This window comes from Oryzias latipes, chromosome 21 (genome assembly GCF_053564925.1).
Source record: "Oryzias latipes strain Hd-rR chromosome 21, Olatipes_Hd-rR_3.1".
NCBI classification, from domain to species: Eukaryota; Metazoa; Chordata; class Actinopteri; order Beloniformes; family Adrianichthyidae; genus Oryzias; species Oryzias latipes.
The window spans coordinates 32,541,252-32,613,340 of NC_136257.1; the positions used below are offsets into that span (position 1 = coordinate 32,541,252).

Here is a 72,089-nt window from a genome sequence, read left to right on the forward strand (position 1 = left end):
AGAACGAGTTTACTGCCTTAAAACCTTTGGAATTATTGTAAAAAATAAAGATGACTCCTTTGCAGATTTAGATAAGAGGGACCACTTTTTAAATAAAAACTTCAGTTAGTCAGTGGTTTTATTTGGCTTATTTGTTTAGAAATAGAGATATAAATAACATTAACAGAATAAAATCACTAAAAGCTTTACAAAAATAAAACCTAAACCCAAACACGGACAGATTAAAACATCTAAAACTGGACAGGACCTGCTAAAAATGGAGAACCTCTCCAGAATACAAACATCATGATTTGATGAAGCAACAAAGGAAATGAAGTCCAAAGACGAAGTGCGACAGTTTTAATGTGAGATCTCCTCTTGTTTTTTAGCAGGTTTTTAGAAGATTTACACGATTTTGGTTTGGAAGTAAAAAATTATTTTTATAGCACCTTTCCCAGATAAAATCACTAATTAGAAAAAAAATCAAAAACAATCATCACATTTGTGGGACAAGTTTAAACAAAGTTTGTTTACAGTGTAGAATAAAAAAAAGCTTTTTATGCAAAAAAAAAGTTGATGCAAAACTCTAAGAACTCAAATGAAAATCTTATAATCAATTCTGAATTCAACTGGAGGCCACTGTAAAGAGGACAACAGCAGGGCTCTATGTCTGTTTGCTGGCTCCATTTAGAAGACTTGCTTCAGAGTTTTGGAAAATCAGCAAATAATTCATCAGCCCTACTAGTTCAAACAAGTAAAAGAGAATCACTATTCTAAGCAAGAAGAGATAAAGGCGGGAAATATTATTTTTAGGGTCACATCTTGAGAAAATCTTTATAAGTTTTAATTTTGAAATGCAGACAGGTGGTAAAAAATTGTAAAAAGACATAAAGGAATTTTTTAATAAATGTGGAGGTAAAACCTCTAGGGCTTTATAGTTTATGATTCTGTAGCTAATTGTGTTTATTGTCGGTCAAGTGTGATATATTTAAAAAAGAAAAACCCTGATCGTCGGGTTTTCCTCCCTATTTGGTGCACTCTATAGGACGTTTGCTATTTTCTTGGAATTTCCAAAAATACAATCCTAAAACCCAGTGGTGCTGGAAATTTCCCAGACGTCTCTGTGAAAAACTATGCATTAATGCTTATTAGATTGATGAGTATAGACCACAATGTATTGCTTTTGAACAATTTGTCATTTTAAAAATTTAAGTAAATAATTTTTTTGTATAAATCATGCGTTTTACCATCGAAACAGATTCATTGAGTCTTCATAAAATATTCATTTTCATTAGAGTCTTACTTCAGCGAATGGGTGACGGCATATTTGTCAATCAAAACAAAACAGTTAAAATCCAGAGTCCTACACGAAAGTGTCTTTTAGGGGTCAGGGAGTTGTGAGGGAAATTCAACACAGCCTTAGTTTTCAACCTGCTATTGATTATAGCCTCCCATAGATTTCTATTTTTTTCAGTTTGAGATTCCCTGACACCAACAATTTCAAACAGTTTTCTGTAGAAATGAACCAAAAAAGGCTATTTAGGGGACCTTTTGGTGGGCAGATATTGTAAAGTCATAGTCGGACTACATTTTTAAGTTCAACTGTGTTCATAGTTAATTTATAACATTATTGCAATGTATTTAGCTCATAAACACGATACCAGGATTGACTTTTTCTAATGGAATCCCATCTACTGTTCTGAACCAGCTCCAGCTTGCAGCAGCTTTGGAAAAGTTGGCAGTAAAATCAAGAGCGAATACTGTGCAGCCGCCTTCCCTATCACATTTGACTTGGTTTCTTAAACTTCTCGCTTGAATAAATGCTCCATCTGCCTCTGCTGATCTCATCACCAAACTGCATCTAATCCTCCTCCTTATTCAGATCAAACCGCGTTTGCTGATGACTTTTTCTCCAAAGCAGATGACATTCGGGATCCCTCCGGGGGGAATTGGCCCCGGACCGTCTCGAGCGGATTCCAAGGTGACATTTGTGCCTGAGTCCTCTCCCCGCAGTCGACTTCCCTCCCTGCCCACTGGGATTAGTCCAGCGCCGCTGCAAATCCACTTTCACATACTGTAATCTATCTTTCCAGGGCTTATGCAGGCTCATGCAGATACACGTGCACAGATCTGTGGACGTGTGCGCACACGTTTAGCTAAACATTCTAGACCCAATGCTTCCCCAAACACATGTGGATATGGAAATGAAATATATGCAGAGACAGACACAAAGCACACAGACAGACCCGCTTCTCCACTCCTTCCAACAGCTGAAAGGGTGGAGAATCTCACAAAGGGAGTGATACAGCACCAGGGAAAATGCCAAGTGTCTTATTAGTGGTTTAGTAGAGATGGCTTGGAATCGATGCGCGACCCTACTGGTCGCAACAAAGCACACCCAGAGACACACAAATCATGGCACTCAGGCTGCTCAATCCATCAAAACAAAACAACAAAAAAGGAGCTTCTCAACAGCTAAAGAGTTTCTTATCCTCCTTCTGTTCTGTGCTGTGGGAGAGATGTGAGCGCGCTGCTGTGGCACAACAACACAAGGCCTTTTTTATCGTCTGTTTTGGTCCTGGAAGATGATTCTATCACCGTTTCACTCCTTGGCCTTTGTATAAATACGTTAAAAGAACTTATTTCAGTAACATTTCTCTGATAAAACTTCATTTTCCTTTAAGTCATAAAGCTTTAGGTCAATATAAAGAGAAGATTGTGCACCCATCAATGAAATCTTGATCATGATTACTTCATTTTTCTATTTTTAAATCGATATTTTTTTTAATGTTGCTAATCCACAACGTACCATGTTATTCAGGACTCCACGTATTTTAGCATCACATTGAATAGAAGAATATTTCTCTATATAATTGGAAATTGATTTAAGCATAAAGTTACAAGAAAATAAAACAAAAACTGTGCTTCTTTTATTTAAAAAAATAACAGTTATTGAAATTGACAAAGGTCTTTTCTGACAAATTGTCATCCGCTGACAGTTTTCTGGATAAAACTGCTAGAATTTTCCTTTCAGTCTGTAGTTTTTAGAACTTTATATTTAAATCCATTTGTCCCTGGGCAATCTGGACTTGAGTATGATTTTATTATTTTTATTTTTAATTGATTTATTTCAAACATTAAACAAAAATTTAACACCAATTACAAACACAGATATGTCAAACCCATTTCAGGAATCAAGTGTCAATTATTATATAAAAAACATGCAGCTTTTAGAAAATGAAAATAATTATTCATAATCAGAAATAGACCTTTGTGCAGTAATGCAAAAAGGATTTACTAAATATATTGATTCATAAGGAAATATCTATTATAACAGAAAAGATAACAATATTAGACTGAATATCTGTTCCCTTCACTTCTGTAACACATGGATGGTTGTTTAGCTTCATGAAACATAAGAGGAATCTAGTATATTAGCGTAACATGTGAACAATTATTCAGATGCTAACAAGTCGACTGAACTCTTTATATCACTTCAAATCACTAAATCTGTTGAATTCTTCATCCTCTGCGTCACTTTGGAACAAGTCCACCAAGCCCTAAGCGGTGCTTCTTCCTCTGCATTGCTGACAGCAGTAAATACTGGTTCACACACCTATAGTGCCCTCTGGCCGTTGTTGCTATTTATTTCTTTTTTAAGTCGCACCTGGACCATCCTATGCGAAAGACTCTGACTTATACTCTAAACAAAATTGCAATCTTTTTTAGAAACAGGCATCTATAAGCTATTAACTAAAAATATCCCCACCTTTGTGTGGTGAGGATCTCCCCTAAAATGGAAATGCTCAGATCAGGTGAGCCTTGGCATTGAACCATAGCTTCTGGATTTCTCATCCAGCTAACTTTATCAGTTATCAATGGATGAGTATTAAAACATTCCAAGAACAGAAGACATTGAATCCAGACGCAATGACTCAACTTTGGGTTTACAATGTCATCGATATGATTGGGAATCTTCCTCGACACATGACATTGTGTGAAAAAACACAATAAAAGGTTTCTGTCGTGGACTTTTGGTCATTTTTTTAAACATTATTTTAATTAGTATTTTTACAATGAATTACATTAAAAACTACCTGGCCAATGGAAGAAAACATTTTTTCATTTAATTCTGTGTCTGTCTTAAGTTGCCAACGTTTTTATCAAAATGTTAAAATGATAATTGAAAACCATCATAGTGTTAGGGGGTTTATCCCTTCTCTCAAAAATAATTTTGCCCTAAGATCTGCTAAGCCAAAAATCTCATGACATTTATGTCATAAAGGAGGAAACTTCATATTTTAGCAGACCAGTTGAGCTCCAAGTAACAAAACAATTACTTTTGCCAGCGTGAGTCCTGGTAAACTTCCAGATGAATCCTCAGCTGTTTTAGATCATGACGTGCAGAAACTGAAGCGATAGAGAAGCCTCATGCTCAACTCTACCTGGTGAGATCATACAACATTTCCACCCAAACATCTCCTGCTGTGAAGTGTTTGTGTGAACAGAAGCTGTTATAGGGATGTCTGCACCAAAAGTCTGAAAACCTCCAGGGCCCCGTGTGAAAATTGCTTTAGGGATCAGTTGATGCGGCCGGTGTGAAGACAAATCAAACGCTCGCTTCCACTTGAAAACAGCTTCAGCGAGATCTAGCAGTTCTGTGCCTAAAACACGTAACAAAAAAAATGTTTTTGAGCGAATTTGAGATTTTTGTTTATGGTTTTTGGGGGTTCATTGGTAGAGGGAGTAAACTGAAAGACCAAGTCCTATAAAAATGGTGTTTTTAGCATGCTCTTGTGGCATTTTTCTGATGATGAAGGACATAAATAAAGAACATTTAGCTTAAAATTGCATTTCTGAATAAATATATTTAAATAGTTCTGAATCTGGAGCAGACGAAAACCTGCTGATGTAGAAGCTGCACCAAACAAAGGATTGATGGGGAGTGGGGATAGGCGCTAACAGTCCCGCCCACAACTCAGAGGTGAAATTTCTAATGAACTCCTGCTACTCACACACCCACAGATAAATGAAATTTCCCCATTGTGGGATTAATAAAGTCATCTATCTATCTATCTATCTACTCTGCAGAAACTATGTCCTTTAAATTGACTCAGGTTTAGTGATTTTGGTTAAAAACAGTAAAATCACAACTAAAAGAGCACTTTGAAAATAGATCAGAGTGGGACTTCAAGAAAATATATTCAGGATCTTTGCTTCCCATGTCATCTTTCGTGGTGAGTTGTAGATTTTTGACGAATATAAACTAAACAACTTAATGTGTTTTTTTTCTAATTAAAAAAAACTTTGCACATATAATAAATGGGTGAAACTCATGCTTAATAATGTTGATATTCAAGAAGTCATGATGTCAATCACAGAAATGTTCCATTCCATTGCCATTTCAAGTCATATTGTTTTTATTCTTTTCCAGTTTAGTGACCAAACAAAAAGATTAATAATTTTGAAAACTCTCATGATTTACCGATTTATATAACCTGTACTTGAGACGATGGATTTAAAACTGAAATAAATGTTTGAGTTCAATCATCACTTTTCCTTTATTAAATGTTTTAAAGGTGTTTTAGACACAAAGTCTTTGTAAAACACCATGTTTAAGGTGTTTTCTTAATCAATTCCACCAGAAAATTCTGTTTGGGTCATAATAGAAACCTCATAAAATTCCCATAGGTTAGAGTGAACCAAAGCCGTTACTACGGTTACGTATTCATGCTCTTTCAAATTAGACATCATTTTTTTTTGCTCACAAAATTATCTGGATTTCTGCGCTTTTAGAATATGTTTAACCTCTCAGACTTTCTAAGAATAACTTGCAGTATTTTGCAACGATTAAATGTCTTCTCAAGTACTCCACTAGATGAGTTACAATGAGAGCGACCAAAAATGATTAGTTTCCAAAGAGCTTCTTCCAAAAGATCAGGTGCAGACTTTCACCTCTTTAGTGAGGAGCTGAATGGGCCGTTCTTTGTGCTGCAGCCATTTCATCAGGTTGCTGTGATGTGGTTTAAAAGCTGAAGCTTTCGCATTAGCCTCGCAGTCCCCTGTCACGCTGCAAAAAAGAAAAATCATTTAAACATGTGCATTGAAGTTAAAAGAGCAGAGATGCAAGATGACCCAAGAGCCTGGCTACACTGGAAGCTGTTTGCAGGAGGAACGTCTGAAAAATCCCGTAAGCGAGAACTGAAAGGCTATTTGTTAGCTACCAAAGGCTGTGATACTTGTCAAAGCGGGTTTGGTGCACAGTGCTTGCATGCAAAGTCTCACTGAAAACTTGTACTTTTTTTCATCTGTTGTAGCTGCACACTAGAAGACAGCAATGAAAAAGTTCATGTTTTTGCACGGCAGGCACTCGTTAAGATCCGTCTTTGGCTGGCTTAAGCTGACAGAAGGTTTGTCCAAATGAGTTGGAGTCAATCTTTTCACAGTAAAAAACACTATTCGCAGGTGAAAATGTTTGTTATAGTTGCAGATTCTGTCTAATTGTCTAGATTTTTGAGCATAGAGTCCAGATAAAACCATCCGGCCCCTCACTGGAGCGATGATGAAGTGGGCCTGCGGCCACATAATTTGGCACTCTGCAGTAGCTGAGTTTATTCTGAACTCCTTTGTTTATCAGAGTTTTCCAGAGTCAGATGTGAGTCCATCTGTGTGGCAGCTAAAACTTTAATAAATGAAAGTCTTGCTATGAATATTGTACAATATCGTATCTTAAAATGTGTAATTTATACCTCAGAAGGGTTAGCACTTTAAAGCTGCAGGGTAAGGGGCCAAAGAGTGGCGCCTCACTGCTAGCACAGAACTGATAGATCAACGAATGTTAAAAACGACTTTAACGATTGGTTAAAGTGAAAATTGAGACATGAAATACAGTTTATTTGGAACTAAACTCTCCTCCTCTTTTGCTTGACGCTGATGTGTTTTCCATTGATTACAAATTTTATTTAATTTTCACTTTGTGTTACAATGTCGATAAACCAAAATGAATGTTGGATAAGATTTCATAAAATAAAGGCATCATATTTGGTAACTATTGTGTCCTCATTTAACACACATTATTTGATGTAAGTTTGAAACCATGCAAATTTCTGGGTTATTAGCTTATCTTGTTTCATAAACCAGCTTTACATTAAAATATCTCAGGAGGAAATTGCTTTTACAATTATTGGCTGTATTGTAGTGAATGGCCTACACCGTAGTGATGGTTACAGTAAATGATTACAGTAAACGAAACAACAATCATGTGTCTAATGTACATTTTAGAAAACACATTGAGATATGCATCGTCAGTAGATTCTCTTTGCTGCTTAAGCTCAAGGGTTCATTTATTATCTGTGTAGTCAATTTAAGCTCATGTGCAGAAAGCATAAAAAATATTATCCGCCCATCGCCTGATGATGTGCCGCTCCTCGTGTCAGGGCTTCCCGAGTCAGTTCCCACTGACACGAGTCCAAAGACGAGTGCTCCTCACAGCAGCAACAAAAATGACACAAAAGTGTGATTAATGACAAACTTTGGAGACAACGTGGTCACAAACCAGTCAGGATGGCCCACCTCAGAGTCTCTGCTCTCATTCTTCTGCCTCTTTTTAATCATTAAGCAAGTTGTCGTGGGGTTGCTCAGACAGATGCGGTAAACAAGGTTATTCCACATGGAGGGTGTGCAGATTGCAAAGCGGCGCTCTGACAGACAGGGTAGCAGCTGGCGGCTAATGGTTTTTCAAAGGAGGAGCTATCATGACGGTCGTCCGTGCGCCACTCGGTTTTTCCTACTTTTACCCTGACTGAGCTGCTTTTTAAGACTTTTGCCCAAAACTGCATAAAATGAGCTCTGAGTTTGTGAACACTCCCAAGAGATTCGGGTTTCACCGTTACTGACGCTTCTCTTAAGCTATTAACTGTCACTTTTGTCTGCATAATTTAAGACTTGCTTGATTAAAAAACCCCAAACAAATCTTACAAACATCTTATTATGGGTGTCAAACTCAACAAGATTCATGTTTTAAATTTTGAATAATTGTAAATGTCAGTTTATTTGATTCTAATCTAAGGATATATTTTTGACAGTGGTCACTGGATTGTTACTGTAACCCAGAAGACTTGACAGGTTTGACACCCATAAGCTTCCACACTGAGAAACGAACGTGTTGGTGCAATGACTGTGGATGTGCACAAGAATAACTCCTGCATGTAAAATGGATTTTGCTGCACCAGTAGATGCTCTGCTGCCCGGTAATCTGAAGGTCTAAAGTGAGATGGAGCCTTTGTCACAGAAATGTACCATAAAAATTGTAGGTTGTTTTTTTTTTTCAAAAACTCTTCTCGACAGTATTTTAATTGTGGAGCATCTTTTATCGACATGCATAGAACACTAGGTGCTTAATAAAAGTTAAAACAATAAAAACACTAAAAACAACAATCAATAAATCAACACAAGATGGTCGGAAACGCTGCAGTTTGGGAAGGCGCTGTATCAATAGAAATATTAATAAGTGTAAAAAATGATAAAGCAATGAAAACTTAAAAGCCAAATAAATAATGTTTGAGATAGCATTATAAAAGAAAAGTATCATTCGCTGCGTTTTCATGTCACATATGCACAAACCTTGTTTCAAACAACTTATTTACATTTTTTGACAACCAAAAAATGCAACAAAAAAAACAACACAGTTTTGCTAATTCACTGTTTTCATTATTTAATTATGCAAATAAACACAACCCAGCTCGTGAGCAATACTTGAATTGACAGCAGCTACATTCAGATTTCTGCCGCGGCACTAGCGCTCATCATCATCTATCAAAGGAGACGTCTGCGTCTTCATCAGGCCGTGGAGCTCACTGCTCCGTGGCCTAAAGTTTTACAGTGGATCTGTAGATCCAACATTTCCACCTGACATGCTCAACTTATGACGTCTTTAGGCCCCGGCCCGAGGCAGCCAGTTCCTACCAAGAAGTGCATTGCCACCCGGTAGTTGGTCATGTGACCCGTGTAACCCTTGTGCTAGCCTAGGCTCTTTAACGTTGGGAGTTGGGTCATCTAGACTCACTAGACAGTGCGCTGAACCTTTTTTCTTCAATGATTTGTGATCTTCACTGGTGTCCATGGATTACATGAAATCTTTCCACCTTTATCCACCTTTGTCATGGTAGGGAGAACATGTCAATGGAAGGGGGGGGTCATCTAAGATAACACAAGGGTTAAGTGGAAAAAAGTGTTTCCATTGCAGTTTTGCTAGATATAGTCAAAGTCCTGAACACTTGTTTCCCTTGTTTTGTTGGGGAAATCATCACCAAAGTGAAACCAGACATCATCGTCCTGCTTTTCTTGCAAAATCTTTGTTTATTAATTTGATTGTATTATTTTTTATAGAATATCAAATGTATTTATGATTTTGACCTCACGCATTTTTGGTTTTTGATTACAAGTTTGAAAAATATTTTTTTTTTAAACCAAGAATATTATCCAGTTTGTGAGATTTGACACTTGTGTGTCTGAATCTACACATTTTAATGATAACCTTTTTTTATTGACATTCTTGGATTGATTGTGCACTGACAGACCAGTGAGTGGCTGACATGAGCATCTCACTAAAGTCTTTCTTGCTATTGGAGCAAAAAGAAAAAAGCCTATTACACAGAAGCTCTGTGACAGAGACAAAGCCTCATCCCAAGCCTGACAACCAACCGGATGGTCGTAGTACAAAGGATAAATGAAGAGCTCATGCCTGCAATAAATTCCACTTTATTCCTCTGTCTAATCAGCATTCTGCTAAGGCGCTCTTTGGCACACATTTCCATCCGTTTCACCCATCTTCCAATGAGCTATAGCACATCTGACGGTAAGAACCTTCCTCTGGAAAAAGCATTCTCCGACAAAACCTAAACCGCTTCATGTCACAAACCGACAGGTGCGTTTAAAACCGCCCGAGAATATTTACAGCAACTCGTGTAAATTGTTTCTATTTGAGCGGTCTCACAAGCATCTGTGTAATAAGTGCATTTGTCTAAATGTGGGGAATAATAGAGATCCGGATACTATAGAAATATAACATTTTCAGTCCTTTTCTGTCAAACACAATCCAACCTTTGATATATAAAATCACACTTAACCCTTTATTTTACTCATGTCTTGCAGCTACAGTTGACAGCAAAGGTTCAGAACCAAAAACAGAGATGAGATTAAGGTTGGGCTTTGGAAACGGCATCATTCTGGGCCTGTAAAATGTTTCATAACATTTTGAAACCAATCAATGTCATAAATATTTCTCAGAAAGTCACAGATATAGGTTCTGGTCACATCAGGCTATCAGAAGAGGATGGTTCTCCAGTGCGTCTTTTCAAACCCTCCATTGTGGCTCGTTGTCTTTTTGAATAAACTGAAGAAATAATGGTTTTCTAATTGTGGTTAGTTTGTTTCAGTTAATAAGTTTTGTCATTTATTTATGTTTAGATTTTCAACATGTTTGATAGCTGAGTGAAATGATGGTAAAAATGGTCAAAATGATGTAATATTTTCAGAATAAGCTTTAGCTCATATCCTGATCTTCTGCTCCACACCGTTGTTTAGCGGCTGTTCAAAGACAAGGTTCTTATAGTCTAAAAATATTGGATTTTACCCCAATGATGTAATGTTTATATTTGATAATAAACACAGGAAAAGGATGACAGTTCACCAAAGTCATAATAATGAAGTCTAAAGTTTAATTCACATAAATCTGGAGGGTCTTAATTATCACAGGGTGTCTTTTATTTTGAAAGGAACTTCTACGTGCTGCTGTTGAAAGTAAAATCAGTTCAAACTGTTACAAATGGTAAAATATAACACTGTTATCATTCAGTTATTGTAAATATATAAAAGCTAAATTTTATGAATAAATGTCAAAACCAGAAATAAAATGTCTAAACTTTGAGGCGGGACTCGGCGGCTCTCCCTGGGTTTTGGTCTGTAAGTAAGAGCCTCCTTAAATAAAAATTCAGTCTTAAGTTGAAATAATTTAATGAAAACCACCTGTTTAATGCACAAAGCTGTTTCTGGAAATGTCCTTTTACACTGACAGCCTGTTTTTACACTGTTGATATTCAGCTCACCTCTTATCCCATCAGCATCACTTCTGCATGCAGGAGAGCAGAGCAGCAGGCAGACAGAGAGGTGAGATCCGGGTCATGGAAATGTGACTGGAAAAGAGCTGAAATCGGTCACATAAATCCATAAATCCATCTCAGCTTCAGTCTGAACATCACTTTGGAATGTATTTATTTTGTTATTGTTAGTGGTGGGGATAATAAATCAGCTAATACATGATAGACCCACTTTTCTTGTTGTGCATATTCGCTGTTTCCCACTAAGGTCCAGTCATTTTATGAAATTCTTCAAATTAAGAGACGTCTTTGCAATAAAATCCACATTTGTTTCGATTCTAAATGTAAATAACTTTGGGTGGGTGGACATAATTTGGGTGGGCTTGGGTTTGGCGTTTCCTTATTGAAAAATGTCTCAGCAGGGACATGCGGTCATGTCCTGACTGACTGCATGTCCATGTAGACTATCCTCTCCATCGTGAGGAACTGATAATAAAATAAAAATGTTTCCACTGATCTGTTCTCTAAATAGGAATGACTTTTAATCATTTTTAGCCTCAAACTGCTGCATTTTGCGTGTTTCCTTCACAGTAACGGCACAGGCTGCTAAGTGAAATAAGCTTCGGTTGCGTAATCCCTAAAAAGTGGGTCATGGCGTGTCTTTAGTTTCCTCGGTATGCGCTAACAATGTCATTCTTCATGAACTATTTATACAATGTAGACATTTTAATACGTCTTTTTTCCCCATTTCATATCTATTTTACGTTTGTCTGTTGTTTCTTTGGGGTTTGTATCTGACATAAAGCTGCAGACGGTGACGCAGACAGTAAAACAGCTGCACTTTTTTATTTTTATGAATGAATGGAAGTTTTTGGGAGGATTTTATCTGTTGGTGTTGCACAAAATCAGGAAACCATCAATCATTTTTGAAATAATCTCACGTGATTACTTTCTTTTGGTTTAGAGTTTAACGTTTTAATAACACCTAAACAAAATTCACAGGTTTTTAATTGTTTTTTCCAACAATATGCATGTTTGACACATGAACCTTTAAAGGTTCATGTCTGAGGGTATTAACAGGTCACATAGGGCTTTTTTTGTCCACATTTTCTACCTCTGTGCATGGTGGGTTGACCTGCAAAGCGCAACGTTTTGAATCGTCGTGCAGCTTTCTTTTGGTGAAAGACACAGCAGGTTTTGATTGTCAGAGGCGGAGAATCCGGTGAAATGGAGAATAAAGCCTCCCGCAGCAGGCTGCTATCACGGCTGCATCTCTGACTCAATCTGAATCCTTGAATCTTTCATGCTCAGCAGCACAGCGCAGTCGATGCACCTTACAGTAAAGATAAATCACTTTGGACATAACAATACAAACTAGAGCAGAGGGCTGCCTGTTCGTTGATCAAAACCCTATGAGACCTGAATGGAAAACACTTTACCTGCAGAGGAGCGGCATCGTTTTCAACGGTTTGATATCTTACTTTTACTTTCCCATTCTGAAATAATTGCCATCTAATCTTCCAGGCCCACAGCTCATGCTATGTAAATGTTGTGCTTCTTTGAGTCCAGCCCAGCACCCGAGGGAGATTGCTGTGGATGTACAACGGACCGACCGGCATTGAAGTAATTGGGAAAGAGAAAGTCTGCTGATTAGTATGGAGATCAGAGCTTGGGCTAATCCCACAGCGGCTGGTTGGGTCAGCACCTTCCAAACAAACATCCATTCACACATTTGATAAAGCACTTAAAAATGGATGAAATAGCATGTTTGTTCCAGTGTAATAGACAAAACCTGCCGCGCATCGTTGTGCCAATGAAAACAACAGCAGCATGAGCATTAATAATGAAACAGTTGCAGCTAGTGTACAACGTGTCCAACTCTGGGATGTGTCAGGTAGTAATTGAACAGTCAGTGTTGGATGCAGGAGGAATGGGCAGGTGTAACGACTGGAATTACTTTAACAGGCTCTGAATCGATACGACTGGAGGGCTGTGTCGGTGCATTTCTAAAACGGTTGCGTCCAGTCAGCAGCGGTGGGTTTTCGGCGAGGGGAAGTGTGGGAAACGAGGTGGCACCACCGTGGCCGTTCTGCAAACGAACGGAAATCAGAAGTGATCTGCAGCATCTTGATTCTGGCGCATGAAGGGCACCTTCGGAGAAGTCCTCGTCTCGGTGGGTTGCTTGGCAGCGTTCGAAGAGCAAACAGCATTTTAAACGGGGGGTGGTCATCATGTCTTGGCTGATCAGTGGGAGTCAAAAGGCAGAATGCCAGAGGCGATGTGAACCCAGCAAGCATTCAACCCCTCCTTATTAAAAATTCAAGTAAATCCATGCATGCACACAATAGCAACACCCGTTTATCTACATCTGCTCAAAAGGAATTCATTTTCTTTAATGGCGCACTCAACAATTAAAGTTTCTCATGCAATTATTGCCCATACGCCTCATTCAGATGAATGTTGCATACGCCGAGGCGCGCCGCTGTTCTCCAATATAAATGGCCTCTGAAGAATCGTTACTTTCAAACCCACAGATTCTGGTTTGACATGACTTATGTGGTGTCATGGCCGTGCGAGCACAGTGCCAGGATTCATCAGATGTTGTAATTATTGCCTCTTTCAGTTAAGTCTGCCTCGGCTGCAACTCTGCTGAGATGCTGGAGATTTGGAAGAGTGATGGATCCTTCTCTTTTACTTGTTTGGCCTGCCTCTTTCTCCAACTGTCAGCAGTTTTTCTGCAGTTTTGGTGGAATTTCTGAATCCAAAAAAAATAAAAAAATTACCCAACAGTTAAAACATTCTAATACTACCTTTTTTGTCTCTTTGTCAAGAAAACCTTTACCATGTTCCAACCAGCTTGCTGGGTGTTGTGACTCAAACCTAATTGGAGGTCTTTTTGGTGCTGAGCTCATTATAAAAGGATCGTGTTTACTTCAAAAAGCAGTGTTTTCCTTTAGTGCAAAAACTTTTATATATAAGGGAAAATGAGAGGAAAACGTCAAACTAATCATAGGGTCGGATCCAACTGAACATTAAAGAAAACAAATGAATGCTTGATGCGTGATATTTGACAGTGAAAAAAAGAAAAAACATTTTAATAATCGTTGTCAGTTATGAAGATGTTTCATGTTGTTTTGTAAGACACTCCTACCTCCATTGTTTAAAAGCATAAAGCAGCTGTTTTTTGGATTCATCGTAGCATCTCTGAACTTTCAAGACTCTTTTGTTCTACAATCTTCGTTCTGTCCAAGGGCACCAGGGGTGGATTCAAATACAATAGGATTCATCTTAAATTTAAACTTTTTTTTTTTTTTTATGTTTTCTCTTCCCCACAAGACACTAAATGAATATTATTTGCCTTTTACCCCCCAGATGGATTTGTTAGTAAAGACAAGGACAATATACTCGTTTAACTTGCATTATAATTGTCCACCACAGAATACTCAAGTCCTTCTCTATAAAAGCTTTAACTGACTTCATCTTTTGCTTGGCTTTTTGCTGACAGTGGTGGAAGTTTCCTGGTGATATCAAAAACGATCCTTTGACTGTTGGAAGCACTCGCACATGCAGAACTTGTTGAAGCAGCTCATACGCTGGGACCACCTGGACGGTTTGTCTCCGTCCTTGTGCTATCCGTCCAGATAGACCAAGGGTTACGACTGCAAGGAAAGCTTGGCTTCCCTTATAATGTCACAAAATTAATGGTCAAATATGTACTATTGTATTAATATTTTTTTGACTAAAATGCGTTAGAAAACGTTCATCTCAAAGACGAGTTCGTTCAAAATCAGTTACATATAGCAGGTCGGCTGACTCAATTTCCTTCTCATACATTCCCACAGCATCACAGTGTAATTCCTTATTAAAGCCCAGCGTCCATTGACTTCAGTGGGGCTGCTTTGAACGTTTTTTTTCAGTGCTTCGAAACTAGACAGTCATTGGATAAACGCTGCGATTATGTCCCGCCCACGGACGCTCAGCGTCTCTGGGGGTGAATGGGGAGTGGGCTGGCCCGGACTCCGAGCTTCCGCGTGATGATTGGAGGGTCTGTCGAAAGACTGCATCTCCTTTTGACTGACAGTGATTCTGTACTATAAGGACTCACTGAAGCTATTCGCGCTCATTCCCATCGCGGATTTCTCAAGTTTAGTCGAATTAAAAACTTCTGCAACTTATTTCTTTGATACTTGCTTAGCGAAATTGCTGGATTTTCATAAAACATTTCACACAATTCTACACCACTTTCCTTGTTTCAGTTTAACAGAGTTTTTTTTTAGATCGTTCATTGATTCATTCTTTCATTCATTCATTCATGAGCTTCCGCTCTCTGACAGACCAGTAGCCGCCACTGATTTGGAACGTCACAATGTACACACAACGTGACTTTTGTCCAAGGCCTTTGACTTTGAAAAAGCCAAAATGCTTAACCCTTGTGCTATCCTAGGCACTTTAACATTGGGAGTGGGGTCATCTAGACCCACTAGACAGTGCTCTGAACCTTTTTTCTTTAATGATTTGTGATCTTTACTGGTGTCCGTGGATTACATGAAATCTTTCCACCTTTATCCACCTTTGTCATGGTAGGGAGAACACGTCAATGTAAGGGTGGGGTCATCTAAGATAGCACAAGGGTTAAGCAAAATTGAGGCCAGTTAGATCATGTGATCTTCAGGGTTCTGCAGAATTGTTTGAGTAAAAAAATGCTATATTTTACATTAATTCGCATTTATTGCTCGACTCTCAAAAATTTCAATTTCACAAATCATCCATTATCGATTTTGAATGATAATCAATGCATCTAATAACTGATTTCTCCTCCCATCCCTAGTACTTAGTGGTTGTTTACCCCAGACTTTGGCTGCAGACATCAATGACCACAACTGGAAATATACTCATGCCACTCAAAAGAAAAACTGGTGATCCTGGCGAGAGGGTTGTCAGTCAGCGTCGGCTTTCGTGTCAAGCTCATAAAGTGACACCGCGTGTCAGTGTGCGTATCGCTCCAGGAAGTCACATGACCAATACAGCCACTGTGTTAATGTAACAAACCCTCATTATTAGCTCTCCCCCGCCGTGTTTGAAGCCAGTTTACTGCTGAAATTTGGGTTTTTTGTCAAATTTGATTCTTGGCAGCTATTCACTGTACTCTGTTGAGGTACAGCTCTATATATTCTTCTACGTCTACGTGTTTGTTTTTTTTTGGAGACGGGTTCTCTTTACAACCATCTCAAGCTAGCCATGTTCTCCCTCTCCTGTTGAAGTATCATGACGTTAGTGCTTGATAAAATCTTTCTGGTTTTTCCTCTGAGCCTTGTTTCAAACTGGGGTAAAGTTTCGTTGCACTACCTTTTGGAAAAAATGTCAATGTTCCTGAATTCAGTTTTCTACCCAGGTCTGATTATAAATTTATCAAGAGCTAATTTTGTTCTTCTCTCTGAAATCCTGCAGAAGTACTTTTGTTGCCACTCTGAGTTAGTAGTTGCACCCTCATCGTCCATGCATGGGAGCCTCCAGCATGTTTCCTTTGTGTTCTACTTCTTGATAATGATACTGATGAGAGTGAAGAGCAGCTTCTCTTGCAGAGTGATGGAGCCGTCACGCTGCCAATGTCAGGAGAAAAATTCATTAGTGTCTTCAGACGCCTTAAGGCCTATTGCTGCCAAACAGTTATAAATGAGAGCAAAACAAGGCCGGCGACTCCTGCAAGCTGGAGAAGTACCCATCAGCAAAGAGGCACAAATCTCCATGCTTGCTATGTCATGGACTTTTTGGGTTTGATTCTTAAAACCGACCGATTAAATTCCAGAATCTTCCAGAGCATTTTCTTTTTCTTCTGCAGAGCTGCGTGTGTCCAGCGGATTCTGCAGCTCTCTTTGATACGGTGGCCCTGAAGTGCAAAGCATTCAACAAATCACTTGATACAAAAACATTTTTAAGAACACAACAACAATTAAAAAAAAAAAAAAAATTGAAAAGCAGCATTACATTTTAGAAAACAAAACAAAATTTCAGAAACCAAAACTTGAAAAACAAAAATGACAAAATAAAAAACATTTCAGAAAACAAAATTAATTTCCAGGAAAAAAAAGAAATATTAAAAAATGAAAACATTTCAGAAAAAAAAAATAATTTCCAGAAAAAAAATGAAATATTAAAAAATGAAAAACATTTCAGAAAAAAAATGAAATTTTAAAAAATGAAAAACATTTCAGAAAAAAAATGAAATTTTAAAAAATGAAAAACATTTCAGAACACAGAATGAATTTCCAGAAAACAAAACGAAATCTTCAAAAATGAAAAACATTTCCAAACCGGAAGAGGCAGGTACTATGGGACAACGCTGATTGGATGATGATGTTTGTCAATCATTTGAACTGAAAAGTATTTTAAATGAAGCGATGCCGGATTTTATCGTCCAAACAACAATGTACTATAATAATCCACGTATTTCCCATTTATATATCAAATAAAAATTGCAGCAAACTGTTAATGAACTTTTAAATTGTTTTTTTAATATTTCGCCTGACACACGATCACCCGGAAGTAGTTTGTGAGCACTTTTACTTTGAACGCTGTGCGCTAATGTCTACGGCTGCGAGGTTCACGCTGTCAATCATCTTCAGGTAAGAATCAATTCTGTGATCTTTTCTTTTGTCAGTCACATGTCTCTAGGGATGTTAATTTTAGGATGTTAAAGTGCTGCTTTGAAAAGATAATTTTTTTTTATCTTGCGCATGCGCAAAAGGAACCCGATGGAGACGAACCGTCTTCACATGATAGCCGTTCCCGTTTTCGGTGACATCAGAAAAAGCTCCGAGCCAGCCTGATTCTGTGATTTATACAGTAATTACAGTAATTATATGGCATCAGTGTTGCTAAAAATCGACTTTAAGATTGAAATCAGTAAACAAGTTCTTATGGGAAATAATATTAAAGTGTATTGTATATTTTTGAACCATACATATACATATACTGAAACTTAAAAATGAACTTTAAAGTTTATAAAATACTTAATTGAATTAACATGTGATATTTCTGCAGGTGAAGTTTTCAAAGCGAAGTTCCAGAAAGGTTTGTGCTGCAGAAGAACAGATGGCAGCTCTACATGGGAATACAAAAAGACTAAAGTCATTCATATCATTGTGCAGTGTACAGGCAAGTCACCATGATTTATGTGCAATGTAATCAATAAATATTATTTAACCTTAATATCTAATTTTTTTTTTTTAAATTGCAGGTCCTTTAAAAAAAGCCTTTAACCTGCTGCATAAGCCTGATTAGTTGTAAATGATGCAGTGGGGAGTGAAAGACGAAGCACAATTCCTGGCTTTAGCGTCGGGCTGATGATCTGGAAATCACATCTGAGGAATCGCATCAAACACTTGTTCAACTCCAAACAACTTAATGATCCTTTAAGCAAAACTCCAGTTCAAAATGTTCATATTAGACTTGCTTCATTTAGGAGTTTTTCCATGTTTACCATTTTAGGTTTTAAAGCTTTATTAACAAAGATGATGTTTGATTTTCAAAGCTGTTGTTTAGAAATGTTTTTTTGTCAATGAAAAAACTGAATGCTGACGTGAGGATTGTAATAATGGATATGAAAATAAACAAATTTGTTTCATAGCAATGCAGTATATTTATTGAAAACTTAACATGAATACGTTATTCAGTAACAGAAACAAAGAAACAGTTGTGGATTTTCCTTTATGGGCTTCTTCATGCAGTTAATCAAATGTTCCGTTTACAATCAGCATTTACTCAGCGTACCTGTCAGTCACATTTATTAGAGGAAGAAATGCATCTGGGAAAAGTCTGTTTGTGCTTAACAACTATATCAAAAAGAGTTATGTCAGGAAAGGTTTGTCCACATTGCTGCTCAGCATCACATCCAGAGGAAGATGCACAGGTAAGGGACCCCAGTTCCTGCTCGTACATGCTTGCAGCTTCCTCTGCACTGGACTCCAGCTCCATTGAAATCCCTGACAGAAATAAATTAATAAATTAAAAATCCCTGACAGAAAAACATCAGCTGCCGTTCATCTTTCATTCAGGAAAAAGTTGAGTTCATCAAAATGAGGAGAAAATGGGTTAAACCAGAAATTCATTAGGGAGGGGTCAAAACACCAAACTCAGAATAAAATACATTATTTCAGTCTTATAAAAAATACAGTCTAAAACAATTTGGTATTCCTCCTCTGCCTGAAAGACTAAAACGTTTTTTTTAAAGAATCTTTTTAGACTACAGACTTTGCCACCTTTAGTTACACACCTGGACGTGTCTGATGATGTGCACATCCAGTCATTTACTGTCATGTTTCTGTGCACTGACACACTCTAAAGTCACAGATCTTAATAGTGTGAATAAGAAGCATTCATAAATGTTATTCTGAGACACAAACTGCTGCAGTTTACCTGACAGCTTTGCTGATTTATGCTGCTGGTACACCTGTCTGAGAATCCTGCCCACGTGACCCCCCTCTCCAGCTGATGAGGTAACCTGTCATTAACGTATGACTGAAGGATCTTGGATCTGTCTGTAAACACCCACCTAGAAATCACGTTTAACGCTACATTTATTAGATCAAACAAATGTGCCTCCATACCTTATCTGTGGATGGCGGGACTGCATTTCCTGATGTGCGCCGTCTTTAACACCCGTTTCTTCGCAGCTGCTGCTTTAGACAGAATTCTCTCACGACATATCGAAACATTTGTAAACCTGGTTGGTGTTGATATTTCTGCGTGCGTTCTGTCATCACATCCGCTAAATATTCAAAGATTAACGTTTATGTTAACGTTTTACCGTCCCTTTCTCTGTTTACCTGCAGAACGGACGTCATCCACACAAACTACTTCCGGGTGACCGTTCTGCTTCAGACGAAATATTCAAAAAATAATTTAAACCTTCATTATCTGTTTGCTGCATTTTTGATTTAATATGTAAATGGTAGATACGTGGATTATTATAGTACATTGTTGTTTGGACGATAAAATCCGTCATCGCTTCATTTAAAATACTTTTCAGTTCAAATGATTGACAAACATCATCATCCAATCAGCGTTGTCCCATAGTACCTGCCTCTTCCGGTTTGGAAATGTTTTTCATTTTTGAAGATTTCGTTTTGTTTTCTGGAAATTCATTCTGTGTTCTGAAATGTTTTTCATTTTTTAATATTTCATTTTTTTTCTGAAATGTTTTTCATTTTTTAATATTTCATTTTTTTCTGAAATGTTTTTCATTTTTTTGTATTTCATTTTGTTTTCTGGAAATTATTTTTTTTTCTGAAATGTTTTCATATTGTAATATTTCTTTTTTTTTCCTGGAAATTAATTTTGTTTTCTGAAATCTTTTTTTCTTTTTTCTTTTTTATGTTTTGGTTTCTGAAATTTTGTTTTGTTTTCTAAAATGTAATACTGCTTTTTAAATTGTGGCTGTGATCTTAAAAATGTTTTTGTATCGAGTGATTTGTTGAATGGTTTGCACTTCAGGGCCACCGTACTTTGACGTTTACTGCATTTGTCGTTAAGCTGGAAAACAAGTCCACGTAAACACCCCAAGATTAGTTTTGTTATTTCACAACAGGCTGCGGCTGGTCGTGAAAGATGTAATTATGCTAACTGTGGAGACGGCTTCATAATCACACGTTCACGCTACGCTGTAAACTGCAGATACCTGGCGACTGTGTGAGGAGTTAATTAACCAGCTGAGAGGGGAGTTCGTCAGCTGGGCAGGCAACTATGCAAGGATCTGATATTCACTAAAAAAAAGTGCTTTAACCCCTTCCTAATGCACATTCCTTAGTATCTTGTGTGGGGAAAAAAGGGTTGGACAGTTGGTTAACACCCCCTATTTGAGATTAAAAAAAATTCCACTTTATACTAAATATGTTCACAAGCAGCAGAAATCCACACTGATAGATAAGTCTGACCACAATCACCAAATCTGCCATTGATAAGGTTCAGTTTCTCCATAAGCCACCTGTACAGGGGGTTGACCCATATGTCTGGGCCCATCATAAAGAAGAACAGAACATATTAAAAATAGTGCTTTTCTCATGATGAGGACATCAATAAAGAAAATTAAGATAAAAACTGTGTGTCGGTTGTGCGGCGTGTAGGACTGGCATTTGGGAAACCAGGGTTTGATTCCCAAGGGGGCGCGGGGAGATTCATCCAGTATGGCTCCTTGTGCAAGACCCTTCGTGCCACTGACCCAGGTGCTCTCGCACACCTGCTTGGGGATCGGGTCACTCGCACCTGTTTCTGCATCCAATCAGACAAACTTTACCCGTCCATCAGCTGAGTCAAGCCAAACCAAGCCTACCCACATCAAGACCTTCTGGATTCATCTCCTCCTCGCCATCATCCTCCCCAGGAAATTCTCTCTGGACTAACTGCCCTCCTGCCTGTTCGCTGCTCCACCTGATCTTCGGTCCAAGAACATTTCCACCCAGTCCTTCATTTTCTACATTTAATAAACTGCATAACTTCAAACCAAGTCCCTGTCAGCTTTTGGGTCCAGCTGATTCAATACCTGACACTGCCTAACTATGTAGCCACAAGGGGGGACAAGCAAGCCAAGTCTGGGTCTCCCTGTGCCAGTCAGCCCGGATAAAATACAGGGTTGTGTCAGGGAGGGTATCCAGTGTAAAAATCTCTGCCAAACCACCTGTATGAATCGGTGAAAGCTGATTCACTGTGACGATCCCTAAAGAGGCATGCCAACAGGTGAACAATCATAAGCATTAAAACTGCGTTTCTGAGTTTTTCTTAAATCAAATCGTGGAGAATCAGGAGTAAATGGAAAAATGCTGTTTCCTTGTAGTTGTTGTGCAGTAAATAATCTGGGCGGGGCCACAGACTGCCTGGTCTGCTCCAATCTGATGCATTTGCTTGCGGTCAAATAGATCCATGTGTGTCTTAGTTTTCCTCATTTAACCCTTGTGCTCCCTTAGATGCACCCTTACATTGACGTGTTCTCCCTATCATGACAAAGGTGGATTGTCCCAGCTCGCCGTGCCTCTCCCCACCTGTCAGTGGATCATCAGTTTCCTCACCGACAGGAGGCAGCAGGTAAAACTGGGTCGCTTCACATCCAGCACCCGGATCCTGAACACTGGCGCCCCCCAGGGGTGTGTTCTCTCCCCTCTGCTCTTCTCCCTCTACACCAATGATTGCAGATCAGGAGCCCCCTCTGTGAAACTCTTGAAGTTTGCAGATGACACCACAGTCATTGGGCTCATCCGGGATGGTGATGAGACTGCATATAGAGGAGAAGTGGAGCGGCTAGTCCTCTGGAGCAGCCAGAACCACCTGGAGCTGAACCCACTCAAAACAGTGGAGATGACAGTGGACTTCAGGAGGAACCCCTCCACTCCCCCCCCACTCACAATTCTCAACAGCACTGTCCCCTCAACAGACTCACACAGGTTCCTGGGGTCCACCATCTCACGGGACCTTAAGTGGTCCGCTCACATTGACTCACTCCGGAAAAAGGCTCAGCAGAGGTTGTTCTTCCTGCGACAACTCAAGAAGTTCAACCTGCCTCAGGAGCTGCTGACCATCTTCTACACGGCAATAATCCAGTCTGTCCTGACCACATCCATCACGGTCTGGTTTGGCTCAGCTACCAGACACGACAGAAACAGACTTCAGAGAATCATCAGATCTGCTGAGAGGATTATTGGTTCCAGCCTTCCCCCCATTCAGTACCTGTACCGATCCAGAGCCAGGAAGCGGGCTGGCAGGATCGTAAAAGACCCCTCTCATCCTGGACACTGCCTTTTTAGCCTCCTCCTGTCAGGGCGACGCTTTAGGACACTGCGAACCAAAACCACTCGCCACAAAGACAGCTTCTTCCCCCAAGCTGTCACTCTTATGAAAACCTGACTCCAGACTACTCAAGGACACTGTACAACCACATAAACTGTCCAACTGGAATTACTGCTGCTGCATTTTTTTTTTTGTCTTGTTATTCAATCTATTTCCTTATTCAGTTATGTTTATTTATTCATACAGCTACCTTACACTTACCTTCTTTTATATTATTTATCCTTCTACCTTGCTAGTTTGCACGAGAGCACAAGTAACCGAAGTCAAATTCCCTGTACATGCACTGTACTTGGCAAATAAAGTGATTCTGATTCTGATTCAAAAAGTGGAAAGATTTCATGTAATCCATGGACACCAGTGAAGATCACAAATCATTGAAGAAAAAAGGTTCAGAGCACTGTCTAGTGGGTCTAGATGACCCAACTCCCAACGTTAAAGTGCCTAGGATAGCACAAGGATTACGCAGGAACCTGGATCCAAACTGTACGACTGAATATCCCAAAAAAACGTGAATGCTCTAAATAATGAGTTATCCAGACAAAACTGGAACTCTGTGTACAGAAGAAATATGTGGATATCCCTTATAAATGTTTTTTTTTAGAAATATTTAGCTCACTTTACAATAAGAACTGTCCAATTTATAAATTCAAGAACAAATTTGCCAAATGCCCTTGGTTAACCACCGGTCTACAAAACGCTTGTATAAAGTAAAATAACTTCTATAAAAAAATCTTAAAACAGAGGACAATAGAAACTGAACAAAGATATAAGTCATATAAAAATAAACTAACTGAAATAACACGGTACAGTAAAAAAATATACTTCAATAATCTACTGATTGAAAATAAATACAACGTAAAGCGAGTTTGGGAAATATTAAATAACATTAAAAATGGGACAAAAAAGCGAACAAATCCAGATTACTTTACAGATGAGAAGGGTCAAAGCTATGACATCAATGTAGCAGCAAACGACCTCAATAACTATTTTGTAAACGTGGGTCCAGAGTTGGGAACATAACTTCCAAAATGCAAAACCAGCAAAGACAATAATCCACCTATTGTAAGGATCCCACAATCAATCTTTCTCTCTGATGTGAACGAAAATGAGCTGACATCAATTGTGAATAAATTCAAGAGTTAAAAACTCAAAAGATTGTGAGGATATAGATATGCAGGTGGGGAAAAAGGTCATTAATAGTATATCTAACCCTCTAACATACATATGTTACTTATCATTACGAACTGGGAGATTCCCAAACCAAATGAAAATTGCAAAACTGATTCCTATCTATAAGAGTGGAGACAAACACCAATTTACAAACTTAAGACCTGTTTCTCTTCTTCCACAATTCTCAAAAACTTTGGAAAAAAATATTCAATGATAAATTAGTTTTTATTTATTGATAAACGTAACATTGTAACCCTTTTGCTATCCTAGGCTCTTTAACATTGGGAGTTGGGTCATCTAGACCCACTAGACAGTGCTCTGAACCTTTTTTCTTCAATGATTTGTGATCTTCACTGGTGTCCATGGATTACATTAAATCTTTCCACCTTTGTCATTGTAAGGAGAACACGTCAATGGAAGGGGGGGGTCATCTAAGATAGCACAAGGGTTAAATAAAAAACCAATATGGTTTTAGTGGAAACAGATCAACCTCATTGGCTAGATTTGGTGCTGCGGAGGAAATCACAAATGCTCTGGACAAAAAGAAATATGCAGCTGGAATTTTCATTGACTTAAAAAAAGCATTTGACTCTTAATCATGACATCTTACTTGACAAACTGGAAGCTATCTAACGGGAAGAAAACAATTTGTCAAGATTGATGAATTTACATCAGAAACCATAGAGACAAGTTGTGGTGTCCCACAAGGATCAATTCTGGGCCCGCTGCTATTCAATATATACATAAATGATATATTCAATGTTTCAAAGCTTATGAAACTCGTATTATTTGCTGATGACACAAATATATTCTATTCTACAGACAATCATAGGGAACTTATCAATGTGGTGAACACAGAGTTAAACAAAACAAAATCATGGATGGATTCTAACAAATAATGTTTGAACCTAGATAAAACCAAAGTCATGTTTTTTGGTAACCACAACGCCAATACCGAGCTCTCAATTGAAATAAATAATGTCCAAATTGAAAGTGTTGCAAAAATCCAATTCTTAGGGGTTGTTATTGATGACAAACTAAATTGAAAGCTTCAAATCAGACACAAACTAAAGTCTCAAAAAGTGTTTCAATCATGAATAAATGTAAACATATATTATAATACAACAGTAGATATTTATTGTACTGCTCTTTAATATTACCATATTTCACCTACTGCAGAGACATTTGGGGGAAAAATTAGAAGAGTTCACTACATCCTCTCTTTTTACTTCAAAAACCAGCCGTCAGAATTGTACATAAAGCTAGATATCTTGATCATACAAAGAAATTACTTGATCAATCTAGACTTTTAAAACTGTATGACTGTGGATTTTTACACTGCGCAACTTTTATAGTCAGTGGGATATCGTTACCATTCAATATCCAAAAATAGTTCTTAGAAAATGAAGGAGGCTACAGACTGAGGGGATGGAGGAACTTCAAGATCAAACTGATAAGAACCACAAAGAAAAGTTTCTGTGTGTCAGTGTGTGGCACTAAACTCTGGAACGGGTTCAGTGATGAGCTCAGACAATGTTCAAATATCCAAATATTCAAGAAAATGTAGAAAGAAACTCTGATTTCAGGATATGAAGATAATAGGAGTTAAGGATCAACCGGTGTTTGAATAATTCCAAATTATTTTCAAAAATGTGTAAACTTGATTGTGTTGAAAGAATCAAAGCTCTTCTAATTACAACCAATGAGTGTTACATTGTAATGTGCAATAAGGATTACTGAAATGTTTAAATTACAATCAATAAGCTATTGATTTTCTTTACTTGATTTGCAATGTGTAGCAATGATTACTGGTTTATTGTGATCATGTGTTCTAATGATAATCAATGATTATTACATAATGGACACTGTTACTGTTTATTCAAATCGTGAATGAAAGTTTTCTGAAGATAATCAATCATTACTAGGCACTGGATTTTGTTGAAAAGAATCTGATCAGAACCGGATTACAAAAACTGTAAAACTATAAAATGACTGAATTCAGTTGGGGTGGGATTATATAAACTCGCTTCTTCCTGCTCCTTTCAAGCAATAAATCAAGCTCTATTTGATTTTAATTAATGATCACTGTATTGAATTAAGCAAATGGGATTTAAGTTACGTTTTTGTTTTGTTTTATTTACTGTCTTTTTAAACTATGCATTTCATCATTTCTATAATGAGTTTGATAAATATGTGTAAATTCTTTATTGTTTTGACTACAATGCTTGAAATAAATCAATAAAAAAAATCAATATCACCAAGATTGCTCGCCCTTTTTAATGCATGGCTAATGTTTGCTTGGGGTTGTGAGGGGCTATAAGCTAGCGGGAGGGAGTGTAGACAAAGGGAAATAAGCAGAGGCTTCCGCAGCGCCAACAGTCCCACCCACAACTCAGGCATGAATTTCTAAACTCCTGCAGAAACTGTCTTGGAAAAAAAACATTTGTTTCCCTTTAAAACAGAATAATCATAATTAAAAGACCACTGGGAATGCTTTGAAAATAGATGAAAAGATGATCAGAGTGGGACTTTATCAACTCACTTTAACTGTTAAGCATGGCAGTGGAGAGGTACTAATGTGGGCTTGTTTTGCAGCCAGTTTAACCCTTGTGCTATCTTAGATTACCCCCCCCTTACATGGACGTGTTCTCCCTACCATGACAAAGGTGGATAAAGGTGGAAAGATTTCATATAATCCATGGACACCAGTGAAGATCACAAATCATTGAAGAAAAAAGGTTCAGAGCACTGTCTAGTGGGTCTAGATGACCCAACTCCCAATGGTAAAGTGCCTAGGATAGCACAAGGGTTAAAAAACAACAACAAACCATTGTGATTTGAGTCATTTCGTGAAGAAGAAGAATGAGTAACTTTTAGAAAATCAACTCAGATCTTTCAAACATGTGTTTGCTCCTTATCCAATCATGGTGCATACATCAAGAGAAGGCGGAGTTTAACCAACTGCAATTGACCGACAAAATACACATTTTTATGCAGTGAATATTTCAACTCCATTGTAAACATGAATGCAGCCAAAACTGAAAGAGAAGAAAAACGTTAAGCTTTTAGCTTCCAGCAAACTAAATTAGTGGCAGAATAATTCAGGTAGCAGCCTTGGTTCTCTTTTGTGAAGGAGCGGCACGCTGCAATTACTCTGCAAATCAAAACCAACAGTATCCATCTTAAATAATCATTGTGTCATTTCTTATTGGTTCAGACGGATGCTTCTCTGCACACGCTGTTTTGTTGATCCAAAAGGTTGGAGGACATCAGCAGACACGTGTGAAAACATGGTGTGAGAAGCTGCTGCTGCATCAGGAGCGAGCTGCTAGACGGATTCTTTCATTAACTGAAGTGTTGCACCAAATTCTGCTAATGAGCCTGTGCCTCACATGTGTAAAGCGGCTTCATCTGTCCCCGCTGCACAGGATGCCCCCAGACCCCTCTGTCAGCAGCAGTTGAAGAAGACTGTGAAGCAGTTGCTTCACCGTCTTCTTCAACCTGCGAGGAAGGTTCCAGACTCATTTTCCCCAGAATCTCCGCACACCTGATGGTCTCTCTGAGCTGATCGGTCCTGCTGAGGGGCCTTTCATCAGGTTAACAGCTCACATGGTCAAAAGTTTCAAGATCCAAACACCAAAGAACGCAGAAAGCTTGAAAAAAAAATTTCTTTTGTGTTCATCCATTAAACATCTAGACAATAAAGCCTGAAAGTGATGTTGCATGTCCTCTAGAGAAACATGGATTCACACAGCTTGTGCAAACCAAACAGGAGCAACATGGGTGGATGTGTGCATTATCCCATCGGAGTGCTGCTTCATTAAAGTCCTTAGAAACGTAATGCCAGGGGTTGGAGCAGGGCTACAGGGGGGCAATGGTTTTCCCCCGCCATGAGCATCATGGATGCTGACACACATTGCAGAGGGCACATAAAGGCATTCTCATGGAGAAAGTGTGTGTTTGTGTGTGGGGGGGGGCTGCAATAGGCTTTCCCTCCTCCATCATTTGTTGCTGCAGTTTGGAGCGCTCGGTGGTTTGGCTGGTGGAGGCGCACAGTGCAGCAGAAGAGGGACTGCTGTCCTTTCTGCAGAGAGAACACGTGTGCTGCACCGACAGTACAGACCTGACATTTTAGGAAAGCACATTTAGATTCTTGACCCGTCAGTCTTGTCAAATTTCCCTTTTTTTTGTTGTAGTTGCTTAATATATTTAAAAATAATGCCTGTTTAAGGAAAATGTAGCAATTATAAAGTTCATAGAAATGAAGAGACGTCTAAAAAGAAGGGATGAGGATTAATCCTTTCATTCAGTCTCAGCTGATACTAAAGTGTGGAAGCACTGCTGTATAACAAGACTGCCATCTGATGGCCAGAGAGGGAACAGCACCACAAACGCAGCGGAATCTGGCACAGTCGCTAAAAAAGGAGTTTTTCTCAGTCGGCTGCATTTATCTTATAGGTCGAGCACAATCCCAGCGAGTCCGTTCCTCTTTCTGTATAATGAAGGACTGTGATGGTGCTTTATCACTTGAACATCCTCATCCCCAACATTAGCTCAGATATAATGAGGGTTACTCAGAGGACGGGGCCCCTCTCTGCAGTATGATAAAAAACCCTGGAGTGCACCGGTGACATGGCATCGGTCATTAGCCCGGCTCGCTTTGCCCTTTCATGTATTTCTAAATAAGTGCCTTCCTGTGGGTTTAACAGACCACCTAATCTGCCTACTTAGAAGAGTGGGAATGCAGACGGGGGAGTTTCAGGCAGGTAAATGTGCTTATCTGTGAGGCTGTGACATGTTCAGCCTCTCAGGTGGAAATGCTGCCACAGGCTCCCAGCCTTGGCCAGCTTCACTGCTCATATAAATTATGGGGGATTAGTGTATTTTATGTGGAGTATGAGGTGAATGTGGAGCAGTGGCTTCCGCAGAGGTCTCAGTTGTAAATCCCTGTTGTATTTCTCCCAACACCTTCCTCTAAAGGTTAACGCTGATTTAAGGATTCACCTGCTGTTGGCCCTGTTTGATCAATACTTGTAAATATACAGTGCAGGGCCAGAGAGGTGACAGCTCTTATCTCTGTAGCAGCAAAGATGAACAGGAAGGAGCTACAATGGAGGATTGATTAGAAGACGTGAGGGATTCTTAAACATCCAAACCAAATAGACCAGGTGATGGTGGAAAAGATTAAACTAAATAGAGGCATTCTAGCTCGTCTGGCGCCCCCAGCCGTGCCTCCACTCATCTGGATGAAGCCCATCTGCTGGACTATTTGAACATGTAGTTGTAGGGTTAGATAAGCTAATTCTTCTCTAAGAGTTCTGGAACATCACGTGTCCATCCTGCATGGGGGAGGATCCCTCCTTCATGTGGACACCCCTGAGGTTTCTCCTTTTTTTCCCGGAATCCGTTCATTTTTAGGAGTTTTTCCTTGCCGGAGGAAGGTTTAAGGAGGGTCTAAGGGCAGGGATGCCCAGTTTAGTTTAGTTTAGCCATTACCTATTGAATTCTATGGCTATGTCCAAATTCCCACCCTAACTACTAAAAAACTATAGTGTGGATTTTAGAAGCAATTCAGACACCATGCTACTTTTTTTTTTTTTAACGGCAGATAAGACGTCATCAATTTCACAAAGCTAAAATCTGATTGACATGAGCGTTTTGCTGCGATTATTCATGACTCCACTGTCTTCTGAAGATAAATGCCATTGATGGTTTATTTAACCCTTGTTCTATCCTAGGCACTTTAACGTTGGGAGTTGGGTCATCTAGACCCACTAGACAGTACTCTGAACCTTTTTTCTTCAATGATTTGTGATCTTCACCTTTGTCATGGTAGGGAGAACACGTCAATGGAAGGGTGGGTCATCTAAGATAGCACAAGGGTTAAAAAAAATAAAAATACATTTTGTTCCAACGCAATGCATTGTGGTCAATATTCGCCGATATAGTGAGCATCGATGCACAGGTTTTTCGTAGGGACTTCTGGGAAATTTCTAGGACACTGGATTTGGGAATTGTGGATTCAGACGGCTCTACAAAATGACAAACGCACTAAATAGTGAGGAATTTGGACACAACCTAAGACTTCATGTTCTTTATGTTTATTACAGGTACCGCCGGTATGAAGCCCATTGAGACGACTTTTGTTGTAAATATTGCGCTATAGCAATAAAATTGAATTGAATCTAAAATCCTGCAAGAACCACCAGAGAACTTTCAGAATAAAGGAGAAAAAGTCACTTTATACTCACATTTGAGTCATGCAAATAACCCCAATAGGAATACAGCAGGACTTTGTCTGCCCTCCCTGAGGCAACGCATGCTCGCGTTTTCCACATTTAACTGCAGAGGAGCGTCACGCCATAAATCTGTGGCAATGTGGTCTTTTTGCGTAACACTAAGGAACGGCAGCTCTACCTTTCCACTTGAAAAGCACTTTTAAAAGTGATGTACGGCGAGTTCTTCGCCTGGCGATGAAGTCGACCCTGCCTCCACCGTGTGAAATGACTTTCTCTGATGCAACCACCCCAGGGGTTCCACTGTGAGAGCCCCGGTTGGGGCCTCATCTTAAGGATAATGTTACAGTGCTGATGTGTAACTGAAGGTTGGGAGGTTAATACGAGTGGAGGTAGGATATCACGAGGAAGGGGCTGGTGGTGCTCTTCCTGCTGGCAGAGGAGGAATCAGCGCTGCACCGCAGCTGGGCCGGCTGAACTGGGTCACAGATTGGCCCAAAGGAACCAGGAAACGAAATGGTGACATTTCACACCACAGCTTCCTGGACAGAAACAATGACGCTGTCATTTCCTACATTCACCAGCAGAGGGACAATTGGAGCGTTGAGACAGGAGGTGAGGAGGATTTTTAGCATTTAGGACCCTAAATAATAAGCAGTGATTACAAAGTAAAGGCATTTTTATTTGGCAGCACTTGAGCTGCTCAGACACAGGAGCATTTCACAGTAAAAGGTGATCAAACTGGACAAGACATAAAGGTATGGCAGTGGTGCAAACGTCGGATTCCCTCTCACTCCCACAGTTATGAAGCAAAGCTTTGCTCGACTCACATTCCTGAAAAACAAACACTGAATAAAATGTTCACACTGCAAATCCCCAGACCAGGACTTGCAGTAGAACTGGCACAGGATCTGCTTTAGAATCTCCAGTGAAGCCCCTCCTCTGGGCCTGTAGTGCACTTCATTTAAGAAAAGGAAGAGTTGTATATGAGAAGTCATTGGCCGTGAGGCAGGGCTAGGGTGGCCGGTGCGATTGTCGGCAGCTGTTGCAGCGCAGAGCGCGAGCAGATGAGATGACCGGAGCGATCGCCACAGTTGACCACGAGCGTCAGCTCGCCTTCAGTTCCAGACGTCACATCAGGGCCCAGAGATCCACTGGGAGCTTCATCCACAGGGAATTTAAGTCTCAGTGCCCAAATATTGGTCCTCACAGCTTTCAGCTGCGCTTCCATGAACAACCTGGTCCCAGCAAAATCTGTCTGACTGCACAGAATGGATGCCATGGCAAAGAATGGACACGTAAGGGTTGAAATGAAAGCTCAACAGCTGAAGAAGGTCACATGACTCTTAACATGAAGGAGCAGCAGATTGGTGACGAGGCTCCCGAATGAAAACCGGATGGATTGGGAGTTAGGATGAAAAAGGAAACGAAGGGCTGTGTTTACTGAACAAGCACAGCAGGTCAGAGGAAAGCGTAGAGCGGCGGTTTTGGTCTGTCAGTGTGAGCCTTCAGGCACTGCAGTCACGGTCCGTCTCCCAACAGGCCCTTTAAAATGGCAACAGGTTAAAGTGATGTTTTTCTAGACGATCATTTTTAACATGAGTGTTTCATGGAAAGCCGAATGCTAGTCATTTCAGGCTGCAGTCTGACATGTGCTCCAGTTTCCAGCGTCACAGTTTGATGGTGGATCCGTCCCGCCCATCGTGTGTTTACAGTAAACAGCACAGAGCTGGAAAACGCCTCTTTCTCTTGTTGTTCTTCCCGTTTCCGTTGGTCTGATTGTTTTTGGACATTTTCTTGCCTCGTACCTCTCGCATCAGGTCAAAGAACACCTGCAGACAAACAAAAACTGAAGTTCAGAGCCGTGTCAAACCTGCAGAGGCAGTGGAGGGCTTTCATCCATGTTTCTGGGTTTCAGTGTCTCACAGAGAAAAATGATTGGTCTCCTTCTGTAGCACAACAAACCACAAAAGGACATGAATGAGTTAAAACTACAAATAACAATTACAATTTTATTTATAAAGCCTAGTATTATAAGTTCTTCGTACTATATAATAACCATGAAATAATGAACACGAAGTCATAGAATTCAATAGGTAATTGCTCAACTAAATGAAACAGACTAAGACTATCCCTGCCCTTAGAAAAACTCAAAAGAAAAAAAGAAAACCTCAGGGATGTCCACATGACGGAGGGATCCTCCCCCAAGACAGTCAGGCGATGGACCAGAACTCTTAGAGAAGAATTAACTTATCTAACACTACAACTACATGTTTGAATAGTCCAGCAGATGGGCTTCATCCAGATGGAGTTGGGGGCGCGAGACGAGGTCCACGGCCAAGGACGGGGCGGGAGCAGAGACCAGACGATGAATGCTCTGCAGCCTCCAAGCAGCAGCTGATGTCATCGAAAGCGGCCTTGAACGTCAAAGGCCTCTGGTTCTACTGTTGGTCATTCTTGATGAACATGACCAACAATTTTGCAGATGGTAGAGGAAAGCAGAGTTTTTATTATTCATTATTAATAATAATAATAATAGTGGATTGGATTTATCGGCGCTTTTCCAAACACTTGAAGCGCTTACAGTGTGTCAAGCTACTGATGTAGCCACAGCTGCCCTGGGGAAGCTGTTATTATAAATATAAGGTTCATTCTGGTTTATTATCTATATCCACCCCATCTAAAGAAGGGGTGGGCAAGCTACGGCCTTTGGACCGGCTCCGGCCCGCCTCCATGTTTGGCACGGCCTGAACAGAAGACATAATAGTATCATTTTGCCTAACTTTTATTCTTTGAAAACCACGTTTTTTATTTTATATTATAAAGTGGTTTTTTTTGCTGTATTGAAAGGATTATGAATGAAACTGTCTTCATAGACGACTTTCCAACTCCTTCAGGGTACCAAAGAGCTTCACAGTAAAAGTTTGAAATCAGACGCATCAAGGAAGAAAACAGTTCTGCGGCCCTCACAAGAAAACGTTTGGGGCCCCCGCTCTAGCATCCATGTGGTGTTGGAAGATTTGCTGTTGTTCATTCTTCCAATCATTCAAACAGCACATGAACGCAGCGTTTCTCACACGAAGTTCATCAACTGGCTCTAAAATGAGAACAAAGGCCACAGTTTTGAAATAAAACCTTAAAAAATGTTTTGTTTTCAATTGATTAATTATTAAAAACAAAAACAAAAAATTGTTTTTAAGTTTCAATCCAAATGTTTTCAGCCACATTTCATGTTTTTTCCTCTTTCTCTAATAAGGTGGATTACCAAAACACTCCACGCCTTTCTCCTGGTTCGACCCTTCTATCGGATATTAGACCCCTTTGTGACCCCCGAGTGGAAATGTTTGCCCACCCCCGATCTAAAGCTTTGTTCCAACTGGTGGAAATGGACTGTCTGCAGGATCAAAACTGGGCACATCTGTACGGCTCATGCAGGTGACCCACAGGAAATACCAAGGTGCTAAACAGCTCTATAGTGTAACTGAATCTGTACAGAGAAAATGTCTTTCCAAGACTTTAAGGGACTTCCACCAGGCCGACAAGCTGAATTTTGAATTTGTTGCAGGTCCGCTGATGTAAAACTAACAGTCAGTGTATAAAAAAAAACAGATTATATAAATATCTGCCCATGTTAATATGATTGTGCATTCCTAATGTAAAGTGGGAGGATATTCTTTCTATCTGCAGCTCATTCACAAGCTCACTTTGCGGTTTTCCTTTTTGCAGGACATTAATGACCCGTACCTTTAGATTACACAGGTCAAAGAACACGCTTTGTAGAAAGAATCCCTCCAGAAGGGTTTGCAAAGACTCGAGGGTAGTTTTATCATAGATATGTATTTCTTTGTCCTAAAGTTTGGGGGGCTGGTTCTAAAGCAGGACACCTTTGCGCCGTTCTGAACACGGTGGAGTGTGCGTGGCCGTACCTTGTCAACATTGGCTCGGGTTTTGGCAGACGTCTCCACGTACTGGGCTCCCCACTCCTCTGCCTTCCGACGCGCCTCCTCCACAGACACATGTCTGCGTTCCTCCAAGTCAGACTTGTTCCCCACCAGCAGCAGAGGAATTTTGTCCTCGTCCGCCTTCACCCGCAGGATCTGCTCCCTGCCAACACAGAGCGTATCGTCTGATTCTCGGGCATTTTCACACCACAGATGCAACAGGAATCCTGAAAACCGGCAGAGCTGCTGTCAAACATGGTTTCATTTAGGCTGCTGAACCCACAATTCCAATTTACAGCTCAGGAAGGGATGAATAAGAGCTTCTAGATTCCCAGTGTCCCAAGAGTTAAGAGTGCACCGTTTGACAGGTGGAGATGATTCCCGTAATGCTATCATCACTAGAGATGGGTTAAAGATTGTATCAACACTGCTCCTCTTATCCATACTGCTTCTCGATAAGAAACCTCTTGGATCTTCATTTCCATAAATGATTTATTTTCTGCAACATTTAAAAAGTCATCTTTTAGCAGCTGCAGGAGGTGGAGCCGCCGTACCTGAACTCATCGGTGGCTGTGAAGGACTCTTGTTCTGTGATCGAGAACACCAACAAGAACCCCTCCCCACTGCGGAAGTAATTGTCCCGTATGGCGGCATAGTCCTCCTGGCCCGCTGTGTCCAGGATGTCGATCTGGACTTCGTCTCCGTCCAGGACCACCTTTTTCCTGTAGCTGTCCGCTTTGGTGGGCTCGTAGTCTTCCACAAACTGCAAATGGAAAGATTTCACATTTGTTATTTGTATCCCTTGTTTCCTGTAAATGATGTGATGTTCTGGACGAGACGTTGGATGGAAAAAAGGAAAAGAAATCTATTCAATCCATTTCCTGAACAGGTATTTTTAAATAAATAAATAATCAAAATAAATCATAATAAATAAATAAATAATAATCATAATAAATAAATAATCATATTATAGTTATTAATAATAAAGGAACTTCCCCCTCTGTTTTAGAAAGCACCGCTCTACTGAGTTTTGGAAGAAGGATGTAAAACAGGATGGACTCACCTCATCGTACATGAACTGCAGGGTGAGGGCAGACTTCCCCACACCTCCACTTCCCACCATTATCACCTTGTGCAGAGCCAGAGAGCTCTGGCTTTTCCCTTTATTGGCTGCCATGGTGCGATGCTGCTGTCTGTTTTACACGCCGACACGTGCACACCATCAGAGACGACCTGCGAATGACAAAAGAGGAAGCGTCACCATCTCCAGTAAATAACCTCCATAAGGAGGAAACACGAGTGCAGGGACAGATGGCGGTTGTTACTTAGCAGCGCTCTCTGTGACCGTAACCAACCGTGCCAAGGCTCTAGGCTGCACTCCAACAAATCTCAGATCATAACCCCCCCACCATCCCATTAAAGTGCCAAATTGCCTACTCGCCATTCCAGAAACTTTAAGTTCACTATCAAAAGGTCATCGCAACTGATCAGAAGTAATGAAGCCATCGTTCCCGACAGCAAGGCAGGATTTACAAAGGTGTTAAACAGGGATCATACACTAAACAGGTTAAAAGGAAGAGAGACTCGCGTGGCGGTCTGTCTGCTTCCCAACAGCTCTGCCCTCAGAAGATGGAAGCTCACAGTCGATTGCTTTTTGACTGACTTCAGGATCTCGTAAAGCAGTTTCTCTCTGAAGATCCAACTTTGAACGAATTGTTAAACTTGTTCCACTTCAGTTGACCCGACCATCTTAACCCTTTCCTCGTGGGAATGGACAAGAATTCAAGAGTGTCCAACAGCCGTCAAAACAAATCATCCTCCTGCCAAAAAGCCACGGGGCAAGATGGAGCAAACGAGAACAGAGCGTCAACGTTGGAGGTTTCTCTTATAAACACTCAGACTGCCTGCTGGTTTCTGCCTGAACATGGAGAAGTGGATGCAATGTACCATGGAGAAGGTACATTTCTGACCCCTCTGAAATGGTGATCCACCCATCGTGATGTTGCGTTACAAAAGGCATAAATGCAGCATAAAGAGTAATATTTGATTTGAGGAGGACAGACAAGTCCTGGTGTGAAAATAAAAAGATGCCTTTGGGTGGTGTCCATGTCTTCAGAAGAGCTCATGATCCTAGGTAGACCATCATGCCTTGGGGCCTGGACGGAGCCAGTGGGTGTGAGGCAGACACCGCATGCTTTGAGGCTCACACCTGCAGTATGCTTCATGGGACTTTCTGTGAAACTACAAGGAGCTGCATTTCCAGAAGAAAATGCAGGGTTGAATGCTGTACTGCTGAAGGAAATGAAACTTAAAGGGGAATAATAGACAAAAAAATTAAAAATAATAATAATTAAATAAAGAAATGATCAAAGTTGACCATAAATAAAGTCAAAACAGCACAAAAACAAAAAAAGATATTTTTGTGAAAAATGCCAGTGCTGGGTATCGAACCACCGAACCTTTGCACCAAGGATTCCCAATGTATTTGAGGCAGAAATCCTGGAATATTTTAATATTTTAATGGTTGAAATAGCGGCAAAAAATGGCGGAAAATACTAGAATAAAGAGAGAAATAAAGAGAAACAGGAAAACAATAAAATATTTGAAAGTGGTCTAAAAGAATGGCATTTCTAGATGACCTCACTTCATTTCTATTACATCAGTGGGTAAAGATCGTCGAATGATGCATAGCTGGTTCTTTGCAAAGGCTTTCCTTTGATTTGACACAGCTGCCCCATGCGATTGTTATTCTAAAAGACCTGACAAGTAAAGCAGAAATGAAACCATTCTGTGACATCATCACTCAGTAAAACAGAACACTTTTTAGCATGAGCTCCAAATTTCAGGGCAAGCTGACTATAAAAATGCTGTTTCCCACTTTGGCATAAAATCTCCTCATGAACACGTTTGATGGTCATCTTCCTGGTTTGAACAGACGCCGCTCTGTTCTGTCTTTTCTATCATTTTTACTCATAAGCAGAAGTTATTTCTGTTCTCCTGTGAATAAAAGACAGGCTCTGGATTTTTCATTCTTTCCGTTTTCCTTTTTATTCGCATTTTGAAAACCTGCCCAACATTTGTTGGATTTTGGGCTTTTTGGAAACCCTGGTGTGAAAATGATTCCAGTTTTTCCATCAACAAGAGCTCCTCCGAATGTTTAAAAGAGCTGCTGGCATCATGGGTCCACTCTCTCTAAACAGGAAGTGCGGGCTCTTCCTGTCATTGTTGAGCGCCACCGCGCTGGCAAAAGGACACCCCCGCAAACACACACACACAGCTACGCAGCTGATGGGGGGAAACCCGACTTTTGTGTGTCACCGTTTCAATAATTCACATATAGCCTACTTCCCCAAACCTGAGCAATGACAAATACTACAGAGGAAGATGAATTCATGAACAACAAGAGAGAAATAGTTCAAAACAAATTCAGACACAGCAGGACACGTCCTGTAAAGATAATGGCGACCCGGATTGCATTGCACCAAAAACGAGGAATGAATATTACCGCATGTCCCACATATGAGGCCGAACTCCGCTTGGTCTTTCTAGGAAGGGAGGGGTCCATCAGACCACTTTGGCTGCTAAGCCGTTGACAGGAATGTCTTCAGACTGGCTTTCATTGGTGGTTCTGAACTCAGACGTCCTCATGTAACATTTCTTTAGGGATTAAATGCAGCAGAGCACCAACTCTAGTTATTGCAAAAACTATTGTTGACATTTCTGGGCAGAGTAACTACGTCTTCACACCACAACCTGTATACAGACCAACATTTGCAGGGTATATCCCAACACATCTATAGTGAACCCCAACGGATCAAATGAATAGCAGAACTTCTGCCTGCACTTTTTTGGACTCTTCACGTTGACAGAGACCTGTTGCTTTTCCTGAACATTGCGAGTTGGGCTGAAGGATCCTCACAAACAGCAAGAGGGTGTCCGTGACCACCAACATGCAAGTGTATGTTTTTAAAGCAGCAGACATTTGCAGTCATACCACAGAGGCACACATCTTCCAGTTTCCTTTTTCAAGTTCAAGGTAAGGCTGAGGGGATTTGGAAAATTCCCAGCTGCACATCAGAACAGTCCTATTCACTTTCCATCCAACAATATTGTTTCTCTGAACGTGTGAAGAAGAAAGAATGCATCCTTCTGCTGAGTGTGGCTTAAACAATAAACCACAAACGTGGTTGAATCAACTCAGCCATGCGGTAAATTTAAAACTAAGACTTCTGTGGCACAAGACTGGGATATGAGACTCTCTGCGGTTTGTTTATCGCAACACAACAAACAATACATAATTTAACAGCAAATCCCTCCCGGGGCCGAGCAGAAATGTGTTTGGTCTTTGGGATCCAGCATCTACAACAGCCACAGCCTATGGAGATCAGGAAACGATTTACTATTCTTAAGAGGACGCCACGCAGCAGCAAAGAAAACATTTTCAAAAAGCATCGCACGACGAATACTAACAAGCCCCGGCAGCAGCAGCACACAGAGACGCCTTTGACTAAACTGGGCAATGAGACCTAAACCCCGTTTGTTCAAATCCCTCAACTTCAGCATCAGATGTGTTTGGTGTGGGGGGGGGTCAGGATTCAGAATGTGTGCAGAAATGGCTTCTGCGTTCACATCAGACAGCTGGCTCTCCCTCTGAAGCCGAACAGGACCGTGGTGTCCAAACACATCTGCCTCAGCAATCAAGGATCCAGAACAAGCAGGGAGGCGCTCGCGTTTCAGCATCGGGTTGGACACAAACCTTTTGACTTCTGCTAGGAGAATCGCTCCGTTCACTAACTGACAGGACAGAAGCTGCATTCCTTCTTTATCAGGGTTGTGTCCGAATTCCTTCACTACTCCCTACATAGTGCCCTGTATAGTGCCGTCGACATTTTGTGGTGCTGTCCGAATGCGATTCCAAAATGCCCTAAAAATTTCCCAGAAGTCTCTGCGAAAAACTAGTGTGCATCAATGCTCACTAGATTGGCGAATATAGACCACAATCCATTGCGTTGGAACAATTTACGCCCAAAAATGTAGTTAAATGTATTTTTTTAATAAACCATTTTTATCTTCAGAAAACAGTGGATTGATAAATTGCTCATATTAATACAATTTTAACAATGTGAATTTGATGACGTCATATCCGCCGTTTAAAAAAAAAAGAAAAGTAGTGAGCATGGTGTCCGAATTGCTTTTAAAATTCACGGCACTAGATTCTGCTGCACTATAAAGTTTTTTAGCAGTTAGGGGTTAGGGTGGGAATTGGGACAGAGCCTAGGTCCTGCAATGCCTTCAGTTAACCAGTCAGCAAACGCGAACAACGCTCCAGAGGAAACATTTTCTATTTGGGCCTGAAAGACCTGAGAGGGCTGAAGGTCAACTTCTGTGTTTACAGCTAAACACTGGTGTCTATTTATAAAATACTAGGATAGCGGGTTGTTTCGTGAAAGCTAACCTTTCCGTTTTTGCCATCAGTGCGTGAGAAACATCAGTGTTTTCAACGCTGTCCTTGACTGGAGCACCAAACAGCATCTTCAGAGAGCCGGTGTGTGAACATGTCAGTAAAAGGGTAGAAGGAGTGAGGAACTGTGGGAAGATGAAGATGTTATGGCTCAAAGTTTCAACGTTTCTCAGCTGGACTAGATATTTCCAACTGATGTCTGAGAAGTAAAGACCTGAAAACGACTTTTAACATTCTCATTCTTGCAGTAAAAATATTTAAAATTAGATTTGAAAAACTGGATTATATAATTTTTCTGCTTATGTGTAATAAGTTTTCTTTATCCACGACAAAACTTCTTGCCAGATGATTCTTTAGAAACACAAATACACACTAAATACTTTTTTTTCAATGATTTAGAGCTTCTTCAAAAAAAAAAATTAAAGATGATTACGTTTTATACAAAAAGCTTAAAATCAAGCAAAAGAGATGAAGGCGATAAAAATCGAAAAGCTTTGAAAAGTTAAATTAACACAATAAAACACATTATTGCTGACCTGTGGCGAGGACTGCAGAGTGGATCCAGAAAAAATGATTCTTATCTTTTTACAATCTGGTTACATCTGACGATTGGAAATAAAACAAGATGATTAGAAATATGACCAAATGCAACATGAGCCTTTGAAACTACTTGCTAATTGAGATGATCTACATGCAAAGTGTTTTGCATTAGTTGTTTTTCTAATTGAAAAAAGTTAGTTACACTAAAGTATAGTCTTCTGTGATGGGCATGTGTCAAAAACAGTTCAAAGTATCTTTAAGGTTTTGCAAAGGGACTGGAAAAAAGCTGAGTAAGGTCCTGGTTTTCCTGACTCTGCTGGGAATGTGCTGGGATCAGCATTGTCTGAAGGAGTCGTTTATGACGAAGGGGAGGGGGGCACGGGGGCGTCCGTGTGCAATTGAACACTGGCAGTTCATATCCCTGCTGGAACATTTAAAATACATTTTAAGGGATTCCTATTGATGGGAGTGTTCCTCAGACTGGGAAAGGTGTGTTTTGCTTTGCCAACAGAGTCCTTCAGTCTGACACACAACACTGTCATCTGCAAACATACAGCTCACTTTTATGTATTCGCACAGAAAATAGATTCAGCAACTTTTATTTGCATCTGATTTTCAAGTCTGCTAATAATCAAATGCATGAAAGGTGGTGGATCTAGAAAACACCTGCCGGTCGGTGTTTTTTATAGACTAGTATTGGCTTGTTATCTGACCAGAAATAGGTTTTAGTTTTGACATTCAAACGGCAACATGATGGCATGTCCTCCCATCTGAATATCATAAGCTGTTCGGTCAGAGAATATTATCCAGAACTCCCGTAAACATTAACAGACAGAAGCGGAACGACAGCAGTAAAGCTAGCGGTAGACCCGGACTTAAACCCGTTATTGCCTAGCAACGGCCGCGCAGCCAGGGAACTAACGGGAACGACTGAGCCAGTCCGCTCAAAACCACAAAACTGATGGATAACCGAACTTTAAACTAATTTATTTGAAACCAACAGACAGATGAGAACAAATAGCAATGAACACATAAAAACCTGAGTAGTTACGGCTCTGTCTGTCTCTCTGGGGCGGTCATCTCTCTGTCAGCCACCTTCCCTCCCCTTTAACATCACGCGACGCTTCTTTCTTTACATGTCCATAAACCCAGAAACACAAAGCTGCTTCACCTCTTCCAATCCGTTTGAACATGTCTTACCGAAAAAACACGTTGTACTTTCAGCCTTCAGAAGATGCTCTCCTCCCGGCTGCTTCCCTGTGACTGACAGAAGCATCGGAGCTACAAAACTGCTGCCAGCAGCAGTCCCCGCCTTCCGGAAGTCAATTCAGACCGAACGGCAGGAAGTGACGTCAGGACAGATTTCCGTTGGAGGAAAAATAACTGGACTTGCAAATACCTGAAAGGTTTTTTTCCTGGACGACAGAACAAAAACAATATACTGCAGAAATTTGAACAAAATGTTACTAAATAAAGAACCGCTTTCATGAAACTTCATATTTCCCCAAAAGTTAAAGAAACACACTTCAAAATTATGAATGATATTTATCCCTCCAAAGAATTACTTAGATTACGTTTCAACATTGATGACAACAGCTGTTCCTTCTGCCAAACTGCTGTTGAAGACATCGACCACACATTTTTCCTGTGTGGTGTTGTACAAGTGTTCTGGTTGGATGTTTGCAAATGGTTAAAAAATAAATTCCCATTCATCATGGACTTCTTTTCGAAAGAAGTAACAATCTTTGGCCTGTCACTACACAACAATGTAAATAATGTATGTATCAACACTGCGTTATGCTTAGCCAAGTTTTTTATACACAAAAATAGGTTACAGAAATGTCATCCCAGCTTTACTTTCTTTACCAATGAGGTCAATTTATACTTACAATCCATAACGTTAATCGATTCACCTAAAGCCATAACAGTTTATGACACCTTGCGTGATATTCCCAGTATCTGAGACAATTTATTTATCTGTTGTATTCCCCTGCATTTTGTAACACTATCCAACTCTGAAATTGTTGTTTTCTTATGTTATACTTTTCCCTAATTTCTCTATGATTATGAATATGGATAGGTTTATGTATGCATACTGATAAGAATTTTCTTTTTTGCTTCCTCTCAAATTGCGTTATGCTTTCTTGTATCCACCATATTTTGGGAATTTTATGTAAATGTTCTGGTGTTGTTTTGTATTGTGCTCAAAAATAATAAATAAATAAAAAAAAGGACTTGCAAATACCTTTTTATTTTTGTTTTTCGTAAATCAAATGTAGTTTACTGTCCACTGTCACTTTTTAAACTATTTGGATCTTTTACTGCACCACAATGTCACAAATGTAAATAAAAATACCTCAGCAGTTATTAGGTCAGATTACAAACAGGTAATCAGTAATTAATCCTTTAAAACAAAACGTTAGTGCTGTGTATGACAGCACTAACGTAAATCACAACTGATAAGGTCAAACAATACACTTAACAACCAAAGCTGTTTGGGTCTGGTGAAGTGGTTCAGGTCAATGATTTTGAAGGTGCAATAACCGTCTTCTCCACCAGGTGGTGCCAGAACATCACAAAATGACCTCTTTTTGTAAACTCTGGCTGTAAATCAAACTACATCATGTGAGAGAATTTTCACCAGGAGGGGATTTTCTTCTAAACGTCATGTTCCATTTGGGTTTGTTACGTCAAGGTCAGATCTCATTTTCTGTCCTGAAAGTCACAGAAACCGTTTGACGTTCTTGCAGTGTTTTTGCAGAAGGGAGTTGCTGCTAAAGGTTGTTGTCCAATGACAATAAAGTTATTTTTCTTTAGTCAGTTGGATGTCACACAGAAGGCACACTTACACTGACCTGCATCACTCCCCCTCTTTGGCTGGAGGCTCTTTCGTTTACCAACAATGACAGTTCTGTGCTGGGAGCCGCATTTCCCATCATCATGACGGCGTTTGCACTCGCTTGATTTCATGTTTTCTCTCATAAACTGAAGTCTCACAGACCTACAGAGGCAAATATAGCATCGATGTCATCATGAGAGCCAGTGGTCTGAAGCGCCAGCTCCGGTCTGCTCTGCTGCTCGTCTCGGTTCAGTTCTGTCACCGCCGTCTTTCTCGGCTTCACCGTCGGCGCTTTTCTCCTGCCTCCTCCTCCTGGCAGACGCCTTCCTCTGCGCGACCCGAGGAGGCTTCTGGCGCTTCTGCGTCTCCTGATTACAGCACAGAAATGAAGACGCTTCCTCGCCGATCCAGGTGGAGATGAAGCCCAGCTAACTTCCTGTCTGAGGAAACGCAACTTCCTGTGGACGCTGAAAATGGGGGACGATAAATGTGAGCATGCTCAGTTCATCCCCTTGCACAGTTTGCTCTGCAGATCTCTTACTCGTGTCCTGCTGCCTCCAGGCATTTCATCTTAAGGCACTTCAGATGTAGGAACGTCAGGAGGCGTTTTTCCCTCTGCATCCGGTGGGATTTGAACCACACAATCATGTCCTGGAGATGCGCCGACAGACATGCAAAGCTTCTTGCTTCTCTCAGTTGCTTCCTGAAGGTTAGCTCCTTTTCTTCTTGCAAAGGTTTGGCCTGAAGCACAAACGATGACATCATCGTAGATCCGTCAGCTGTTGACAGTAAACATGTACAAACTGTTCACAAACCTTCCTGAAAATATTAAAACAGGGCTTGATATCCGTGTGATTCTCGAGATCTGGAAGAAAATATCAGAGGTTAAATAGTGTTTCATAATCAACAGACCATGCGAGATGAGAAGGGCCCACCTCTCTCCACAGCAACACCCAGGTCTTCCCTCCGTCTCCACGATGCTTTCTTCCCGCTCTGCCGCCCCCTCGTCTGCTGTGCAGCACCAACAGTCGGATGCTTCCTAGGCAGAACTGAACGAGACGGACCCGGAGTCGCAGGCAAATCAGCCGGCAGGGAGTTTTGCGCCAAGTAGGGCATGGGCCGGGCTCGGGACACGTCCCCGAGGAGCTCCAGGAGCGGCGGGTACAGAGCAGACAGCCCAGACAGCATTCCCCGGAAAATCACCCTGCGAGAGGACAAAGGCGGGAATCATCTCAACTGCTGAGGAGCCCAACAGAAGTGGAGTTTGGAGACGTGCGGGGCTGCTACCAGAGACGACTCAGCATGCTGGTGATCACCACGTTCAGTACGATGAACTCCTCACATCTGAGCTGCTGCCTAGAAAGTCTGAACCAAATGTCCGTTGAGGGAAAAGAAACGGTAAAATGGAAGGAAACATGGGAACCAAAGAGGAACCGAGTCGGAAAAAGGAAATGGCAACAAAAGAAACAAGAAGATCCTAACATGTACAGACAGAAGAATCCGGACGACCTTCTGGTCACAGCTAGACGACCTTCATCTACTCTCGCATGGCCAACATCAGAGGAAGAACAAAAGTTGATTTCTATATTCACCCCTAGAAGACCAAGATCCTGAGCTCTACCAGCAGAGAGCTGGGGGAAGCTGGGAGAGGTGGAGACCATGGTAATAAGTATAAACAAGTATACGCCATCTACCATCACGGGTCTTGGCGGTGTGGTGAAAAAAACAAAACAAGGAGGGAACACGCACTGAGGTAAAAAAAAAAAAAAACACACTGGAAGGGCGAGGCCACCAACACCGACCCTTAAGGACATCCGCAGCTCCAATCATCACCAACATTCAACGGTTAAACTAAAAACATCCAGTCTGTCCTGAAGTACAGAGCTGGAACACGGACAACAACAACCACCGTCGAGAGATGCCAGACGTTCGTCAGCTCCTGTCTAAGAAGAATCCTTAAGATCCACCAACGACGAAGAAAGAGAACAAACCAGGAGAAGAAGAGCCCAGAAGGCATCAGCCGTCAAGCCTGGAATCCCTACAGAGGAAGAGGAAAACGAGGAAGACCAAGACCAACGTGAAGAAGGAACCTGGAAAGGATTGTCCAGGTCAGGAGACGATGGCGGCGAGTTATTGATGGCCTACGCCCAACTAACATAGAAGACACCTGTTTATTCACTGAAATATTGTTAAAATGTATGAAAGATGACTCATTTTAAGCTTCAACTGCTCGAGATGATGTTTGTTCCTCTGGTGAGAAAGACATTTTCACCTTAGTCTTGGGAACAATTTGTTTGGTCCAGTTTCTTACAAACCTATGAGTGCTTTTGCCACATTTGATAAGTGCATTCAATTATAAAATGTAGCTTTTAAATATTTCCAAAACAGTTTTCTATTTGTCTCTACATGACACACGGTCCTTTCAAAATAAAAGATCCTCCTGCAGAAGTGGAAGCAGAAATGACTAAACAACGAACCCCTTATTTACTCAAATTGTTTGCATTTTTCTTCAAACCCCAATAGTCCCAGTGAAGGGACAGAAGAGCTGCATGTGGCCCCGGAGCCTCAGGGTGCAGACCCCTGCCTGAGCAGAACCAAACGGATGAATCCGTCTGTTCTGCAGAACCTCTGCTGAAAGGATACAGGAAGGCTCGGCTGCAACGCTGCAGGCAGCAGCTCAGGAGCTCAGCAGCTCCCAGGACCTTCAGGCAGGTCCACTCCAGCGTGGGCTGACTCGGAACCGAACACTCGCCCGTCTTCAAGCCCAGGCCTCTGAAACACAGCCAGACCTCCGTCAGGCTTTGGACATGTTGGGCATGTGACTGTTTGGAGATCCACACCTCTGGGCCTTGTTTGGACACAGGTCCGCCAGCTCCTGGAGGGCATCCTCCAGCCTCATCATCTTCAGTCTGTTCACACATTGTTCCACCTGAAGGAGACGACAGCTGCAGCCAAGCGAAGCCCTCAGGCCTGAGTGAGTGTCATGCGCAGTGAGTCCTGACCTGCCGTAGGGCCTGGAGGGTCTTGTTGGCCCTGAAGCTGTTGTGGAGCACGTGCAGCAGCTCGTACAGGACTCGGACCTCCGTCTGCAGAACCTCACAGCGGACGAGCTTCAGCACCGTCTCGTTTCCCGCGCACACGGACTTCACCTTACAGGCTGTTCCGGAAAAGAAGAAAAACAACGAGATGATGATCACGTTTACGCAGACACTACAGGAGTCTGCGCCCGTCACGTGACCTGCAGACGAGCATCATCCACACCTGAAGCTGACGTGAACGGCACGCGCACGCACGAAACAGCGGCGGGAAACGGGATGTTGACTCTGTTCCACGGCGCTGCTGCCATGCTGCTGGACTCCAGTGTACGGAAGTCAACCAACCAATGGGAGCGGAGCACCGTGTGACGTCACTGACTGTTCCTTAAAGACACAGATCTCTTTTTTTTTTTTTTTATTGAACAATTGCAACATACAAAACAAGAAAATACAACAATTATGCACATATAATGTACAATAGAATTCTGAATACAGAACAAACATGTTGCATTCTTTAAAAAATACTAATTATTAATAATAAACACAAAAGGGAATAAGAAATAAAAAGAAACAAAAAAAAAAAGAGAAAAGAGAAAAGAGAAAATGCGAGAGTAAATCTATGTCAGCAGTCCAAAAGAATTACAGATGCTAATTGTTTTTTGAGCTTTTGTATTTTTTGAAGCAGAAATTAAGTTTAAATAACGCTGCAGTTCCAGTTTGAACACAAAGAAATCCGGTTTTTTATTGGAAAATTTTCTTTTGTGTATATGAAATTTAGCGATAAATAATACCATGTTTACACAAAAGAAAGCATCACGGTCTTTGACATCAAAGCTATGAAAACCAAAAAGTATGTTTTTATAATAAAGTTGTATGTCAGCAAAAATAGAATCGGTGATAAATTTGTGAATGTTTTTCCAAAATCTGTATGTAAATTCACAAGACCAGAATAAATGAGAGCAGGTTTCAGGTTGTTTCTGGCAGAAAGTACAACTGGTGTTTATGTCAGCCTTAAATTTAGTTAAGTAATGCTTTGCTGGATAAAATCTGTGTAGGAGTTTAAAAGAGATTTCTTTGACTTTATTTGTTAAGAAGTATTTTTGTGGTAAAGACCAGACTTTTTTCCAATCAATGTTAGAAGTGAAATTAGCCCAATAAAAGATAGCTGATGGAACAGAAACTAAATTATCTTGAAACAAAGCTCTGATTTTTGAGTTCAACTGTTTAGCGGAAGTGAAGCAGAAACTCCCCAGAGGAGATTTGAGCACATCAGGAGGATGAAGAGTCAGAGGATGAGCGCTGTAGAAACCCCTGAATAACATGCAAAGCCCAGACGGGACGGCATCAAACACTACTACAAATTCTTTGGGAGTTATTGGTATTTTATACTGCATAGTGAACTCTGAGTAGTTATATAATAATCCAGGTTCTTTGAATAATTGATTGAGGAAAATTATACCATTATTGAACCAGTTACTTAAAAACAGAGTTTTCCTTTTATAGACAATATTACAGTTATTCCAGATAATACAACTCTGTGGAGAAAAGTTGTGTTTGTAGATCAGAGCCCAGGCTAAGAGAACCTGTTGATGAAAATTTGACAGTTTCAAAGGGATTTTTGGAATACTATAGTTACAGCACAGCAGGAAGTTCAGGCCTCCTACCTTTGAAAATACAAAATGTGGAATAAAGTTCCAGATAGATGTGGGATTATTAAGATATTTCTTAATCCAGATTACCTTGAGTGTATTGTTAAGGGCAGTAAAATCAATGCAATTTAAACCGCCTTTATCAGAGGTATTTAAAATAACAGATTTTCTGATATAGTGAGTTTTATTTCTCCATAGAAAGTTATATAATATTCTATTAATTGTATTGCAGACTGTGTTATTAACCTGTAGAGATTGAGCTGCATACGTCAAACGAGAGATTCCTTCTGCTTTTGTAAGCAGAACTCTGCCTTTCAAAGACAAATCTCTTTGCAGACATTGGTTTAGGGTTTTTTTGGTTTTATCTATTATTGGAGAGAAATTTGTAGAACATCTGGATTGCATATCTTTAGTGATTTGAATACCAAGGTACGTAACAGATGTTTTTACAGGAATACCTTGGATAGATGTAAGTAAACAGTTTTTAACAGGCAGAATTTCACATTTATTTAAATTAAGGGTAAGTCCTGAAGCTTTAGAAAAGGACTGGATGATATTAATCGCCACAGCTACTTGTGAAGCGTCTCGGAGAAAGAGAGCAGTGTCATCTGCTAGTTGACTTATGAATATTTCCCTCTCAGCCACAATTAAACCTTTTAATGGGCTGAGTTTGATATGTAGGTTAAGGAGTTGAACAGAAAGAAGAAACAGATAGACTGACAAGGGGCATCCCTGCCTTACCCCACGTTTCAAGAAGAATCTAGGAGAAGTTCCGCTGGCGAGTTTTATAGAACTATTACTATTGACATATAAAGTTTGAACAGCATTGCAGAAGAATTGACCAAAACCAAATTTATTTAAAGCAGCAATAATAAAATTGTGTTCTAAAGAATCAAAGGCTTTATAAAAGTCTAGAAAAAGAATGAGACTGTCATCCTGCACGAGTTCTGAGTAATCTAGTACGTCTAAAATTAATCTAATATTGTTTGAGATATGACGATTCTGCATAAACCCAGACTGATTTTCATCAATAATTGTATCTAAGACTGGCTTTATTCTATTTGCAAGAATCAAAGCCAATATCTTATAATCACAATTCAATAAGGTGATTGGTCGCCAGTTATCTAAGGAAAGAGGATCCTTTCTCGGTTTAGGGATCAAGGTAATCAGTCCCTGAGATAACGTGGGAGGGAGTGCACCCTTGTTAATGCTTTCTTCAAAAACTTTTAATAAAAATGGGGCTAAATTGTCAGAAAACTGTTTATAGAACTCGGCAGTAAGGCCGTCTGTTCCAGGAGATTTATTTATTTTCAGATATTTTATAGCATCTGTAACCTCATTCAAAGAGATGACCTCATCACAACAGACTCTGTCCGCTTCACTCACAGGAGTAATATTATTGACAGTGTTAAGAAAGGTAAGGGCAGATGTTGAACAATAGTTGGAAGAATAGAGTTTACTATAAAAATCAGAACAATATTTTGCTATGGTACTTCTATCATCAGAAATGACCCCATTAATATTTAATTGTGAAACAGAATTGCTATTGGACTGGTATTTCTCTAGCCTGAAAAAATAGGCAGAGTTCTGCTCTCCTTCTTCAATCCACCTTCTCCTAGATCGGATAAACGCTCCTTCTGCTTTGCGCTTATAAATGTCATCTAACTTGTGTTGTAAGTCTATTAAAGCTGTTTTATCCGTTTCATCTAGGACATCTGTTGGCTTAGATGTAAGAAGAGCAATCTTCTGTATTACATCTGTCTCAACAGCTCTTCTTTTTTTTGTTAAGTCAGAGCTATATTTTCTAAAAAATTTACCAAGTTCGTATTTCAGAAGTTCCCAATTATTACAGAATGAGTGTTCAGCTAGTGCTTTGTTCCAATAAAGTTTTATTAAGCGATGAGTTTCAGAAATCACCTCCAGATGCTCAAGAATGGTGCCGTTTAACTTCCAGTATGAAGCTTTGGTGCCAGAGGAGCTCGACAAAGGGACGGTTAGATGAATTGTTTTGTGGTCTGAAAGCGGTGTGGCATGAATATCTGTTTTAACATTTTTTAAGTCTTTAGAAGTAAGCCAGAAATCAATGCGTGAGTGTCTGGTCTGTGATTTGTTACACCATGTATAAGCTCTTTGGTTTGGATGCGAGTCTCTCCAAGAATCAATTAAATCTAAATTTTGTGCAAACAACTTTATAGGAGAGTTAGAGTCTGGACTCCTGGGAGTCCATCTATCCATAGAATTATCAAAAACTGTGTTAAAATCCCCTCCAAATATTATAAAAGACTTTGGGTATTTAGACAGCCAGTGCAATAAACGTGTTTCTAGTCTATTGAAGAGAAGATTATTTTCTGTTCGGGAGTTGAACCCGTACACGTTGACTAGAATAAAGACGGAATGGGCTACTTCAAGTATCATAAAAATGTAATGACCATCTTTATCGCTGTCAGATAGCAAAACTTTTCCATTGAATCTGTTTTTGAGAATGCAGACACCAGCAGCTCGCTCTGTACCATGTGACATCCACACATCATTTCCCCACTGTGACCTCCAGAAGGATTTGTCTTGTTCAGTTGAGTGGGACTCTTGGATAAAACAAAAATCTGAATTAAACTGCTTACAAAACAAAAAAATGGCTTTACGTTTAACATTGTTTCTTAAACCTCTCGCATTTAAAGAAATAATGGATAAAGACATAAAGTTGAAATAGAAAAAAAGAACAAAAACAAAAGATATTTAGACCAAAGAAGAAGAAAAAAGAAGTTGAGTTAAGGATTTTTGGTCGCTTAGGAACAGAAAGAGGATAAGAACCTGCAAACCAATACTAAAGCGCTGTGAACTAAGACCCTAACAATAATTACTTGCTTATGAAATAACACCAAAGTGATGGGCGTTATTAGTCCCATCTTACTCATAAGAGTAAATATTTTAAGAAAAAAATAAATAAAAATAAAACCCACAATGCTGCTACTTAATTCACATTTAAGTATAGTGTAATACTTAAAATAACATTATAATGTTATATCAAAAACAAAATTAAAGCAAGATAAAAATTAAAATAAAAGGTAGCAGCTTGAATGCAATAGCTTATGAGCTCAAATAAAATCAAATTTTAAGCAACAGTATCATTTTTGATAAATGTGGAAAATAGCAAAAAACGTTCAGATCCAGCTTCCACATCTGCAGCCTTCGTTAAGGCGGCAGGATTTCTTTACCATTCACAAAGGCACGTCCTCCAACAAAGAACGCCAGCTTGTTCTCCCTCCTGGCTTTCTCCACGGCCGGCCACAGTTGGTTTCTCCGTTCGCGGTCCTCAGCAGACAGATCCTCCGCCATCCTTAGGTTGTGTTCTTTCAGGAAGGCAGATTTCTTTGCAGCGCGCCAGACAGCATCGCGGTGAATCCTCGCAGTGAACTGGATGATGATCCCTCTCGGTTGGTTGTTGTTCGGTCTCTTCGGGCCGAGTCTGTGTACCGTATCCACAACATCGGGGAGTTTGTCTTTCGCCTCCGGTAGAACAGACTGGCAGATCTGGATCACTTCTTGCCGCACGTTCTGATTTTCTTTCTCAGCCAAACCGCGAAGTTTCAGATTCCAGCGGCGGGAGTAGCTTTCCAGCTGGGAGATCCTTTTTTCCTGTGTTTCCACGATTGTTTTATATTTCTCCAGTTGTGCCTCAGCGTGGACCACTCTGTTCTTCATGTCACTGATCTCAGTACAAACGACATCAACGGAGCCTTTTACAGCTGAGATTTGCATGGAGTTCTCCTGCACAGCTTTTTTCATCTCAGAGATCTCTCTGGAGTTGCCGCTAATTAACTTTTCCAGAGTGTCTGACCTCGAGTTTATCAATTGTGTAAGTGACGAGAGTTGAGAAAGAACAGCCTCTGTCTCCGTTTCTGTGACTTTTCTCAGCTTACCAGCTGGGGAAGCAGTGGGTGTGCAGGGAAGAGCAGGGAAGTCTTCTTCTTCCATTAGGAATGGTTCCGAAACTGCCTCCATGTAGTCATGCATTGAGTCAATTAATTTGACTTTAGCATCAGTAGTCTTACTCGACGCAGACGGCTTTGCAGGTTGGCTAACGTTAGCAGGTTTGCTAACAGAGCCAACACTCGCTAGCGATTTCTTGAGTTCCGTCTTTCTCTTCTCGGCTTTGCTCATATTGCTTTGAGAACTATGCAAAAAGTATAAAGAAATTGTAAAGAGGTAAAAAAAAAAAATCAAGAAAGGGTCTTTGCTCACCGTGTATTATTACAAAAAACAGTTAGGTTTGCAGAGCTCAGCCAAACACGACTGTTCAGAGCGCCATCTTGGTCACCCCCCCAACACAGATCTCATCCTGGTTCTGCAACCTGAAACCATAGAAACGGGCTCTCATGAATTCACATCACCGACTATATTCTTGCTGATTTACAACTCTACTATGAAAACGTAATATTTGGTTTTCATAGTTTTGAACTCAAAGAGCGTGACGCTTTCTTTTTTATAAATATGTTGTAATTACTGTTAATTAATTTCGTATTCATAAAAGTAAATTTTCTAATAAAAAACCTGATTTCTTCGTATTCAAACTGAAACTGCAGTAATAATGAATTTAATTTCAGCTTCAAAAAATACAAAGGCTCAAAAAACGATTAACATCTGTAAATCTTTTGGACTAATGACGTACGTTTACTCTCGCATTACTATTTGTCTAGGCTTATTGGTTGAATGCTGTAAAGCATTCAACCCTTTGTTTTTCTGTTTCTCTTTATTGGTTGAATGCTGTAAAGCATTCAACCCTTTGTTTTCCTGTTTCTCTTTATTGGTTGAATGCTATAAAGCATTCAACCCTTTGTTTTCCTGTTTCTCTTTATTTCTTTATTGGTTGAATGCTGTAAAGCATTCAACCCTTTGTTTTCCTGTTTCTCTTTATTTATTGGTTGAATGCTATAAAGCATTCAACCCTTTGTTTTCCTGTTTCTCTTTATTGGTTGAATGCTATAAAGCATTCAACCCTTTGTTTTCCTGTTTCTCTTTATTTATTATTATTTATACTATCTTCCGCCGTTTTTTGACACTTAACTACTTCTACATTTTTTAACCTATTTTTACCATTCAACTTTTGAAATGTTCAGCTCTTTCAGCTTATTCTTGCTATGACTTTTGGTACTTCTCATCCTTGTACTTTTTAAGATATTCCAGTTTTTCCGGGAATTTTTGCCCTATTAAAATGCATTGGAAAGTTATGGTGCAAGAGGTTCCCGGATCGACACCCAGTTCGGACACTTGAAATTTTTCTACCATTCACCTTTTTAAATGTTCAACTCTTTCAACTGATTACAGATATTACTTTTGGTCATTCAAATCATTAAAATTTTTAAGATATTCCAGGATTTTGCAGGATTTTTGCTCCATTAAAATACATAGGGAATTCTTGTGCTTAACCTTTTTTACAGGTTTTCACCTTTTTTAACCATTTTACTTTTAAAATGTTGAGCTCTTTCAGCTTAGTTCAGCCATTTCTTTTACAAATTAAGCTTTCTTTCAGCAATACTGCATTCAACCCTGCATTTTCTTCTGGAAATGCAGCTCCTTCTAGTTGGTTGAATGCTGTATAGCATTCAACCCTTTGTTTTCCTCTTACGCTATCTTCCGCCGTTTTTCGGCACTTAACTCCTTCTACAATTTTCAACCTATTTTAACCATTCAACTATTAAACTGTTCAGCTCTTTCAGCTTATTACTGCTATGACTTTTGGTTTTTCAAATCCTTGAACTTTTTAAGATATTCCAGGATTTTCCATGATTTTTTCTCCATTGAAATACATGGAGAATTTTTCGTGCAGAAGTTCACAGTTAAACTTCTTCTACAATTTTTCACCTATTTTAACCATTCAACTATTACAATGTTCAGCTCTTTCATCTTATTCCAGCTATGACATTTTGTCCTTCAAATCCTTGAACTTTTCCAGATAGTCCCGGTTATTCCCGGATTTCCCAATATTTTTTGCTCCATTGGCCACACCTTTGCTTCTTTAAACAATTGTAACTTTAACATTCTTTTGGCTAGAGACACCGTTCAAATATTGAAATGTTCACAAGGTTTTGGACTTCAACATAAGGTTCAAAATTATTATGGGATGGCAACACCACCTACAGTTTGGCGGCCATTTTGTGCCAAAATGTGAGGCAATTTTAAACTTCTTCAAACTTTCACCTATTTTTACCATTCTACTATTACAATGTTCAACCTTTTCAGCTTATTCCTTTCAGCTATGACTTTTGGTCCTTCAAATCCTTGAACTTTTCCAGATATTCCCGGATATTCCCAGATTTTCCAATCTTTTTGCTCCATTGGCCACACCTTTGCTTCTTTAAACAATTGTAACTTTAACATTCTTTTGGCTAGAGACACCGTTCAAATATTGAAATGTTCACAAGGTTTTGGACTTCAACATAAGGTTTAAAAATTATTATGGGATGGCAACACCACCTACAGTTTGGCGGCCATTTTGTGCCAAAATGTGAGGCAATTTTAAACTTCTTCAAACTTTCACCTATTTTTACCATTCTACTATTACAATGTTCAACCCTTTCATCTTATTCCTTTCAGCTATGACTTTTGGTCCTTCAAATCTTTGAACTTTTCCAGATATTCCCGGATATTCCCAGATTTTCCAATGTTTTTGCTCCATTGGCCACACCTTTGCTTCTTTAAACAATTGTAACTTTAACATTCTTTTGGCTAGAGACACCGTTCAAATATTGAAATGTTCACAAGGTTTTGGACTTCAACATAAGGTTCAAAATTATTATGGGATGGCAACACCACCTACAGTTTGGCGGCCATTTTGTGCCAAAATGTGAGGCAATTTTAAACTTCTTCAAACTTTCACGTATTTTATTCCTTCTACTATTACAATGTTCAACCCTTTCAGCTTATTCCTTTCAGCTACGACTTTTAGTCTTTCAAATCTTTGAACTTTTCAAGATATTCCAAGATTTTCCAGGATTTTCCAAGATTTTTGCTTCATTTAAATACATGGAGAATCCTTGAAAACCTTTGTTGCTTTCAAGCATTATAACTTTAACAAGCTTTCAGCTAGAGGCACCGTTCAAACATTGAAATGCTCACAAGGCTTTGGACTTCAACATACGTTTTGAAATTATTATGGGATGGCAACACAACCTACTGTTTGGTGGGCATTTTTTGACAAAATCTGAAGCAAATGTTGCAATAAACTTCATCCATGGCTGGAACTGAACATATTGAAATTCACTGGATCTGGACATATAAGGAATGTGGGCGTGGTTAGCAAAAAAACTTCGTTGCTAAGGACGTCCAAAGGTTTACTTTTTCCGATTTGTTTGAAACTGACGTCGATTTGTTCGTCATCCCCAGGCGACCGAAACATAAAATGGTTGCTATGGAGATAAAATCAATAGGAAAGCCGCCATTTTGGAAAAAGTGGATTTTCTGTCAACTTAGAACATGTAGCTTTTAACAATATGATACTCTCAAACAAAGTGTTTTTTTGAGTCAGTTGATGATGCTGATTCCAATGCTAGCACTTTTAACCATTTTAGCAACATCCTCAAATTTTCAACAGTCCAGTCATTTTTGTATCAACTTAAGCTTTCATGCTTAACTCCTTCTACATTTTTTGACCTATTTTAGCCATTCTACTATTACAATGTTCAACTTTTTCAACTTTTTCCTGCTATGATTTTTTTTTTAAATCTTTTAACTTTTAAAGATATTCCGGGATTTCCCAGGATTTTTGCTTCATTAAAATACATAGGAAATCTTTTTTTTAACTTCTTTCACAGTTTTTTACCTACTTTAACCATTTTACTTTTAAAATGTTGAGCTCTTTCAGCTCTGTTCAGCCATTTCTTCAGCAAATTCAGCTTTCATTCAGCATTATAGCATTCAACCCTGCATTTTCTTCTGGAAATGCAGCTCCTTCTAGTGTTACATTTGTTTTCCTCTTATGCTATCTTCCACCGTTTTTCGGCACTTAACTCCTTCTACAATTTTTAACCTATTAAAACCGTTCAACTTTTAAAATGTTTAGCTCTTTCAGCTTATTACTGCTATGACTTTTGGTTTTTCAAATCCTTGTACTTTTTAAGATATTCCAGTTTTTCCGGGAATTTTTGCCCTATTAAAATGCATTGGGAAGTTATATACGGGCCTTATTAATTTATACCGGCTGCATTCTGTTGTCACAAAAGTGTTAGCTCAGCGGCAAAGTAAGTGGGTTTATAATACTGAGGTTCTGAGTTCAAATCTGGCATTTGACTTTTTTTTCTGCATGGTTTTTTACCTTGCCTTTCTTGATAGAATTCAGTTCGACTAACTCAATTATATTTCGTTAAATGGAAGAATTTTCTTTCAGGTGGGGTTACTCATAAGTTTTGACTTTTTATCCTTTTACTTTTCAAGATTTTCCAGGACAGTGCAGCCATTTCATCAGCAAATTCAGCTTTCATTCATTGTTCCTTTATCTTTTCAAGAACCTTTGCTTCTTCATCACAATTTTAGCTAGAGACACCATTCAAACGTTAAAATGATCAGAGCAGCTTAAAGCACACACACAAACACTCAATGTATGTTAGAAAAAACAGTGGGAGCAAATCTAAGTTAGTTTTGATGTATTTTTTATTTTCCTCCTCGTAGCTGGAAGCTGCAGTTCAAACATGTGCTCCGCAGCCATCTTGTGGACAAGCGTTGGGACCCGGGCCTTAGCCCCGCCCACGGCCGCTAAGGCTCATGGGAAAGTGTTGATTCCCAAACCATGAGTTAGGTGGCTGTTACGAGAAGTGATTATCATGTTTTTACACCACATATGTTAGTGGTTAAATCACAATAATTTGCTGTGTCATTCAGCTAGCTAGCTGATGATCAACATATCTCTCTAATAAACATGGATGAGCGTACTAAAACCAATTGCACATGAACAGTTAAGAGAAGTGATCTTGATGTTCTGCATTTGGCAGGATGTGCCCTGCTGCATGAGGTGACTCCACTTTTACTGTAAAATGCTCATTGCTTTGGAATACAACATCAAGGTTTGTTGTTATTATGGAATGGAGACTATTTGGCAGCCATTTTGTGATTTTCAAATCTGAAGCCTCTGTTTCTTAAAAAGAATATAACTTCAACATAGTTGTAGCTAGAGACACCGTTCAAACATTAAAATGATCACAAGGCTTTGGACTATAAAATACGTTTAGAAATCATTATGGGATGTCGACACAACCTAATGTTGGTGGCCTTTTTATGACAAAATCTGAAGCAAATATTGCAATAAACTTAAGCCATGGCTGGAACTGAACATATTGAAATACACTGGATCTGGACATATAAGGAATGTGGGCGTGGTTAGCCAACAAACTTCGTTGCTAAGGACGTCCAAAAGTTTACTTTTTCCGATTTGTCTGAAACTGACACCGATTTGTTTGTCATCCCATGCCGACCCAAACGTAAAATGGTTGCTATGGAGATAAAATTAATAGAAAAGCCGCCATTTTGAAAAAAGTGGATTTTCTGTCAACTTAGAACATGTAGCTTTTACCAATATGATACTCTTAAACAATGTGGTTTTTTGAGTAAGTTGATGATGCTGCTAGCACTTTTAGCCATTTTAGCATCATCTTCAAATTTTCAACAGTACATCCATTTTTTCCACAATTTCAGCTTTAATGCTCAACTCCGTCTACAAATTTTGACCTGTTTTGGTCATTCTACTTTTACAATGTTCACCTTTGACATTTGGTACTTTAATTTTTCAAAATATTCCAGGATTTTCCAGGACATTTCAACCATTTTTTCAACAATTTTTTAGCTTTCATGCTTAACTCCTTCTACAATGTTTGACCTATTTTAGACATTCTACTTTTACAATGTTCAGCTTTTTCATCATATTTCTGCTTTCATTCAGCAATACAGCATTCAACCCTGCATTTTCTTCTGGAAATGCAGCTCCTTCTAGTTCTCTTTATTTCTTTATTATTATTTACACTATCTTCCGCCGTTTTTTGACACTTAACTACTTCTACAATTTTTAACCTATTTTAACCATTCAACTTTTAAAATGTTCAGCTCCTTCAGCTTATTCCAGCTATGACTTTTGGTTTTTCAAATCCTTGTACTTTTTAAGATATTCCAGTTTTTCCGGGAATTTTTGCCCTATTAAAATGCATTGGGAACTTATGGTACATGAGGTTCGCGGTTCGACACCCGGTTCGGACGCTTCAAAATTTTCTACCTTTCAACTTTGAAAATATTCAAATCTTTCAACTTATTACAGTTATTACTTTTGGTCATTCAAATCATTGAACTTTTTAAGATGTTCCAGGATTTTTTGCTCCATTAAAATACATAGGGAATCACTGTGCTTAACCTCTTTTACAGGTTTTCACCTATTTTAACCATTTTACTTTTAAAATGTTAAGCTCTTTCAGCTCAGTTCAGCCATTTCTTTTACAAATTAAGCTTTCTTTCAGCAATACAGCATTCAACCCTGCATTTTCTTCTGGAAATGCAGCTCCTTCTAGTTTATTCTTTATTACGCTCATCTTCCGCCGTTTTTCGGCACTTAACTCCTTCTACAATTTTTAACCGATTTTAACCATTCAACTTTTAAAATGTTCAGCTCTTTCAGCTCATTATTGCTATGACTTTTGGTACTTCTACTCCTTGTACTTTTTAAGATATTCCAGTTTTTCCGGGAATTTTTGCCCTATTAAAATGCATTGGGAAGTTATGGTGCACGAGGCGCCCTGTTCGACACCCGGTTTGGACCCTTAAAATTTTCTTCCAACCAACTTTTAAAATGTTCAACTCTTTCAACTTATTACAGTTATTACTTTTGGTCATTCAAATCATTGAACTTTTTAAGATATTCCAGGATTTTTGCTCCATTAAAATACATAGGGAATTCTTGTGCTTAACCTCTTTTACAGGTTTTTACCCTTTTTAACCATTTTACTTTTAAAATGTTGAGCTCTTTCAGCTCAGTTCAGCCATGTCTTTAACAAATTAAACTTTCTTCTAGCAATACAGCATTGAATCCTGTATTTTCTTCTGGAAATGCATCTCCTTCTACAATTTTTTTACCTCCACAATTTTTTTACCATCAATTTTGGTCATTCAAATCCTTTTACCTTTCAAAAGGGAAAACTTTTGTTCGTTTTTCCACGTAAAATACGAACTGTGGCATGAAACCGTTTCAACTCGGCTTTGCCCACTGGAACTGTACACGACAAGCCTTATTTATTTACACCGGCTGCATTGTATTGTAACTAAAGTGTTAGCTCAGTGGCTAAGGTGAACGGTTTATCATACTGAGGTTCTGAGTTCGATTCTGGCATTCGACTTTTTCTGCATGGTTTTTTACCTTGCCTTTCTTGATGAGATTCAGTTCCACTCACTTAAATATATTTCGTTACATGGAAGAATTTTCTTTCAGGTGGTATTACTCATAAGTTTTGACTTTTTATCCTTTAACTTTTAGGGATTTTCCAGGACAGTTCAGCCATTTCATCAGCAAGTTCAGCTTTCATTAAGCAGTACTGCATTCAATCTTTGACAACCTTTGATTCTTCCAACCCTTACAACTTCCACACAATTTTAGCTAGAGACACCATTCAAACGTTAAAATGATCAGAGCAGCTTAAAGCACACACACAAACACTCGATGTATGTTAGAAAAAACAGTGGGAGCAAATCTAAGTTAGTTTTGATGTATTTTTTATTTTCCTCCTCGTAGCTGGAAGCTGCAGTTCAAACATGTGCTCCAGCCATCTTGTGAACAAACGTCAGGACCCTGGCCTTAGCCCCGCCCACGGCCGCTAAGGCTCATGGGAAGTGTTGATTCCCACCCCATGAGTTAGGCGGCTGTTACGAGAAGTGACTATCATGTTGTTACTCCACATATGTTACTGGTTAAATGACAATATAATGCTGTGTCACTCAGCTAGCTAGCTGATGATCAATGTGTCTCTCCACTATACATGGATAACTGTGCTATGATTGATGATACATGCACAGTTGGGAAATTTAATCATGTGACACAGAATTGTACATGGTGCCCCCTACCGGATGATTTTACTGTATGTCTACTTTAGTTTTAAATGATCAATGCATTAGACTGTACCATCAAGGTTTGAAATCATTAAGAGATAGGGAGGGTTTGGCAGCCTTTTTGTGTTTTCAAATTTGATACCTTTGTTGCTTTTAACTTTCCTACCTTTGACATGCCTTTAGCTAGAAACACCGTTCAAACATTAAACTGCTCATAAGACTTTGTATTTCAATATTAGTTTTGAAATTATTATGGGATGGCAACACCAACTACGGTTTTGCGGCCATTTTGTGCCTAAATGTGAGGCGATTTTAAACTGTTTTTTTAAACCTATTTTAACCATTTTACTGTTGCTATGTTAAGATCTTTCAGCCTAATCCTTTCAGCTATTACTTTTGGTCTTTCAAATCCTTGAACCTTTCAAGGTTTTCCAGGATTTTCCAAGATTTTTCCTCCATTAAAATACATTGAGAATCCTTGAAAACCTTTGGTTCTTTCAACCATCATAACTTCAACATGCCTTTAGCTACAGACACTGTTCAAACATTAAATTGATCACAAGGCTTTGGAATATAAAATACGTTTATAAATCATTATGGGATGTCGACACAACCTACTGTTTGGTGGCAATTTCATTACAAAATCTGAAGCAAATATTGCAATAAACTTCATCCATGGCTAGAACCGAACATATTGAAATTCACTGGATCTGGACATATAAGGAATGTGGGTGTGGTTAGCAAACAAACTTTGTTGCTAAGGACGTCCAAAGGTTTACTTTTTCCAATTTGTCTGAAACTAATGTCGATTTGTTCGTCATCCCCAGGCGACCCAAACATAAAATGGTTGCTATGGAGATAAAATTAATAGAAAAGCCGCCATTTTCAAAAAAGTGGATTTTCTGTCAACTTAGAACATGTAGTTTTACCAATATGATACTCTTAAACAATGTGTTTTTTTGAGTCAGTTGATGATGCTGATTTCAGTGCTAGCACTTTTAGCCATATTAGCAACATCTTCACATTTTCAAAAGTTTAGCCATTTTTTCAACAATTTCAGCTTTAATGCTTAACTCCATCTACAAACTTTGACCTATTTTAGCCATTCTACTATTACAATGTTCAACTTTTTCAGCTTATTCCTGCTAGGAGTTTTGTACCTTTACCTTTTCAAGGTTTTCCAGTACAGTTCAGCCATTTCTTCAGCTAATTCAGCTTTCATTCAGCACTACAGCATTCAACCCTGCATTTTCTTCTGGAAATGCAGCTCCTTCTAGTTGGTTGAATGCTGTAAAGCATTCAACCCTTTGTTTTCCTGTTTCTCTTTATTTATTATTATTCTTTACACCTATCTTCCGCCGTTTTTCGCCGCTTAACTCCTTCTACAATTTTTAACCGATTGTAACCATTCAACTTTTAAAATGTTCAGCTCTTTCTGCTTATTTGTGCTATGACTTTTGGTTTTTCAAATCATTTTACTTTTTAAGATATTCCAGGTTTTCCGGGAATTTTTGCTCCATTGAAATACATGGAGAATTTTTCGTGCAGAAGTTCACAGTTAAACTCCTTCTACAATTTTTCACCTATTTTAACCGTTTGACTATGAAAATGTTCAGCTCTTTCATCTTATTCTAGCTATGACATTTTGTCCTTCAAATCCGTGAACTTTTCCAGATATTCCCGGATATTCCCGGATTTTCCAATTATTTTGCTCCATTGACCACACCTTTGCTTCTTTAAACAATTGTAACTTTAACATTCTTTTGGCTAGAGACACCGTTCAAACATTGAAATGTTCACAAGGCTTTGGACTTCAACATAAGGCTCAAAATTATTATGGGATGGCAACACCACCTACAGTTTGGCGGCCATTTTGTGCCAAAATGTGAGGCAATTTTAAACTTCTTCAAACTTTCACCTAATTTTACCATTCTACTATTACAATGTTCAACCCTTTCAGCTTATTCCTTTCAGCTATGACTTTTGGTCCTTCAAATCCTTGAACTTTTCCAGATATTCCCGGATATTCCCAGATTTTCCAATCTTTTTGCTCCATTGGCCACACCTTTGCTTCTTTAAACAATTGTAACTTTAACATTCTTTTGGCTAGAGACACCGTTCAAATATTGAAATGTTCACAAGGTTTTGGACGTCAACATAAGGTTCAAAATTATTATGGGATGGCAACACCACCTACAGTTTGGCGGCCATTTTGTGCCAAAATGTGAGGCAATTTTAAATTTCTTCAAACTTTCACCTATTTTTACCATTCTACTATTACAATGTTCAACCCTTTCAGCTTATTCCATTCAGCTACGACTTTTAGTCTTTCAAATGTTGAACTTTTCAAGATATTCCAAGATTTTCCAGGATTTTCCAAGATTTTTGCTTCATTTAAATACATGGAGAATCCTTGAAAACCTTTGTTGCTTTCAAGCATTATAACTTTAACATGCTTTCAGCTAGAGGCACCGTTCAAACATTGAAATGCTCACAAGGCTTTGGACTTCAACATACGTTTTGAAATTATTATGGGATGGCAACACAACCTACTGTTTGGTGGGCATTTTTTGACAAAATCTGAAGCAAATATTGCAATAAACTTCATCCATGGCTGGAACGGAACATATTGAAATTCACTGGATCTGGACATATAAGGAATGTGGGCGTGGTTAGCAAACAAACTTCGTTGCTAAGGACGTCCAAAAGTTTACTTTTTCCGATTCATCTGAAACCGACGTTGATTTGTTCCTCATCTCCAGGCGACCCAAACATAAAATGGTTGCTATGGAGATAAAATCAATAGAAAAGCCGCCATTTTGAAAAGACTGGATTTTCTATCAACTTAGAACATGTAGCTTTGACCAATATGATACTCTCAAACAATGTGTTTTTTGGAGTCAGTTGATGATGCTGATTCCAATGCTAGCACTTTTAGCCATTTTAGCAACATCTTCAAATTTTCAAAAGTTCAGCCATTTTTTCAACAATTTCAGCTTTCATGCTTAACTCCTTCTACAAATTTTGACCTATTTTAGCCATTCTATTATTACAATGTCCAACTTTTTTAGCTTATTCCCGCTATGACTTTTTTTCTCAAATCTTTGAACTTTTAAAGATATTCGAGGATTTTTGCTTCATTAAAATACATGGGAAATCTTATAGCTTAACTTCTTATACAGTTTTTTACCCACTTTGACCATTCTACGTTTAAAATTTTGAGCTCTTCCAGCTTTGTTCAGCCATTTCTTTAGCAAATTCAGCTTTCATTCAGCAATACAGCATTCAACCCTGCATTTTCTTCTGGAAATGCAGCGTCTTCTAGTTATTCTTTACGCCTATCTTCCGCCGTTTTTCGCCGCTTAACTCCTTCTACAATTTTTAACCGATTGTAACCATTCAACTTTTAAAATGTTCAGCTCTTTCTGCTTATTTGTGCTATGACTTTTGGTTTTTCAAATCCTTTTACTTTTTAAGATATTCCAGGTTTTCCGGGAATTTTTGCTCCATTGAAATACATGGAGAATTTTTCGTTCAGAAGTTCACAGCTAAACTCCTTCTACAATTTTTCACCTATTTTAACCGTTTGACTATGAAAATGTTCAGCTCTTTCATCTTATTCCAGCTATGACATTTTGTCCTTCAAATCCGTGAACTTTTCCAGATATTCCCGGATATTCCCGGATTTTCCAATTATTTTGCTCCATTGACCACACCTTTGCTTCTTTAAACAATTGTAACTTTAACATTCTTTTGGTTAGAGACACCGTTCAAACATTTAAATGTTCACAAGGCTTTGGACTTCAACATAAGGCTCAAAATTATTATGGGATGGCAACACCACCTACAGTTTGGCGGCCATTTTGTGCCAAAATGTGAGGCAATTTTAAACTTCTTCAAACTTTCACCTATTTTTAACATTCTACTATTACAATGTTCAACCCTTTCATCTTATTCCTTTCAGCTATGACTTTTGGTCCTTCAAATCCTTGAACTTTTCCAGATATTCCCAGATATTCCCAGATTTTCCAATCTTTTTGCTCCATTGGTCACACCTTTGCTTCTTTAAACAATTGTAACTTTAACATTCTTTTGGCTAGAGACACCGTTCAAATATTGAAATGTTTACAAGGTTTTGGACTTCAACATAAGGTTCAAAATTATTATGGGATGGCAACACCACCTACAGTTTGGCGGCCATTTTGTGCCAAAATGTGAGGCAATTTAAAACTTCTTCAAACTTTCACCTATTTTTACCATTCTACCATTACAATGTTCAACCTTTTCAGCTTATTCCTTTCAGCTATGACTTTTGGTCCTTCAAATCCTTGAACTTTTCCAGATATTCCCGGATATTCCCAGATTTTCCAATCTTTTTGCTCCATTGGCCACACCTTTGCTTCTTTAAACAATTGTAACTTTAACATTCTTTTGGCTAGAGACACTGTTCAAATATTGAAATGTTCACAAGGTTTTGGACTTCAACATAAGGTTTAAAAATTATTATGGGATGGCAACACCACCTACAGTTTGGCGGCCATTTTGTGCCAAAATGTGAGGCAATTTTAAACTTCTTCAAACTTTCACCTATTTTTACCATTCTACTATTACAATGTTCAACCCTTTCATCTTATTCCTTTCAGCTATGACTTTTGTCCTTCAAATCTTTGAACTTTTCCAGATATTCCCGGATATTCCCAGATTTTCCAATGTTTTTGCTCCATTGGCCACACCTTTGCTTCTTTAAACATTTGTAACTTTAACATTCTTTTGGCTAGAGACACCGTTCAAATATTGAAATGTTCACAAGGTTTTGGACTTCAACATAAAGTTCAAAATTATTATGGGATGGCAACACCACCTACAGTTTGGCGGCCATTTTGTGCCAAAATGTGAGGCAATTTTAAACTTCTTCAAACTTTCACCTGTTTTAACCATGCACCGTTCAAACATTGAAATGCTCACAAGGCTTTGGACTTCAACATACGTTTAGAAATAATTATGGGATGTCGACACAAACTACTGTTGGTGGCCTTTTTATGTCAAAATCTGAAGTAAATATTGCAATAAACTTCATCCATGCCTGGAACTGAACATATTGAAATTCACTGGATCTGGACATATAAGGAATGTGGGCGTGGTCAGCAAACAAACTTTGTTGCTAAGGACGTCCAAAGGTTTACTTTTTCTGATTTGTCTGAAACTGACGTCGATTTGTTCGTCATCCCCAGGCGACCCACAAGTAAAATGGTTGCTATGGAGATAAAATTAATAGAAAAGCCGCCATTTTGAAAAAAGTGGATTTTCTGTCAACTAAGAACATGTAACTTTTACCAATATGATACTCTCAAACAATGTGTTTTTTTGAGTCAGTTGATGATGCTGATGCTAGCACTTTTAGCCATTTTAGCATCATCTTCATCATTTTCAACAGTACATCCATTTTTTCCACAATTTCAGTTTTCCTGCTTAACTCCGTCTACAAATTTTGACCTATTTTGGTCATTCTACCTTTACAATGTTCCCCTTTGACTTTTGGTCCTTTAACTTTTCAAAATATTCCAGGATTTTCCAAGACATTTCAGCCATTTTTTCAACAATTTTAGCTTTCATGCTTAACTCCTTCTACAATGTTTGACCTATTTTAGACATTCTACTTTTACAATGTTCCGCTTTTTCATCATATTTCTGCTTTCATTCAGCAATACAGCATTCAACCCTGCATTTTCTTCTGGAAATGCAGCTCCTTCTAGTTGGTTGAATGCTGTAAAGCATTCAACCCTTTGTTTTTCTGTTTCTCTTTATTTATTATAGTATCTTCCGCCGTTTTTTGGCGTTTAACTACTTCTACAATTTTTAACCTATTTTAACCATTCTACTATTAAAATGTTCATCTCTTTCATCTTATTTCTGCTATGACTTTTGGTTTTTCAAATCCTTTTACTTTTTAAGATATTCCAGGTTTTCCGGGAATTTTTGCTCCATTGAAATACATGGAGAATTTTTCGTTCAGAAGTTCACAGTTAAACTCCTTCTACAATTTTTCACCTATTTTAACCGTTCGACTATGAAAATGTTCAGCTCTTTCATCTTATTCTAGCTATGACATTTTGGTCCTTCAAATCCTTGAACTTTTCCAGATATTCCCGGATATTCCCAGATTTTCCAATGTTTTTGCTCCATTGGCCACACCTTTGCTTCTTTAAACAATTGTAACTTTAACATTCTTTTGGCTAGAGACACCGTTCTAATATTGAAATGTTCACAAGGTTTTGGACTTCAACATAAGGTTCAAAAATATTATGGGATGGCAACACCACCTAAAGTTTGGCGGCCATTTTGTGCCAAAATGTGAGGCAATTTTAAACTTCTTCAAACTTTCACCTATTTTTACCATTCTACTATTACAATGTTCAACCTTTTCAGCTTATTCCTTTCAGCTATGACTTTTGATCCTTCAAATCCTTGAACTTTTCCAGATATTCCCGGATATTCCCAGATTTTCCAATCTTTTTGCTCCATTGGCCACACCTTTGCTTCTTTAAACAATTGTAACTTTAACATTCTTTTGGCTAGAGACACCGTTCAAATATTGAAATGTTCACAAGGTTTTGGACTTCAACATAAGGTTCAAAATTATTATGGGATGGCAACACCACCTACAGTTTGGCGGCCATTTTGTGCCAAAATGTGAGGCAATTTTAAACTTCTTCAAACTTTCACCTATTTTTACCATTCTACTATTACAATGTTCAACCTTTTCAGCTTATTCCTTTCAGCTATGACTTTTGATCCTTCAAATCCTTGAACTTTTCCAGATATTCCCGGATATTCCCAGATTTTCCAATCTTTTTGCTCCATTGGCCACACCTTTGCTTCTTTAAACAATTGTAACTTTAACATTCTTTTGGCTAGAGACACCGTTCAAATATTGAAATGTTCACAAGGTTTTGGACTTCAACATAAGGTTTAAAAATTATTATGGGATGGCAACACCACCTACAGTTTGGCGGCCATTTTGTGCCAAAATGTGAGGCAATTTTAAACTTCTTTAAACTTTCACGTATTTTAATCCTTCTACTAATACAATGTTCAACCCTTTCAGCTTATTTCTTTCAGCTATGACTTTTAGTCTTTTAAATCTTTGAACTTTTCAAGATATTCCAAGATTTTCCAGGATTTTCCAAGATTTTTGCTTCATTTAAATACATGGAGAATCCTTGAAAACCTTTGTTGCTTTCAAGCATTATAACTTTAACAAGCTTTCAGCTAGAGGCACCGTTCAAACATTGAAATGCTCACAAGGCTTTGGACTTCAACATACGTTTTGAAATTATTATGGGATGGCAACACAACCTACTGTTTGGTTGGCATTTTTTGACAAAATCTGAAGCAAATGTTGCAATAAACTACATCCATGGCTGGAACTGAACATATTGAAATTCACTGGATCTGGACATATAAGGAATGTGGGCGTGGTTAGCAAACAAAGCTCGTTGCTAAGGACGTCCAAAAATTTACTTTTTCCGATTTGTCTGAAACTGACGTCGATTTGTTCGTCATCCCATGCCGCCCCAAACGTAAAATGGTTGCTATGGAGATAAAATTAATAGAAAAGCCGCCATTTTGAAAAAAGGGGATTTTCTGTCAACTTATAACATGTAGCTTTTACCAATATAATACTCTCAAACAATTTGTTTTTTTGAGTCAGTTGATGATACTGATGCTAGCACTTTTTGACATTTTAGCATCATCTTCAAATTTTCAACAGTACATCCATTTTTTTAACAATTTGAGCTTTCATGCTTAAATCCATCTACAAATTTTGACCTGTTTTGGTCATTCTACTTTTACAATGTTCACCTTTGACTTGTGGTCCTTTAATTTTTCAAAATATTCCAGGATTTTCCAGGACATTTCAGCCATTTTTTCAACAATTTTTTAGCTTTCATGCTTAACTCCTTCTACAATGTTTGACCTATTTTAGACATTCTACTGTTGCAATGTTAAGATCTTTCAGCTTAATCCTTTCAGCTATTACTTTTGGTCTTTCAAATCCTTTAACTTTCAAGATTTTCCAGGATTTTCCAGGACAGTTGAGCCATTTCATCCAAAAATTCAGCTTATTTTCAATCATGAAAACCTTTGCTAATTCCAACCATAACAACTTCCACACAATTTTAGCTAGAGACACCATTCAAACGTTAAAATGATCACAGCAGCTTAAAGCACACACACAAACACTCAATGTATGTTAGAAAAAACAGTGGGAGCAAATCTAAGTTAGTTTTGATGTATTTTTTATTTTCCTCCTCGTAGCTGGAAGCTGCAGTTCAAACATGTGCTCCGCAGCCATCTTGTGGACAAGCGTTGGGACCCGGGCCTTAGCCCCGCCCACGGCCGCTAAGGCTCATGGGAAAGTGTTGATTCCCAAACCATGAGTTAGGTGGCTGTTACGAGAAGTGACTATCATGTTTTTATACAACATGTCAGTGGTTAAATTACAATATTTTGCTGTGTCATTCAGCTAGCTGGCTGATGATCAAAATATATTTTCATTACACATGGATGAGTGTACTAAAACAAATGGAACATGCATAGTTGAGAGAATTTATTTTGAGGCACTGCATTTGGCAGGATGTCCCCTTCTGCATGAGGTGACTCTACTTTTACTGTCAAATGATCAGTGCTTTGAACTACAATATCAAGTTTTGAAGTCTTTATGGGATGGAGACTGTTTGGCAGCCATTTTGTATTTTTCAAATTTGAAACCTTTGTTCTTTCAACCAATATAACTTCAACATACTTGTAGCTAGAGACACCGTTCAAACATTAAAATGATCACGAGGCTTTGGACTATAAAATACGTTTAGAAATCATTATGGGATGTCGACACAACCTACTGTTTGGTGGCCATTTTATGACAAAATCTGAAGCAAATATTGCAATGAACTTCATCCATGCCTGGAACTGAACATATTGAAATTCACTGGATCTGGACATATAAGGAATGTGGGCGTGGTTAGCAAACAAACTTCGTTGCTAAGGCAACCAAAGGTGTACTTTTATCGATTTGCCTGAAACTGAAGTCGATTTGTTCGTCATCCCATTCCGACCCAAACGTAAAATGGTATTTTACGTTTTTACGTGAAGAGTATCGAGTCCCAAACTTTTTATAATTAAATAAATAAATATATAAATATAAATAATTATGATCTTGTGCAAATGCACAATCAATAAATCATAAATATATAAAAAGATCATGAAATTGTGAAAAACCTGCACACAGATTTTGAATGAGCCATTATTTTTTTTTAGCTTTATCAGTGATTATTGTATACTAATAATTCTTGTTTTTTAGCTGCAGAAGAAACTGCTGTCACCACATCCTCTGTTGAAAGGGAAAACGTTGATGCTGCTGCTGGTAAGTTCAAATCCCCCCAATATGGAACCTATATAAAACTTATTGCTTCATTATTACTTAAAAGAAAGTCATACATTTGGGCACACACACAGGCAAAAGTGAAGGCTCTTCTTCCAACATTCTGCTTCCAGCGTCACAGCAACTGTTCTGTAGATTTGATGAGACTGTTTGACTTTTCACTTGTTGCTGTTGTTGAAGTTCTGTATCTCATGTTCCAGAGACTCCAAGAGAGGCGTGTATGGAAGAGAAGCCTACTAGTTCCAAAATCCCACCAACCTCAAATCCAATTCATCCAGCTGAATGGCCAACCACACTCTCTGATCCAGAAAGAATGGATTTGGTGTAAAGAGGTCCTTTTAAGACTGAGAAAGACTCTGACTTTCCAAAACCACCCCCAGTGAGCTGTTGTGTTCTTTATTTTGGATTGTTTTATCATTATATGATTTTCTATTAAGTTGCTGTTTTTAATAAGTTGGAGTTTTGTGAATGTCATTTGTTGAGTGCCTAATGTTAAATTAAAAAAATATATATCTATATACATTTGTCATTCATATTTTTTTCTTTTCACTTCAATATACTGTATTCAATTCTTCAGCAGCAGCAGCAGCAATAATACATTCACAAAATGTATAGAGTTATCTCATTTATATTACAACAGTTGGGTTTTGTTGGTGTTGCTTATCAGTTAGAGGGCCCACAAATTAAATTTCGCTTAGGGCCCCCGGAAGTACAGGGCCGGCCCTGTATATATATATATATAAGTCTTTTTTATATAGGGAGAGAGAGAGATGATTTTATATATAATTTTTTACAAACATTTTTTGGTTGAATTGCTGTTTTAACTTTATTTATATTAAGCTTTAATCGTTTCTTTATTTCTTTTTTTTATTGTTTTTTGTAAATGATCACCCCATACAGTATATTGAACCACTTTTCTCCGTTTATCTCTGTTTCAAACTGGACAAGACTGCGTGTGTAAACTTCTGTCCAATCAGAAGGTCTGAAGGCTGATCGTTGCCTAAACCTGCTAGAAAACCCCGGTGATACCAACTCAAAATCTAATTGGTTGAAAGAAATGATTGACAGACATTGAATTTGGTCAATACCATCACCCTGCCTGGCAGCAGAGGACAGCTGAAATGTGATTGGTTAAATGCTCCATTGTGAAAACCTTGCCCAGCAACAGTGTGTCCGGCACGTGAGGGATGCGTAAGAAGTATTTAAGTCCAGTGGCGGCAAAATCGGCACTTCGAAGCTGAGCTGACAAGAAGCTGGAGGTAAGTCACTTCAAAGAAAGAAAAAAAAGGAGGAATTTGTTTAAAAATTCTTAATTTCATATTTTTCTTATAAAAAGGGACACTTAATGTTTATTAATACTATTTCTGAAAGTTAAATTTAGTTTTCCAGCAGTTTTTTCTGTGTGTCTGATTTTTTTTTATAATATAAGGCTTGACTATTTCAGGGTTTTCACAAAACTAATGTCTTTTTCTATATAGCTAATATTAATAGATGTATTTTAATGTGTATGGGTTGGTGAAGCAGTTTATTTTAAAGTGAGTAGTAACAACTTATATGAAATTATGGAGTAATAACTGAAGGACAATCTTAGGTAACTTTTGCTGTCTTTTCTCTTTTTTTCCTCTCATCTCAGAATGACACTCAGCCAAGTTTTAAACAGCAGAAAGAATGGCCCATATGCAGCCCCCCCACCGCTGCATATACATATTTTGAAAGAGAAGGAAAAGTCCCAAGTTATTTCTTGGGACTTTTCCAACAGTTCAGTTGTTCCACAAATAAAAAAACAAAACAAAGTGGTTATCATCAGTGATGGTCAGTCGGTTGCCAAAATGACCTTATTTGAGGAACTATCCTCTAAAGTCTGCGTGGGGAGGAATTACATCATGAAGGGATATAAGCTGCAGGGAACATATCCCCCCTATGCAATCCTCCCCACCCCCCACACGGCCTTCTACTGGACTTCACCTGTTTCAGTGACAGAGTCACTGAAACAAGAGGCAGACCGACTCCTGGATCCACCATCCATTTTAACACCCCTGATGAACGTGGACCAGGTGGAAGGTCAACCCCTCCTCACTTTCGAAGGAAAAGTTTTGGAGGTAAGGATGTACAAGTCATGTAATTGCATACAATCCACCTTAACAGGTCATGTAATTTTTTTCACATTAATTGTCTTCATTAGGTGTTTGCTATCAGGAGGGTGAAAAGTGGGAGGTACGACGTACCAATGAGACAGATTCGTTTACAGCAAGTATGTACTTATGAACGTTTAAATACTGTGTGTATGTGCGTGTGCATAACAATAACTTCTCTCTCTGTATAGGACAGGGCAGAGGTGAGCATATGTCTGTGGCGGGAGGCGGCCATTTTTCCCTTTGAGGCGGGTGGCCATGTGAGGCTCACGCACATGAAACGGGGATCTTCGGTGGGGGGCCACTTCCAGTCAACAAATTACTCCTTAATAGAGGTATGGACTAAAACAGCAAAAATGATAATGAAATGACACTGTAAAATGATATATACTTAAGAGTAAAGTTGGGAAGTAATTAATAAAAATTGTTTTGGTAGGTGGTCATCCAAGCTGCTGAGGAGGTGCAGCTAAATATCATAGCTGTCAGGGAGGGGAGGGAGAAGGGGGACCTGGAGCTGCTCCTGGAGGACTTTGAGGCCCTGGAGGTGGAAGCAGAGCTCTGGGACTCTCTGGGGCATTCATTTGAAGACGGCCCTCTGAGGATTCGGGCTGAGAGAACGGGCAAGAGGGTGTCTAAAATTACTGTCCTGAATGAAATGTGAGAAA

The 72,089-nt window shown here is 39.0% G+C and overlaps 2 protein-coding genes across 6 annotated transcripts; both read right to left on the reverse strand.

The window, feature by feature from the left end:
• Positions 1-30,977: 30,977 nt before the first annotated feature.
• ralba (RAS like proto-oncogene Ba) lies at positions 30,978-41,606 on the reverse strand. 5 transcript variants are annotated; one of them, XM_078939214.1, is made up of 7 exons: positions 41,459-41,585; positions 40,255-40,320; positions 39,713-39,789; positions 35,321-35,490; positions 34,812-35,020; positions 34,243-34,420; positions 30,978-32,148 (listed from the first exon to the last, which is right to left on the reverse strand). In XM_078939214.1, the coding sequence occupies exons 4-7, from the start codon at positions 35,432-35,434 to the stop codon at positions 32,026-32,028; spliced, it is 624 nt and encodes a 207-aa protein (XP_078795340.1). In that variant the 5' UTR covers positions 35,435-35,490; positions 39,713-39,789; positions 40,255-40,320; positions 41,459-41,585; the 3' UTR covers positions 30,978-32,025. The 5 variants fall into 5 exon arrangements, with proteins under 5 accessions (XP_078795340.1, XP_023816482.1, XP_023816481.1 ...); XM_023960714.2 differs by having other exon boundaries at positions 39,713-39,843; XM_023960713.2 differs by lacking the exon at positions 39,713-39,789.
• Positions 41,607-42,549: 943 nt separating this feature from the next.
• On the reverse strand, positions 42,550-46,517 carry rmp64 (ribonuclease MRP subunit p64). Its single transcript, XM_011473649.4, has 9 exons — positions 46,359-46,517; positions 46,100-46,254; positions 45,938-46,026; positions 45,741-45,869; positions 44,385-44,462; positions 44,033-44,301; positions 43,913-43,962; positions 43,639-43,838; positions 42,550-43,564 (listed from the first exon to the last, which is right to left on the reverse strand). Exons 1-9 carry the CDS (start codon positions 46,441-46,443, stop codon positions 43,252-43,254), a joined length of 1,368 nt encoding a protein of 455 aa, XP_011471951.1. The 5' UTR covers positions 46,444-46,517; the 3' UTR covers positions 42,550-43,251.
• Positions 46,518-72,089: the final 25,572 nt, after the last annotated feature.

Coding starts and splice junctions, on each gene's coding strand:
- ralba (XM_023960712.2), bottom strand. CDS start 35,434: ATGGCAGCCAATAAAGGGAAAAGCCAGAGCTCTCTGGCTCTGCACAAG. Junction 35,021..35,320: donor TGCAGTTCATGTACGATGAG/GTGAGTCCATCC, acceptor TTCCATTTGCAG/TTTGTGGAAGACTACGAGCC. Junction 32,149..34,242: donor CCCGAGCCAATGTTGACAAG/GTACGGCCACGC, acceptor GTTTGTCTGCAG/GTGTTCTTTGACCTGATGCG.
- rmp64 (XM_011473649.4), bottom strand. CDS start 46,443: ATGGCAGCAGCGCCGTGGAACAGAGTCAACATCCCGTTTCCCGCCGCT. Junction 45,870..45,937: donor TGTCCAAACAAGGCCCAGAG/GTGTGGATCTCC, acceptor GCTGTGTTTCAG/AGGCCTGGGCTTGAAGACGG. Junction 43,565..43,638: donor CTGGAGGCAGCAGGACACGA/GTAAGAGATCTG, acceptor CCCCATTTTCAG/CGTCCACAGGAAGTTGCGTT.